General features: G+C 36.6%; 5 pseudogenes; all 5 read left to right on the forward strand.

The window, feature by feature from the left end:
• The first annotated feature begins 3,906 nt into the window (after positions 1-3,906).
• Positions 3,907-49,181, forward strand: LOC145131798 (beta-1,6-galactosyltransferase GALT29A-like; annotated as a pseudogene).
• LOC145128895 (uncharacterized) lies at positions 21,266-22,206 on the forward strand (annotated as a pseudogene).
• LOC145128898 (uncharacterized) lies at positions 24,716-33,685 on the forward strand (annotated as a pseudogene).
• Positions 39,872-40,717, forward strand: LOC145134184 (uncharacterized; annotated as a pseudogene).
• Positions 43,329-44,270, forward strand: LOC145128907 (uncharacterized; annotated as a pseudogene).
• Positions 49,182-72,089: the final 22,908 nt, after the last annotated feature.

The raw sequence follows: 72,089 nt of genomic DNA on the forward strand, positions 1-72,089 counted from the left end.
CGGTGATCAGGCGGATAAACTAACAAATTTACTAGTGTTCAGTTCGTGTTAATTTAGACTTATAATGAATTGACTGATTTTGTTTATTAGCTCAATTCAATATATGATTGGTCATCATATATTAGCTCCTACGTTAATTTACCCACTTTTCTATTTAACCCTATGTTTTGTTCAAAACTCTAGTCCTACAATTTTGCAATTCACAAGATCATAAGATTCAAATTCAATTATGAAAGATGGTCATAAAAACTTAATTAAATTCAGTAATAAATAGATAAAGCAATTATCATAAACACGGAAGGTTCTTTAATAAGCTAAATCAACAAATAACCAATAAAACTAAATTCATACGATAGATCAAACCATAAATAGTCAAGTAAACCTACACTAAACGAAAGTCATAAGGTTTTAGCCCATGATTTTAGCAATCAAACAAATAAAAACGAATTTCAAAGTAATAGACATGATTAATTAAGTAGAAAGTCGTAATTTTTTTATATGAATATCTTTGATGTCAAGTGTTTTTAATACTTGAACCTTTATGTTCTTATGTAGTTTGACTTAGAGGGGATTGCTAGAAGTTTATTTATGAAAGTTTTCACATGCTTTATGATTCATTGATTTAAAATGTAATGTTAGTAGTTTCTTATGGAAGTTCTAAACATGCCATATGTTCATTTATTAATGTTGATTTACTCATGATGTGAGTTTGATGTTTTTTTGTTATGAATACATTCATGGTTATAGAAGTGTCCGGACATGTCCCTTAATGAGACGAATAAGCCACTACATGGATGGTACTTCCCATTACAAATTAATTGTTTAGGGGTATAGACTCCACATCGACTATAAAATAATTAGCGCTCATGTTGTTTTTAAGGAGTTGGATATGAACTCCCTAATGGGATACAAGTTGGTAATTCATCGGTGAGGGGTATAGACTCCCTATATGTACATGTAATCTGTAAGGTTTATGATATCAAATGTTTTATTAAGTGTTAATGTGTTCATGACGTTATTTTTGGAAATATTTTGATGCGATTGTCACTTAAAATAAGTTAAGTATTGATTTACATTTTCTAACCAATATTATGAGGACGTTTCGGGTCATGGAGATCCAGAAGATTCACTATGTGTTTGAAGAATCATACATTCTGATTGAAGCTAGATGACACATCATGATCATAAATGGAGCATCATGTTATGCATTATGATACATGCATACATAATATCTCGTAGATTTTCTAACTGATATGGTCATGTCGCATGTTTAACTATGTTTCATTTCGTCTTTAGAACTCCAAAAGCACATTTCACGTCCTTACGTGCTCCTTCTTGTCTTCTCTTGAAAAAATTCTCTCTAGGTTCTATTGGGTGTCGAAACGCCTTCACCAATGTGGAATCTATTGGATATATTTCATCCATAAGGTAATACCCAAACTTATATTCATTTCCTTTCATTGTGAAAGGAGCATCCAATATCTTTCCTGACAAAAGATCGTTGAATATTAGTGAGTGATCAAGAACGTTGATGTCGTTGTTGGAACTAGCAACCCCGAAAAAAGCATGCCAAATCCATAAATATTGGGAAACAATAGCCTCTAATACCAATAAAGGCACTCCATGATGATCACTTGCATACTGGCCTTTCCACGCCACGGGACAATTTCTTCGGTTCTAATGTGTGCAATCAATGTTTCCAAGCAAACCTAGAAAACCATGTATTTCTTCATGTTTCACATATAGTTGTTACATATCATTCAACAAAGGTTTCCACAAATAAACGTCATTGATGGTTTTGACAATACCTCTTACCAATCTTTACAAAATTTCTCTTGCAGTTCTCTTAGACATTACCATATAATCGTCAATAGAAGTGGGTGACTCTCTCATAGCCATAAGTTTATTTGCCGCAACATATTTCTGCAACCCTTTGAATCATCACTTACCTCTAGCATCATATCTCAATTGAACAATCCATATCTAAACATATATTTAATTGGTTAAAAATATATTTATTTTATGTAAAAGCTATATATTTATAAATTACAAAAATTGAAAGAAACGATACCTGCTTTCGAAGGCGTTGCTATCCGTAAAAATACATTTTTTCACAAACGAAAACTTCTTTTAAAATCATTTGCATGGTAGACACATTTATCCGCAAAATAGTTGTGAACTAGACTTTGGTGCCCTTCTTCGCGATTTATGTTTAACATTGCACGTTTTGTTAGTAGAGGAATTGAATCTGGTTGTAGTAGCACGTTCGTACAATACTCGTACATCATAGAGATGAAGATATCATCATCAAAAACATCATCATTAGACGGATCAGGGACGATGTTCCTCTCGTGATAACTCCGTTGAGGCGTGTCCAACTCGGTCATAACGATACCGTGTGGTCTTAACGGTGTTGCCTACAGTTATATGGACATCGGTATTATGTCAAGCTTGGCGGCTCCGACAATTACTTCTAGACTACACACCAATCAATGTAAGGTAGCTTCCAGGTACTTGTATTTAAAAGTAAATATACAATAATCAATCATAAGTTTTGTCAATGGTGAGTTAACAGAGCAATCCTATAGACTATACATCAATCAATATAATTATGTGAAATTATAGAGACCGAGGGCCGCTATGATTAAATATTCGGAATAGTTTCTGATAATCCTTTGGGTATCCCAGAATTAATAAATGATTTCTTGTTTTTTCAAAACTGATATACCAATTATTATTAAGCTTACAAGTTAAAATAGCCAGTGGCGAATTTAGAACAAAAAATCACGTGGTTCCTAAATTAAGTGACGCCAAAAAAAAACCAACAACACTTTTGGGGTCGGGTCGGGTCGGGTCGGCTCATGTACCTTAAAAGAACTGAACCAGTTCAATCGGCTCATGTACCTTGTGCCACCGATTAAAAATTCTAAAAAATCGATTGAAATATAATTGAAAAATACGTACAGTTTAACGAAAAACTAGTTGATTATTAGTCTATTGATAAAGCGGCGAATGAAGAGTGAAAGTCTTTGGCATGTGGGCTTTCATTTTATTAGAACAACTTATTTATTTATTAATATTTTGAGAGTGCCGATTAAGAGTGGTTAACTTTTTGTTATCAATCTCATAATTTAAAATAACAAATTGCCCCTAATAAGTTATATTTTTCTCTTTTTAAAATGGGTTTTTAAGAAATTTAAAAAAAAACAAACTCAAGGTAGGTCTTCTATTTTTTCTAAGATAGTTCCTAATTTTTCTACTATATACATTGTAAATAAAATTGAAAACTTAGGTAGGTCCTAAGACTACCTATGCATACGGTGGATACCCCTGAAAATAGCTAAAGTTTATTTATAACCGGCCATAACCAGGGATTGATGGATTTCATATTTTCTTATGTTCTGTTATGTAGTGATCAAAATAATGGACATATTAGTGTTCTTTTTACAAGAGATTTATAGAGCAATTTTCTTGTATTAAACACAATGCTACGTACTCTTAATTATATTACTAACTGGAATTATGTCTAGTTCATATAGTTACGAATAATCTTAGTAAATGGTTCCTATGATATCAAGTTAACAATTTAGTCTTTAATTTTTTTTCGATCTCATGGAAGTTCCATATGGTTTTAAAAAATTTCATAGACAATTTTTATGGCTAACACCATCTATTTTAGTCCGTTAAGTCAGAACATGTGTGAGGCATGTAAGGGCAAAATCATCATTTAACAATGACAATGACCATTCTTGAAGTTTTGTCTTAAAATAACTTACAAACCCACCCTTTTGGACTAGAAATATCATAAAATATAAATATTAGGGACCAAAACTATAAATTACTCTCTTCTTCCCCTTTTAGCCACTCATCGGACCAATTTTCTACCTCACGTCCTCTCATGTACCACAACGCCACTATTATCCCCACCCTCGCCGCCTCCTTTTCCCCTTAGCTCCTCAAATACCTCCTGACCCCCTACCTCCGATTATGGATTGCGACATTGTTAAGGTTCACTGCGATTGACCTACCGAAGATTCATTCAGACAAGATATCGAACAGTTGGTGATAGTAATTTCCGAACCATGGATGGTAGTCGCCAATGTTCACTTCTATGGTTAGACCGCCACTGTATAGATATTCGAGTTAGGTCTGCAAGGGATTTCCAACGATATTTGCAAACCTGGTGGCGCAATCGCCACTTCAATGTCATTTCAGATATGGTAAATACCTTAAAGATATCCAAAATGGGTGTAAATGCAACTGCTCGAAAGTCAAGATTGAAGTACAAAACTTGTGTTGTAGTGGGTAACAGTGGGATCCTGCTAAAATCTCATCTTGGTGGCTTAATCGATAGTCAAGGGTTTGTCAACAACAACATTTAGCACTTATGTGCTCGAAGAGAAGGTTGTTTTTGTCACCTATATGGAGAAAAAGACTCGATCATGATGTACATGTTTCAGATGTTCCATTTTCTTGATTATGTTGTCTTTAACTCCTCCAACAAATTACCATTAATGATCACAGACTCATTATTTGATATCTTATGTGCAAGAATCGTGAAGTATTATTTAGCTTCAAGTTTTGTGAAAGAAACTGGGAAGCCATTAGTGAGCCGCTAGTGGAAGATTTACTAAAAAAAATGAATTAATTTTGGTAAATTAGGCCGGCAAAACAACCCAGCTCACAACATATCACAACCATTTCATATTAACGCGTGTTGAACAAAAAATGCGTTCCACCATATTTTTTTTTAGATAAAATTATATATTTTAGGATAAAAATCATTATCTACTAAAAATCTAATATTATCTCAATCAAAAAAAAAAATATATTAAAATTTCTGTTAATTTTTTCTCTGTAAATAGAGTAGAATATTGATATACTTCATATCTCATCTCCACTTTTCATTTCTAAACCCTTTTGATTTCTTTAATAAGATGGATCTAAATTTCATTGTAATCTTGATGATTCTCAAGATTATCAAAACTTTCAAAGTTATGAAACCTCACAGTTTTTCGCAAATCCCAATCAATTTCCCATCATTGAAAATGTTCAAATCTCACAAAATACCGGAAAAGATCCAAGATGTGATAAATGGGAAGCTGATGAAGATATCGTTTTAAAGTCAGCATATTGTATCGTTAGTGAAGATGAGAGACATGGAAAAAACCAAAAGAAAACATCAATATGGGCACGAGTGAAGGAGCTATATGATGCAAATCAGGCGGAAAACCCTGGAAAGCTTGGTAACAGGAACATAGCTCAAATGAAAGGTCGTTATAAATGACTTAATGAAAGTGCCGACAAATAGGTTGGTATTTACCGAGAAGCCTATAGAAAAAGAAGAAATGGAATGAGTATGAAAGATGTGGAGAATGAAGCTCATAAATTGTATGAGACAAGTGGAAGCAAGTTCACTGACACAATTGTTTTTAATGAGGTTATGTGTAAACATCGAAAATGGGATTTAGAGCCAGATCATGATGCAACACGATCACGTTCTGATTATGAAGTGGGTGATGAAGAAAGTGGTGGTATGAATGTCTACTGAAGAAGGGGAGTATTGTGTCCAATCCAACACAGAAGGGGCAAATATTACTGGTTCAACAATTAAACGTCCAACGGGTAGAGATGCGGCTAAAAGAAAAGAAAAAGGTAAGTCTTCTAATGAAGTTGTTGCAGAACTTCGTGCAATGAGGCTTAGTAGAGATAGTGAAGTAGAAGTCATGAAAAAAAGACTCGACTTGGATCAACAGAGGGAGCAAAAAACAGATGAAAGGGAGCTAGTGAAGATGCAGAGTTTGTGTAACGCCCGCAGATTTGGGCTAGTCAATTTAAGGACAATGAGCGTCAAAAATGACTTTTTGATGGAAGATTATTTAGAATAAATAATCTTAACTAAGTTGTAGTATCTGTTACAAGGTTTCCGTACATATAAAGAACACTGAAATCCGAGTTATAACGAAGAAGTTATGACCTGTCAAAGTTTCACGACAGATTCGGTACGACGTTGTAGGACGTAAATAGTGAATTTACGATAGAGCGATACTTGGCCTTAGTGATCTAAACAAAAGTCGTAGAATACGTTAAACCGAGAACGTACATAAAAAGAACGACGAAATCTGATTTCATATGAGGAAGTTATGATTTTTCTAAGTTTCAGCTTAGCAGTATGCAGCCCAAAGTTCGAATATGAGATCGAGTGATTTCTAGCTGAAACAATCTAAACGAGAATCGAAGATCTCGTCGATAGTAGTGCAACGGTAAAAAAACAGACGAAAACGGACGTCGGATGAAGAAGTTATGAGTTTATAACGGAGTTTTCCTGTCCTGGCCTACTAAAAATCAATATAATAAAAATTAAAGTCAAAATTAGCCGACGGAGTCTAAACGAGAGTTGTAGAGCATAATCTCACCTACGCGTGGATATAAAGAACGTCGAAAACGAAGCTCGTATGCGAAAGTTATGAATTTCTGAAGTTCGGGGCGCGAACCCCAACACTGTGTCAGAGTTCACGACGTGAAAAAGGGGTTCACGACGTGAACTCAGTGCTGACGTCTTCTAGAGCCTGACAAACTGAACATCGCGACTACGCACCTGATGACGTCCAAGGTCACGACGTCAATAAGTGGTTCACGACGTGAAATCTGAAATTTCAGCCCTATAAATAGAAACCAAAGGCAGTCGGGTTTGGTTGCTAATTTCTCAACCTCTCTCCTACTCTACTCATCTTTAAGCCTTCTTTTAACCCCCGAAGCCCCGGTACCATCCCCGATACCCGAAGCGAGTCCCGACGCTCCGAAGATCCCGAGAAGAAAAGAGTTTCAAGCCGAAGTTCTGCCCGCAAGAAACCCGGTGTGTGAAGATACCCCGGTTTCATCGAAGAATACTACTTTACAAGCCGTAGTGCTTTCCGAGCATCGTCTAATCATGTGAGTGTGTAGTTACTTTCTTCTAACACATAGATATGAAGTATTTGCTATGAAATACGTGTTATGTGTTTGTATATTGTTTGTTTACTTAAGATGAATGTTTTATACAGTTTTTTTTTTAAATGGTTTAAACTGTATATGTAATTTTTATCTACAAATATGTTGGGTAGAACATGGGTAGACGAAATAGTTGGTGTGTGGTGAAGGATGAGTTTGAGGATGAGACGAAAGATGATATAGATCATGAGATGAGGGTGACAGGTGAAAAATGAGTGAAACCTTTACCCAAACGATGGCCCCGTCATTCAGCAGAGTATGGATGACAACCACGGACTATTGTAGACAGTTGTAACAACCCGATATTTCAAGTCAATGTAATGACCTAAGTCAAGTATTGTAATCTATTTTGAATTAATAAATAAATAAAAATAGCATCAGAAATGAAATGTTCTAAAGTCTCAATTGGGTTGCAAAAAGTATTAGATATCGTATCAAGGTTTTCAGAAATATAGAGAACACAAAAATCCGAGTTATAACGAAGAAGTTATGACCAATCGAAAGTCCGCAGAAAAACCGGTAAAAACACTGTTAAGCGTAAAACGCAAAATTTCAATAAAATACTTTTTAGCCTTAAGTATCTAAACGAATGTTGTAGATATCATTAAACCGTGAACGTACATAAAAAGAACGTCCAAATCTGACTTCGTATGAGGGAATTATGATTTTTCTAAGTTTCGGAGTAGCGGTAGACAGCTAAAAACTCGAAATAGAGATCGAGCGATATTTAGCCGACATGACCTAAACGAGAATTGAAGATCTCGACAATAGTAGTACAACGGTAAAAAGACAGACGAAAACGGACATCGGATGAAGAAGTTATGGATTTGTAACAGACTTTTCCAGTCCCGGCCTGTTAAAAATATACTATTAAAAATAAAATCAAAATTAGCCGACGAAGTCTAAACGAGAGTTGTAGAGTATTTTCTCACCTACGCATGGATATAAAGAACGTCAAAAACGGAGCTCGTATACGAAAGTTACGCATTTTAGAAGATTGAGGCACACAAACCGAGGGAGTACGCCCATCGTACGAGGGTACGCCCAGAGTACGCCATACGGGGCCTCGGATCCACCACGTCTCCCCTACACCCCTATACCCCCGTCCCATCCGAAGTCCGGCAGCCGAGGAAGGCGTCATGCATGACGTACACCCCGCGTACGAGGCTACGCCCATCGTACGAGCTGCGGACGAGGTACGCCCCGCATACCTCGGAGTACGCCCGGCGTACGAGGCTGCCTCCACCACTATAAATAAGGATGCGAGGGTGCCGGCTCCATTTTCTAATTCACACCATTTCTCTCCCACTTTTTCACTTCCGAGCCCATCGAGACTACCCCGACGCCCCGGTTACGTATCCAAGTCCCGACGAAGGTTCGAAGCTCCGAAATACCCGAGAAACTCACTTCCTTCCGGTCGAAGTGCTGCCCGAGAAAAGTCTCGTTTTCTTCAAATCATCACACTTTCCAGGTGAGTTCATACCCCTATATTTTCACGGTTTTACTACATTTTAGGGGGGGAAATACAAGTGAAACGCAAGAAAAACTTATATTGCAAATCGTTACATACAATTTCTAATACTTTATCTACATTTTGTGTATATATGTTAAATAAGTAAATAACGCTATCACAAATGTTATACTTTACATGCAAGGTTGATAATACATTAAGGTAAATAACGCTATCACAAATGTTATAAAACTCACACAAAGTACTAGAACATTTGATTTACGGGACTATCAAACGTCTTATTTGTTTATATATACATATATAAATCTACTTACACTATTTTAGGTATGGAAAATACTTATGCATTTCGGTTTTCGAATCATTTAAAACTACTACACATTTATGGAAAATATTGGATTTTCTAAGAAACCAACACAGTCACTTTTACAGAAAGGCATACAATTTTAATACAAAAACGTTTATGAACTCACCAACTTAATTGTTGAAACTCTTTCAAAACTACTTTTATTTCTCAGGGATTCAGTAATACATGTATAACAATAGCTTTTGGGGAAGGAACGCTAAGGCGTCAATTTCAAACTTATTATATCATCATAATGTAATTTCTTTTGAAACATGTATTACAATTAACAATGTAACTTTTAAATTATATTTATGATGGTTGTGTTTGCTTTCTTTACTATTTATTTAATTGTTATGATACTACATGAAGTCATCCGCCCTCGAACGATTCTGCCGTTCTGGTTTGGGGGTGTGACAGATTGGTATCAGAGCATTGTTTATAGTGAACTAAGTATATCGAAGCACATAAGATATACAAACTATAAATGCTTAGGGACTAAAATCTCTGTCAAAACGTTTTACACCCGAACCATATTTTATTAACTTAAATTGTTAGTTTCATAAAAGTACAAATACATGCATGCAACGATTTATTTTCATAGTTAAAACTATACAAAAGTATTATGACAAGTTGGACACTACGACTAGGCCTCGGAATATGTAATCGAATCTGGGACGAATATAGCCTGATCAACTATATTTATCCGAGATATGACCAACGTATGTCGGGGAATAGTCATAGTGAGCAACAAGTCAAAAACTTACCAAAGTAACACTAGAATCAAACTTACAAATTTAAATACTATAGGAGTATTTTGCGACACAATAAAAACTATAACCAGCGAGTAAACCCCGACATTTCGTTAGGATTAGGATCGTCAATTAAAATAAAAATTTAGCTTATAAAAACTAAAAACTTTCACTGACATGGCTATAATTGCAAAGTGCATACTTTAAAGTTACACATGAGTGAGGTTGCATGGACTTAAGATTTATGATTTCGCTTTAGGCTCTTTTCCTTGTTTGGATGTGGGCTTGGAGTGAAGCTAGTTATTCAACGGTCCATTCAATCTCAATTGTATGTAATTCGTAGACACTAGGTAATTTTAGGAGGACTCGGTGTAGGTCTTATCATAAATTTTTTCTCTTTACACTCAAATTCTATATATAATTCTCTTATCTTCATTCTCGATCAGACGAAATGGCAGGATTTCATATCCCCGGGGATCCCTACTACCCAAATCAGGGCAATGGTGGTTGGATCGAAGAAGATCCAGAAGAGGATCCCAAAGAGATTATCGAGGAAGATCCAGAAGAGGATCCCGAAGAGGAAGAAGAAGAGGAAGAGGAAGAAGAAGGAGATGCAGACGATGAAGGTACAGACTCGGAACCAGAAGTCTACGACCCTCCCCAAGTGGTACCAAATCCCCGATGGAACTTTCAGGGCCCGACGCCCCTATGGGCTGTAGATCTGAAACGATGGAGCAGGGAACAAGGATAACGTCCACCCTACGGCATGGGACAAGGCTTTTATAACCTTAGTAACGGAGGTTCAGCTGACAGAGCACTCCCTGTCATGGTTCGTCGCATCGCCAATCAAGGCGAGCAAGCAAGGGTAAACGCCAACCAAATCCTGGATGTTGGTGCCACAGCCCAAATCACGGAGGTACGTCTTCGTCGCCTGGATGAAGAACATGATCGAACAATAGAACACAACTTTTCCCTTCAGAAGGACATTACCACTGCTAGAGCCGAGGTAAGGGAGTTCCGGAAAAACCAAGCCGCAATGGAGAGGCGCGTCATCGAGGCTGAACGTCCAATATCTCGAGCTCGGACTTCCACGACAACGTACCAGGGTCCGCATCGTACCACCCGCTCGGAGTAGAGCACGTACTTCTTGCGCTATATGTATATACTTATCGAGTGAGCGTTGGTGCTACTCTTTCCTTTAGGTATGTAAACCCGACGGATTGTGAGTACACGATTCGGGGGTCTAAATGTGGTCAAATTTTCCCATTTTCATTGATGTACTCTAGACCTGTGTTAAGGTCAAATTTTCCTGATCGATGTATCGAATATTAATATCAATGAAATTGACACGCATTTATTATTTCATGGAGTATTTCAATAAGTTCTTAAAATATTAAGGAATTCATACACTTATTATCATAAGTTTCCATTTCGCAATTAACTTACAAATTCGGTAATGTTCTGAACGTAAAACATATAATACCAAGACTTTCCATAATCACTTTTGAAGACTTATCAAGAATTCGTCTTTTAACTTATGGCAGAATCATTCCGCCAAGAAGAAATCCCCGACGCTTCAATACTACAGGACCACCACCTCTTCCACCACCACCGCCACCACCATCGATGGACGGTGCTGTTTTTCAAGCTGCGGTGACAGCGGCAATGGCTCAAATGAGTAACAACGGGTCGGGAGGAGGGGTAAATAGCTCTACCAATGGTCAGCACCAAGGTCGTTCCGGGGAATGCACTTACAAGGACTTCACCAACAGAAAACCCATAACCTTTAATGGTACTGGAGGAGTTATGGCTCTATCCCAATGGATAGAGAAAACGGAAGCAGTGTTCGAGATCTGCTCATGCCAAGAGGGGAGCAAAGTAAAATTTGCTGCCTGTACTTTCTCCGAACGAGCTCTAACGTGGTGGAATAGCCATGTCAAGTCACTAACTCTAGTAGTGGCTAACTCCATGGGATGGGAAACCCTGAAACAAATGCTCTTGCAAGAGTACTGCCCGAGAGGCGAAGTACAGAAGCTCGAGCAAGAGCTTTGGGGCCTTACGATGGTAGGCTCGGACATCACCGCCTATACCAATAGGTTCAGTGTCTTAGCGATACTTTGCCCGGGAATGGTTGCTCTAGAGAGCAAGAAGATCGAGAGGTATATCTAGGGACTGTCACCCCAGATTCGAGGAAGTGTACTAGCTTCCAAGCCAGTTACTTTCGATAGTGCCAAAAAGTTGGCACAGTCCCTCGTCGACCATGGTGTCTGCCAAGGATTCATGACTGCTATTCCGAAGCAAACCATAGAAAGCAACAACAACAACAACAATACCAACAACAACAACAAGAAGAGGTTTTGGAACAAAAGGAAAGGTCAATCTTTGCAAGAACCTTCCAAGAAACAACAGATAGTGGCAGTCCATGTCGCTACTACTCCCACCACTGTTCCTGTTACCCCTACACCAGCGAAACAATACGCTGGGAACCTACCAAAGTGCAGCAAATGCAATTTCCATCACAACGGAAATTGTCGGGAGATGCACTGTAATAACTGCAACAGGAAAGGGCACACTGCCCGTTTCTGTAAGGCACCGACGTGACCAATCACCCAAGTTCCTGGAGTCGGTGTGGGCCAGGCGTGTTATGGATGCGGTGAAGCTGGGCACTACAAGAGGGATTGTCCTAAGGCAAGGAATGCTGGCGGCGTAGGAAGAGTGCTGGCAATAGGGCAGAACGAGGCAATAGCCGACCCCACGGTGGTTACAGGTACGTTTCTTCTCAACAACACTTATCCATACATACTCTTTGATTGTGGTGCGAAAAGGAGTTTCGTGAGCCATGAATTCAAACACTTACTTAAGCAAAACCCCCAATCACTCAATAAAATATTTACAGTAGAAATGGCAAATGGTAACACAGAGAGCACAAACGATATGTACATAGGCTGCACGCTAGATTTAAATGAACACTCTTTCCAAATCAATCTAATGTCGATCACTATAAGAAGCTTTGATGTCATCATCGGTATGGACTGGTTAAGTCTTCACCATGCCGATATACTTTGTCACGAAAGGGCCGTTCGCCTTAATCTTCCAAATGGTGAAACTCTTATCATTTATGGTGATAAACCCGGTACCAATTTACAAATCATCTCTTGTGTCAAAGCCCAAAAATACATGCGCAAAGAATACCATGCTTTCCTAGCCCACGTAGTAGATAAGGAAAAAGAAACGAAGGATATCAAAGACACTCCAGAAGTCTGCGATTTCCCCGACGTCTTCCCTGAAGATCTTCCAAGAGTTCCACCAGAACGTCAAGTCGAGTTCAGAATCGACTTGATTCCCGGGGCTACCCCCGTAGCAAAATCGTCGTACCGTCTAGCCCCGGCAGAAATGCAGGAATTATCCGGCCAACTAAACGAGCTACTCAATAAAGGATTCATCAGGCCGAGCTTCTCACCTTGGGGAGAACCAGTCCTATTCGTAAAGAAGAAGGATGGATCTTTTCGCATGTGCATCGACTACCGAGAACTAAACAAACTCACAATCAAGAACCGATACCCCCTACTGCGCATAGACGATCTGTTCGACCAACTCCAAGGAGCAAGCTACTTCTCAAAGGTCGATTTAAGATCCGGGTATCATCAGCTGCGAGTCCTGGAAGGAGATGTTCCCAAGACGGCCTTCCGAACTCGTTATGGTCACTACGAGTTTGTAGTGATGCCCTTTGGATTAACAAATGCACCGGCGGTGTTCATGGATTTAATGAACCGAGTATGTCGTTCTTTCCTAGACAAATTCGTGATTGTATTCATAGATGATATACTCATCTATTCGAAGAGTGAAGAAGAACATAGTCAACACCTCCGGCAGGTCTTGGAAACATTAAGGGCAGAGAAGTTATAAGCAAAATTCTGAAGGTGCGAATTTTGGATTCGGAAAGTAGATTTCCTTGGTCATGTAGTCAGTAAAGAAGGGATACACGTGGACCCTTCCAAGATCAAGGCAATCGAGAATTGGTCAGCTCCAAGAACGCCAACGGAAATCCGACAATTCTTGGGCCTTGCTGGCTACTACCGAAGATTCATACAAAACTTCTGAAATATTGCCAAACCACTTACCGCCCTGACCCAGAAGGGTGTAACCTACAACTGGGGAGAAAAGCAAGACGCTGCGTTCCAAACGCTGAAACAAGCCCTGTGCAGCGCACCTATATTATCCCTGCCAGAAGGAACGGAAGACTTGGATGTGTTCTAATGCAACGAGGAAAGGTCATCGCATACGCCTCGAGACAACTCAAGACGCACGAAGTCAACTACACTACCCACGACTTAGAACTGGGAGCAGTCGTTTCCGCCCTAAAAATCTGGAGGCACTATCTCTACGACACGAAATGCACAATCTTCACCGATCATAAGAGCCTTCAACACATTCTCAACCAAAAAGAACTCAACATGAGACAGAGACGATGGGTTGAACTACTGAGCGATTACGAATGCGAGATTCGTTATCATCCGGGAACAGCTAATGTAGTAGCTGATGCTCTCAGTCGAGAGGAATATTCGGGCCGCCGAGTGAAATCCTTAACCATGACGATCCATTCACACTTGTCCACGCAAATCAAGGAAGCTCAAATGGAAGCCTTGAAAACAGAAAATGTGGCTGGCGAAGCCTTAAGAGGAATGGATAAGAATCTTGAAGTCAAGGATGACGGAGTTTGTTACTTCATGAATCGAATCTGGACACCGAAGTTTGGTGGATTCAGAGACGTGGTCATGAATGAGGCTCATAAGACTCGATACTCCGTGCATCCTGGTTCAGACAAGATGTATTTGGACCTCAAGAAATTGTATTGGTGGCCGAACATGAAAGCCGAAATTGCTGCCTATGTAGGCAAGTGTTTGACTTGCGCCAAAGTCAAAGTAGAATACCAAAAGCCCTCGGGATTGTTACAACAACTTGAAATACCCGAGTGGAAGTGGGAGCGGATAACCATGGATTTCATAACCAAGTTACCCAAAACAGCGGGCGGACTTGACACCATCTGGGTGATCGTCGACAGATTAACCAAATCCGCGCACTTCCTACCAATAAAGGAAACTGACAAGATGGAGAAACTAGCTCGAACATACATCAGAGAGATTGTGCGACTGCATGGTGTACCAATATCCATTATCTCCGACAGAGATAGTAGATTCACCTCACGGTTCTGGCAGTCACTACAAAAATCTCTAGGGACGAGACTAGACATGAGTACTGCTTACCATCCACAAACTGACGGTCAGAGTGAGAGGACCATTCAAACTTTGGAAGATATGCTAAGAGCTTGTGTGATCGATTTTGGTAGGGCATGGGATACCTATTTACCACTAGTCGAGTTCTCGTACAACAATAGCTATCACACTAGCATCAAGGTTGCTCCATTCGAAGCCCTCTATGGCCGCAAGTGCAGATCACCTCTATGTTGGGCTGAAGTGGGTGACACGCAACTAGCTAAAGGACAAGTACCTGATAGCACTCTCACCGGCCCGGAAATCATAAGAGAAACGACCGAGAGGATTGTCCAAATCCGGGAACGACTAAAAGCTTCAAGAGATAGACAAAAGAGTTATGCGGACAAAAGACCGAAGCCCTTGGAATTTAAGGTTGGGGACCGGGTACTATTGAAGGTCTCACCCTGGAAGGGATTAATACGTTTTGGAAAACGTGGGAAACTAAATCCAAGGTATAACGGACCATTCGAGATCCTTGCCAGGATCGGCCCGGTAGCATACAAGCTTCGATTACCGCAGGAACTCAATAACGTACACCCTACCTTTCATGTGTCAAACTTAAAGAAGTGTTTGATCGATGAGACCCTTGTCGTCCCTCTGGACGAAATCGAAATCAACGAGAGTCTCCACTTTGTAGAGGAACCCATAGAAATCATGGATAGGGAAATTAAAAGAACAAAACAAAGTCGAATACCCATTGTGAAGGTTCGCTGGAATGCAAAGCGAGGACCTGAATACACCTGGGAGCGCGAAGATCAGATGAAACAAAAATACCCGCATCTTTTCCCTAATCCATAAATACTTACCTTTAAATAAATTTCGGGACAAAATTCTCTCTAACGGGGGGATGATGTGACAACCCGATATTTCAAGTCAATGTAATGACCTAAGTCAAGTATTGTAATCTATTTTGAATTAATAAATAAATAAAAATAGCATCAGAAATGAAATGTTCTAAAGTCTCAATTAGGTTTCATAAAGTATTAGATATCGTATCAAGGTTTTCAGAAATATAGAGAACACAAAAATCCGAGTTATAACGAAGAAGTTATGTCCAATCGAAAGCCCGCAGAAAAACTGGTAAAAACACTGTTAAGCGTAAAACGCAAAATTTCAATAAAATACTTTTTAGCCTTAAGTATCTAAATGAATGTTGTAGATATCATTAAACTGTGAACGTACATAAAAAGAACGTCCAAATCTGACTTCGTATGAGGGAGTTATGATTTTTCTAAGTTTCGGAGTAGCGATAGCTAAAAACTCGAAATAGAGATCGAGCGATATTTAGCCGACACGACCTAAACGAGAATTGAAGATCTCGACAATAGTAGTACAACGGTAAAAAGACAGACGAAAACGGACATCGGATGAAGAAGTTATGGATTTTTAACGGACTTTTCCAGTCCCGGCCTGTTAAAAATATACTATTAAAAATAAAATTCAAAACTAGCCGACGAAGTCTAAACGAGAGTTGTAGAGTATTTTCTTACCTACGCGTCGATATAAAGAACGTCAAAAACGGAGCTCGTATGCGAAAGTTACGCATTTTAGAAGATTGAGGCACACAAACCGAGGGAGTACGCCCAACGTACAAGGGTACGCACAGCGTACGCGATACGGGGCCTCGGATCGACCACGTCTCCCCTACACCCCTCTAACCCCGTCGCATCCAAAGCTCGGCAGCCGAGGAAGGCGTCATGCATGACGTACACCCCGCGTACGAGGCTACGCCCAGCGTACGAGCTGCGGACAAGGTACGCCCCGCGTACTTCGGAGTACGCCCAGCATACGAGGCTGCCTCCACCACTATAAATAAGGATGCGAGGGTGCCGGCTCCATTTGCTAATTCACACCATTTCTCTCCCACTTTTTCACTTCCGAGCCCCTCGAGACTACCCCGACGCCCCGGTTACGTATCCAAGTCCCGACGAAGGTCCGAAGCTCCGAAATACCCGAGAAACTCACTTCCTTCCGGTCGAAGTGCTGCCCGAGAAAAGTCTCGTTTTCTTCAAATCATCACACTTTCCAGGTGAGTTCATACCCCTATATTTTCACATTTTTACTACATTTTAGGGGGGGGGGGATACAAGTGAAACGCAAGAAAAACTTATATTGCAAATCGTTACATACAGTTTCTAATACTTTATCTACATTTTGTGTATATATGTTAAATAAGTAAATAACGCTATCACAAATGTTATACTTTACATGCAAGATTGATAATACATTAAGGTTTATCATTCAAATGAAACACACTTTTGAAAAACTATAATAGGTATAGTTTACGAGATAGTCATGATATTTTACACTCTATAAACACTTGAGAAAGGAAACGCTTACATTTACAAGAAAAATGGACTTTTCATACGTATATCTATTTGATACAAACTTTTGTGAGGCATTTAACTTCACGTACTTTCAAGTATGCATTTGAAGTCCTGTGTTATAAATCATAATCTCCTGTAGGGAGAGCGTGATACTTGTGTATAGATCTATACGGTATTGACAATCCCGCACCTAAACTGTTAGCTACAGTTAGACCGGCAGGTCTGGGGTGACAAACGTCATATCATTTCAACATCTGAAGAACGTTGTTATAGCCAGTCTGGGTCATTAGCACGGTTATAAAACTCACACAAAGTACTAGAACATTTGATTTACGGGACTATCAAACGTCTTATTTGTTTATATACATATATAAATCTACTTACACTATTTTAGGTATGGAAAATACTTATGCATTTCGGTTTTCGAATCATTTAAAACTACTACACATTTATGGAAAATATTGGATTTTCTAAGAAACCAACACAGTCACTTTTACAGAAAGGCATACAATTTTAATACAAAAACGCTTATGAACTCACCAACTTAATTGTTGACACTCTTTCAAAACTACTTGTATTTCTCAGGGATTCAGTAATACATGTATAACAACAGCTTTTGGGGAAGGAACGCTAAGGCGTCAATTTCAAACTTATTATATCATCATAATGTAATTTCTTTTGAAACATGTATTACAATCAACAATGTAACTTTTAAATTATATTTATGATGGTTGTGTTTGCTTTCTTTACTATTTATTCAAGTGTTATGATAGTACATGAAGTCATCCGCCCTTGAACGATTCCTCCGTTCTGGTTTGGGGGTGTGACAACAGTCCTGTGGAACAGTAGCAGGCTCGCAACTTGTAGGTGTTGTGAACTTGATGTTCACCGGTGTACTCAAAAAAACCCTGGTAGCTATGGACTTAGTGCCTTATATAAGAACGATCGTAGCTAATGGATTTAGTACCGTGTAAATGAACCTTGGTAGCTATGGATTTAGTATTGTGTAGATGAACCTTGGTAGCTTTGGATTTAGTACTGTGTAGATGAACCTCGGGCAGCAATGGACTTTGTGCAAATTCCTTAGGTCAATCCTTAGGAATGAATGAATGAGGATAGTTGATTCTTAGGGTAAAACCTTAAGAAATAAAGAAGATAATAGGGATGGGTAATTGGGTTGATTGTTTGATGATTAAATATAATTATTATATTATTGTGGGTTGAAAACCCTCTATGCTCACCAGGCTCCCAAGCCTGACCCACTCAGTCTTCTTTATATCACAGGTATCAATACAAAGACATATTTCACTAAGAGATTAAAGGAGATGTAAATCATTAGTGTAGATGAATGTAAGTTCGGTTTATGCTTATGTGTCTGTATTGACTAGGACATCCCAAATTTTTTAAAACGAATAAATGCATCTCTTTGGAAATGCTTTGATAAAGTACTTATCATGTTTTATGGGAAAAAATGCCGCAACACTTTTAATAAAAGAAGTACTCTGATTTGAAAACAAAGCATAAACTAAATCGGTCTTTTCTGGCCGTGAAATTGGGGATGTCACAGTTGGTATCAGAGCATTAGTTTAAGAGAACTAGGAATTTTTAGGATTTCTAGACTTAAACTTAGAATGCTAAGTGATTGTGAGATGAGTGTCTGTTATATTTTAGACACGAGCACTAGTATATTTTAGGAAAGATGCCTAAAATGCTTTTATGTTCTAAATGCTATATGTTTGCCATATATGATATTATTGTTCGGATCTATGGTCTGTTGCCGACCAGATCCGGAAACCTTATGTGTTTAGGATTCTAAGTGTATGACTACGGTATTAGAACTAGCATATAAACGTTTCAGAGTAATAAGGATGATATGAATATCTATCGTGAATGAGGATCTAAATTCACCTTATTCGGTGTATAGATCAAAAATGGCAAGAACCAGAAGTGGAGTTGGAGACGCGAACGAAAACAGGAATCAACCACCTGTAATTGAGCAAGAACCTGTTGTAGCTGCTGCACCTGAGTCAATGACAATGGCTGGAGTACAAGTGATGATCCAGATGATGTTGGATCGTCAAATGGAGGAAACTAGACGTTTGCTTCAGCAAAACCGAGAGGAACCTACAATTCCTGTCGAACAGCCTGAATTGAATGAAGGGCAGTCGGAAGGAGGGAATTACAGTGGGACTGTTGGTCAAGCTAACCCACTGATAGTTAGACAAAACAACCATGATGTAGGTAATGACAGACATGGATGGAAGTACAAAGATTTCATGGCATCCAAACCGCCGTGTCTTTCTGGAAACCCAATGCCGGTACAAGTTTTGGACTGGATCTCCGAAATGGAGACAATGTTCGAGAGTTGCGAATACAGCAACAGACAGAAAACCGCTCTCGCGATTCCTCTGTTAAAGTCTGGAGTGTTGAACTGGTGGAAGCTACTAGCTGGTTCGCTGCCCAAGGGAGAAGCTAGCAAGATGTATTGGGAGGATTTTGTGGTGCAACTAAAGATGCAATACTGCTCTGAGCAGGATCTTCTGGAAATCAACAATGAGTTCCAGAATCTGAAGAAGGGAAGATTGAGCGTCACCGAGTACGCTACTAGTTTTACGGAGAAAATGAAGCTTGTTCCCTACCTACTTCCAACGGAACTTTCCAAGGTCAACAAGTTTGCCAATGGATTACCAGCGGACTTTAGTCCAACGGTCAAGCAAGCAGCAACTTTGAAAGCCGCCATTTGGGCAGCCAAGAATGTTGAGACCCAAATAAGGGAAAAGGGTCTGGAGAAAGCTGAAGTGGGCGAGAAGAGGAAGCTTGAAGGATCCTCAAGACCTGATAATAAGGGAAAGTTCGCAAAGTCTAACCTGGATGACCAAAGTTATGGAGCCAAGTGGTGTGAAAAGTGCAAGAAGACGCATTTTGGAACATGCAACGAAGAAATAACCTATTACAAATGGTATCCGAACTGGGGCACGGGTCGATGTGTTCGACGGGGACGTCGAACCCTATAATGGGGGGTGAGGGTGGGTTGCACCTGATCCCACATTGGCTTGGAAGGAGAACAAAACATTTCCTTATAAGGGTGTGGATACCTTCCTTGTCACAACGCGTTTTAAAGCCGTGAGGGCAGCAGATCCCATAAGAAATCTACAGTTAAGCGAGCCCGGGCGAGAGCAATCCAAGGATGGGTAACCCCCTGGGAAGTATTCACGGCGGGAGCCCAAAGCGGACAATATTGTGATACGTGCCAGAGGGGGATGTTACAGTTTGCATTTGAACACACTCCTACAAAAGCATCACTTGTCATCTGAAGAAGAAAACATGAAACGTTTTCTAATGTCTAAGTTTTATGGATGCTAATTTCCATTTAGTATATGTTTTATTTTCAGTATGCTTTTAGTGCATTTGTAAGATATTTTATTTTTTATTTGTATCTCATGCTTTTAATGTATTTGTAAGATATTTTATTATGTATTTGTATCTAATGCTTTTAATGTATCTGTAATATATTTTATTGAATACAGAGTTGTCATTATCATCTTTACCGAATGCATAGTTGTCATTATCATCTTTCGGAGACACCACTCATTTCCAGTATGCTTTTATTGAATACAAAGTTGCCATTATCATCTTTATTGAATGTAGAGTTGTCAGTAAATCTTATCATCTAGAAAATCTACCATTATCTTATGTGTATAAGATTCTGTGATGTGTCGTCTTTTTATTGGATCGTTGGATTTTATCTAGATAAACTATTATAACATTATCTTTATTTAAAATTTGAAAAAAAAACAAAAATCAATATTCTTCCTATATTAAAAGAGTATAACACTTACATATTTTCATATCCACCTCTAATTCTTCATTTCACTCTTCATTTCTAATCTCTTTGAAAAATGTCTCATAATGCAAACTCATCAGATGGTTACGGTTCATCGAATGTGAATGAAGATGATGAATGGGAAACATGAGTTGTTCAACAGAATAGACAACTTGATGTTATCATGAGTGAGTTACTCATAGGCATGCCAAACATGAGCGTAAGAGATCATCCTAGAGCAAGAAGGAGGTATTGAGATCGGGAACGTGAGCAGGGTGAGGCACGTTTGATGAAAGACTACTTTGTTGACAACCCAACGTATGGTGAAGCAAAATTCCGTGGAAGATTTCGAATGCGAAAACCACTATTTTTCCGCATAATGGAAGCTGTTACAGGCAATGACCGATGTTTTCAACAAATACATGATGCCACTGACAGACAAGGTTTTTCACCAATACAGAAGTGTACTGCAGCTATCAAGGTATTGGCATATGGGACATCAGCATATGCACTTGATGAATATTTGAGAATGAGTGAGACTTTGACAAGGGATGCTCTTGTAAAGTTTGTGGAAGGTGTCATTTCATGCTTTTGTGAAGAGTACCTTAGAAGTCCTAATCAAGATGATTTGGCACGACTGCTCCATGTTGGAGAAAAACGTAGAACTCCAGGTATGGTAGGCAATATTCATTGCATGCACTAGGAATGGAAAAATTGCCCCACTGCTTGGGCTGGAAAATATGCAGGTAAAAGCGGTAAGACAACAATAATTTTGGAAGCTTTTGCATCGTATGACTTATGGATATGGCATGCATTCTTCGGAACACCAGGTTCATGCAATGACATGAACGTCCTCCAAAGATCTCCTCTTTTTGATGATGTCTTGGTAGGTCGAGCACCAAAGGTGAGTTACAATGTGAATGATCGAGAAAATAATATGGCTTATTATCTCACTAATGGTATATATCCTTCATGGGCTGCCTTAGTCAAGTCAATAAGTTCTCAAAACATCAAAAACACAAGTTGTTCGCTAAACATCAAGAAGCTACTAGAAAAGATGTTGAACGAACATTTAGAGTTTTACAAGCTCGTTTTGCATTTCTTCATCGCCCTTGTCTTGTGTGGGACAAAGATATGATGGGGAAAATTATGATTGCATGTATCATTATTCATAATATGATAGTTGAGGATGAACGACACACATACATTCATTATTATTATCCATCATAATTTATAACTATAGAAGACGAAGAATCTTTTGAATACTCTACTCAACAAATTGGAGATCTATCCAGTTATATGACCAACATGGCACAAGTTCGCAATACAGAAGCTCATTAATGCTCTAAAAAACAATTTGATTGAGCATATATGGAAAAAAAAATCGAAACTGAAAAATAATTTAGTAGTTTGCATCTTCTGTATTTGTAACTTATTTTATCTATTTTATTAAGTATGTTTCATGAATGTAAAATAGTTTATTTATCTATTTTAATTTAATTTTATGGTTAAAGTAAATAATTCATTTGTTTCAAAATAAAATGTTTATTTTTAATATTTCTAGTAGTTTTTAGTAAAATAAAAATAAATTAAGTTATATTTTTTAAATAAAAATAGGTTTGGATAGGGTTGCTAATGGGTGTAAAAAATTAGATTGGATTGGGTTGTACAGGTGGAAGAAAGAGAAATTAGTTTTTTATTAGAAAAGTTGGGTTGGGTTCGGTTGCTAATGAGAGTAGTTTTAGACTACCCCCATTGGGGGATTTTTAGTGAGCCGCTCACGGCAGATTTATTAAAAAAAATGAATTAATTGTGGTGAACTATGCCGGCCAAGCAACCCAACTCACAAAAGATCACAACCATTTCACTTTAACACGTGTTTAACAAAGAAAACGTTCCACCATATTTTTTTTAGATAAGATTATATATTTTAGGATAAAAAGCATTATCTATTAAAAATCTAATGTTATCTCAAGCAAAAAAATAAAAAAAAATACTAAAAGTTCTATTTTTTTTCTCTATAAATAGAGTATAATATTGATATACATCATATATCATCTCCACTTTTCATTTCTAAGCCCTTTTGATTTCTTTAATAAGATGTATCCAAATTTCTTTTTAAATCTTAATGATTCTCAAGATTATCAAAACTTTCAAAACTATGAAACTTCACAGTTTTTTGCAAATCCCAATCAATTTCCCATCACTGAAAATGATCTAACCTCACAAAATATCGGAAAAAAAATCCAAGAGGTGATAAACGGGATGCTGATGAAGATATCGCGTTAATGTCAGCATATTGTATCGTTACCGAAGATGAGAGACATGGAAAAAACCAAAAGAAAACATAAATATCGGCACGAGCGAAGGATCTATATGACGCAAATCAAGCGGAAAATCCAGGAAAACTTGGTAACAGGAGCATAGCTCAAATGAAAGGTTGTTATAAACGACTTAATGAAAGTGCCGGAAAATGTGTTGGTATTTACCGAGAAGCATATAGAGAATGAAGAAGTGGAATGAGTATGAAAGATGATGAGAATGAAGCTCATAAATTGTATGAGACAAGTGGAAGCAAGTTCAATGACACAATTGTTTTTAATGAGGTTATGTGTAAATATCGAAAATGGGATTTACAGCTAGATCTTGATGCAACACGATCACGTCCTGAATATGAAGTGGATGATGAAGAAATTGGTGGTAGCACAAAAAGATCAAGGTGTACTGAAGAAGGGGAGTATTGTGTCCAATCCAACACAGAAGGGGCAAATATTACTGGTTCAACAATTAAACGTCCAACGGGTAGAGATGCGGCTAAAAGAAATGAAAAAGGTAAGTCTTCTAATGAAGTTGTTGAAGAATTTCGTGCAATGAGGATTAGTAGAGATAGTGAAATAGAAGTCATGAAAAAAGACTCGACTTGGATCAACAAAGGGAGCAAAAAACAGATGAAAGGGAGCTAGTGAAGATGCAGAGTTTGCATTTGAACACACTCCTACAACAGGAGCACTTGTCATCTAAAGAAGAAAACATGAAACGTTTTCTAATGTCTAAGTTTTATGGAAACTAAATGCAATTTAGGTTATGTTTTATTTTCATTATACTTTTAGTATATTTGTAAGATATTTTATTTTGTATTTGTATCTCATGCTTTTAATGTATTTGTAAGATATTTTATTATGTATTTGTATCTCATGCTTTTAATGTATCTGTAATATATTTTATTGAATGCAGAGTTGTCATTATCATCTTTACCGAATGCATAGTTGTCATTATCATCTTTCGGAGACACCACTCATTTCCAGTATGCTTTTATTGAATACAAAGTTGCCATTATCATCTTTATTGAATGTAGAGTTGATAGTATAATCTTATCATCTAGAAAATTTGCCATTATCTTATGTGTATAAGATTCTGTGATGTGTCGTCTTTTTATTGGATCATTGGATTTTATCTAGATAAACTATTTTAAAATTATCTTTATTTAAAATTTGATAAAAAAATCGATATTCTTCCTATATTAATAGAGTATAAGACTTACATATTTTCATATCCACCTCTAATTCTTCATTTCACTCTTCATTTCTAATCTCTTTGAAAAATGTCTCATAATGCAAACTCATCAGACGGTTCCGGTTCATCGAATGTGAATGAAGATGATGAATGCGAAGCACGAGTAGTTCAACAGAATAGATAACTTGATGTTATCATGAGTGAGTTACTCATAGGCATGCCAAACATGAGCGTAAGAGATCATGCTAGAGCAAGAAGGAGTTATTGAGATCGGGAACGTGAGCAGGGTGAGGCACGTTTGATGAAAGACTACTTTGTTGACAACACAACGTATGGTGAAGCAAAATTCTGTGGTAGATTTCGAATGCGAAAACCACTATTTCTCCGCATAGTGGAAGCTGTTACAACCAATGACCGATATTTTCAACAAAGACGTGATGCCCCAGGCATACAAGGTTTTCACCAATACAGAAATGTATTGCAGCTATGAGGGTGTTGGCATATGGGACATCAGCAGATGCACTTGATGAATATTTGAGAATGAGTGAGACTGTGACAAGGGATGCTCTTGTAAAGTTTGTGGAAGGTGTCATTTCATGCTTTCGTGAAGAGTACCTTAGAAGTCCCAATCAAGATGATTTGGCACGACTGCTCCATGTTGGAGAAGAACGTGGATTTCCAGGTATGGTAGACAGTATTGATTACATGTACTGGGAATGGAAAAAGTGATGGTTTTTAGGTAAAACAAATAAACTAGAAAACAATTCCTTAGTTCACATGCAACCTACTTTGGATCTATGTTTTAACTATTGAACATATAACTTTAAATTGCAAAACAAGAACCCTAGAGGAGAGAGGCTAATTTCGAAATTAACAAACTAGGGTTTAGGAGTTACATACCTTTCAATTGTTATAGCAAACAATTGATAATCCTCTTGATCTTGATCTTGATCTTCTTGGAAGCTTAGCACCACAAATGTAATGCCTCTAATGGAATCACACCCAAGAACTAGCAAGAAGGAAACTTGGAGGAGAGAGGATGGAGAGAGTATGCAATTCCGGCCTTAGGGTTTCTTCCAAAGAAATCAGTACCCAAAATGTGAGCCAGGAGGCTCCTTAAATAGTTGAGGGAACTAGGGTTTAGGGAAAACCCTAGTTATCCTTTGCTTAGGGCCTAAGCAAGACCCAAGGCCTTATCTTGGACCCCTTGGACGAATTCTATAGGGTTTCCCCTAGGGTTTTCGTCCACCCCCTTCCAAGGGAGTTCTGGATCCTTCCATTCAACTATCAGTTAATTGCAAACTAGTCCCTGCACTTTATAATTAATTCTTTTAACCCCAAAATCAATTCTGATTAATTTCTGGCTAACAATTAATTAAACATAATGATTTCTAATTAATATATTAATCCATTAACATATTAATAAATCATTTATATATATATATTAATTTATTAATCTTATAAATTAATATCTCTTCTTTCATAATTTCCTTGTCTAGTTGCTAGGTTGAGGGCAACCCAAAAGGACTATGCTGCTATCAATTCAAGTACATACCAATTATAGTTATGGGCTTAGACACCTAATCCAACAGTCTCCCACTTGGATAAGTCTGTAACTATAATTGCTAGTATGCCTTCTAAATTTGACCAGCAAATTGTAGCTTCCAAAAAGCTGCTGCCGAACTCTGACCCAGTCAGTTATGTGTCCTAAGATAAGTGATCATATAACCCTTCGTTCTGCTTGATATCCCCAGACAAAAGACATGGAAAGTAATCAATCTCTTTGTCCAGAATCTATGTTTCCCGATTCTTGATTTGTGATGATGAAGGACTTCTAATCGAACACATCAATTCAGTCCTGGCTGGGCCCATCACATAAGTCAACACCAAATCATCGAGGGGCCCACAGATATCGCTTTTCCTGTTAGGGCAAAAGGAACGAATAAACGTTGACTCATATGCTTGTATCTTTTACTCATCAAATTATGCATGACAATACGTTTTATAACACCAAGTTACTGATGCGTTTTCGTATCACCAATGCACAACCGACTTGTAAATTACAACTCATATATCTTCGTTTCAAGATTATAAGATATTATCGTCTCAGTATTACTCGTGATGAATTCCATGAAGTAATACTCTGAGCGAGGGTTTATCCAATACTCAAATCTCAATTTCTGAGTACTCATGAACGTTGCAGCAATTCTATTGCCATGTCTATCCTTAGACAATCTGCAATCCAATTCATGACAGTCTTAATTCACTACTTACTTCCAAGAGTACGAGCGACTGTGGAGTTTGAATAATCTCATTATTCAGGAAGTAAAACATGCAAAAATGAAACACAATAATAAACAATTGACAAAAGGTAGTAGCCAAACTTATAAATAATACTTTATTATTTAATCACCAAAAGTCAATTACATTTACTTTGTTACAAGTTTCAAAAACTAATCTAACTACTAAAACTAATATCATCTTTCAGTCCTATGCTCCGAGCATGCTAAATATGCTTAGCCCTACTCAGACCCTTTGTGAGAGGATCTGCTGGGTTATCTTCAGATGACACCCTCTTTACTATAAGATGGCCTTCTTCTACTCTATGTCTGATGAAATGGTACTTTCTGTCGATATGTCTGGTCTTACCATGATCTCTCGGTTCCTTTGTCAAGGCAACCGCTCCTTCATTATCGCAGAACAGTTCCATAGGCTCCTGGATGGTTGGAACAACTCCGAGATCCCCGATGAAGTTCCTCAACCAAGCTGCTTCTTTCGACGCTTCACTTGCTGCTATGTACTCTGATTCACAAGTAGAATCAGCCACCGTATTTTGCTTGGAACTCTTCCAAGTAACTGCTCCTCCATTCAGTAAAAACACCCAGCCCGACTGAGAACGGAAGTTATCTCTATCCGTCTGAAAGCTGGCATCACTGTAACCATCTACTCTCAAAGTATCACTGCCACCAAGCACAAGGACCCAGTCCTTTGTCATTCGCAAATACTTGAGTATATTCTTAACTGCTATCCAATGAGCTCTACCTGGGTTTCCCTGATAGCGACTGACCATGCTCAAAGCAAATGCCACATCAGGGCGAGTACATGTCATAGCGTACATGATCGATCCGACAGCGGAAGCATAAGGTACACGACTCATGTCATCTATTTCAACATCTGTACTCGGGCATTGAGTCTTACTCAATTTGGTATTGCTCTGGATAGGTAGCTCTCCCTTCTTGGAATTTTCCATACTAAACCTCTTTAGTACCTTATCCAAGTATGTGCTCTGACTAAGTCCAATTAGTCTCTTCTTTCTATCTCTCAATATTCTAATCCCAAGAATATAGGCAGCTTCTCCAAGGTCTTTCATGGCAAAACACTTTCCAAGCCAAGACTTAACTTCTTTCAAGGTTGGAACGTCGTTACCAATGAGTAATATGTCATCGACATACAACACCAGAAAAGTTACTATACTCCCACTAGCCTTGATATACACACAGAACTCATCTTCACTTCTAGAGAAACCAAACTCTTTGACTTTCTCATGGAAGCAAAGATTCCAACTGCGAGATGCTTGTTTCAATCCATAAATGGATTTCTCAAGCTTGCACACTCTATTGGGGAACTTTGCATCAACAAAACCCTCTGGCTGACTCATGTAAACATCTTCAGCCAACTTCCCATTAAGGAAAGCAGTTTTGACATCCATCTGCCAGATTTCATAATCATGAAAGGCAGCTATGGCGAGCAATATCCTAATAGATTTAATCTTAGCCACTGGCGAGAAGGTCTCATCATAGTCAACCCCTGGGGTTTGAGTGAAACCTTTTGCAACCAGTCGAGCCTTGAATGTGTGCACATTTCCATCCATGTATGTCTTCTTCTTGAAGATCCATTTGCACCCAACTGTCTTACGACCTGGTGCACTATCAACCAAATTCCAAACTTGGTTGTCATACATGGACTTAATCTCCCTGTCCATTGCCTCTTTCCACTTGGAAGCCTCTGGGCGTGCCATTGCTTCCTTATAAGTGACTGGTTCATCTAAGTTTACCAGTGTTCTGTCACTTATGAATGTGTCACCATCTGAAGTAATATGAAAACCATACAACTCAGGTGGCACACTCACCCTAGTGGATCTTCTAAGAGGTAATGAGTTATCGATTGGTTCAACAGGAACTGTTTCCTCTGGTTGAGTGCTAGTGTCATCTAAGGTTCCTTCATTGGCTGAATCTTGAATTTCTTCAAGGTCAATAGTGCTCCCACTGTCCTCTTTGAACATGAGCTCTCTTTCAAGAAAGACTCCTCTTCGTGCTACAAAGACCACGTTCTCACTAGGCCTATAGAACAAATATCCAAAAGACTGCTTTGGGTAACCAATGAAAATACATTTCTCACTTCTAGCTGCTAGCTTGTCGTGAGTCTCTCGTCTTACGAAAGCTTCACAACCCCAGACTTTAATATGTGCTAACGAGGGAACTTTCCCTGTCCACATTTCGTGAGGTGTTTTGGCAACCTTCTTTGTAGGGACAAGATTGAGGATGTGGGCGGCTGTCTCTAAGGCATACCCCCAGAAGTGAATGGGAAGCGAAGCCCGACTCATCATAGAACGAACCATGTCTAACAAGGTTCGATTACGCCTCTCAGCTACACCATTTAACTGTGGTGTCCTAGGAGGAGTCAATTGTGAGACTATCCCACATTCTTTCAGATAGTCGTTAAACTCGATACTAAGATACTCCCCGCCTTTATCGGATCTAAGTACCTTTATCTTTCTGCCCAATTGATTTTCGACTTCATGCTTAAACTCTTTGAACTTTTCAAAAGTTTCTGACTTATGCTTGATCAAGTAGATATATCCATATCTGCTATAATCGTCAGTGAAAGTCACATAGAATCGATTAGCATCTCTTGTAGTTGATCTGAAGGGCCCACACACATTCGTGTGTATGAGATCCAACAGACCTTCACCTCTTTCACAAGACCCTGTGAATGGTGATTTTGTCATCTTTCCCAAAAGACAAGATTCACACATATCATCTGACTTTAGGTCAAATGATTCCAACACTCCATCCTTTTGGAGTTGGGCTATCCGTTTCTTGTTAATGTGTCCAAGACGACAATGCCACAAGCATGCCTTGTCTACACTATTAGACAAGTCAATATTAAGTACACTATTTCCTAGGCTATCAACACAAGTCACTGTTTCATACACACCATTACAAGGCAAAGCTTCAAACATAAAAACACCATTCTTATAAACAGAAATTGAACCATTCAAATCATTAAAAGAATATGTAAAACCTTGTCTGAACAATGCATGAAATGAAATAATGTTTCTCGTCATCTCAGACGAATAGCAACAATTTATTAAATCTAATCTAACATCATTACTAAGCAGAAGCTGATAAACTCCGATCTTGGTTACTGGTGAAGACTTTCTGTTTCCCATGATCAGGTTTATCCTTCCTCGCTCTATCTCCTCACTTTCCTTTAGACCCTGCAAATCATAACAGATATGAAAACCACATCCTGTATCAAGGACCCATGAACGAGAAGATAATGAGTTATTAGCAGAAATAGTGTAAATACCTGCCGAAGATGGCTTCACTTTGCCATCCTTGATATCTTGCAGATATTGTGGGCAAGATCTCTTCCAATGCCCCTTTTGGTTGCAGTAAAAGCAAACTGCCTCTTTTGGATCAGAAACATGGAGAGTGGAACCATTGGGCTTAGCCTTTGGGCCATTACTAGATGACCCAGCTTGAGCCTTGCTCTTCCAGTTTTGTTTGGGAGGACCTTTCCTCTTTTTCCCCTTTCCCTGTCCAATAGCCAAAACAGGGGCACTCGTAGGTGTGGAGGGTATACTTTTACCCTTCATCCCTGCCTCAGCTGTCTGCAACAAGTTGTGCAATTGGGCCAAGGTCTGCTCAGTATTGTTCAAATGGTAAGTTAGAATAAACTGACCATAACATTCAGGAAGTGAGTTCAAGACCATGTCAATGGCCAATTCCTCATCAAAGTGAATATTGAGCTTGACCAAACGCTCTATGTAGCGTTGCATTCTTTGCACATGTGACACAACCGACTCCCCATCTTTCATCTTGCAAGCCATGAGTGACTTGACTACTTCGAACTTTTCTTGACGAGCTCGCTTATGGTACTTTTCCATAAGGTCCTTGTTCATCTCGAAAGGCCAGTAGTCCTCATAGTACCTCTGCAGTTCTGGGGACATAGTTGCCACCATGATGCATGCCACTTTGGTAGCATCATCGTAATGTTTCTTGTAGGCAGCAAGATCTTCAGGAGTAGCTTCATTCTCATCAAGCTCTTTGAGCTCCTTTTCAAGAACATATTCTTTGTTCTCGAAACGAAGAGCCATCTTGATGTTGCGCATCCAATCGTTATAGTTTGAGCCATCCATAACGACTTTGGAGCATATATTGAGCAAAGAGAAGTTTTGGTTGGAGGAGGACGAAGCAGAAGTGTTTCCAGGAGTAGACATCTGAAAAGAAAGTTTTAGTTAGATTTCAAGATACCTTAATAGAATAACCCAAAGATATAATATCAAGGTTAGGATCCAACTATGAAGATTCACAACTTAGAAATGGGATGCCGAGATCCAAGTGCAAATTTCATAAAGGTAGGTGAATGACGATTCACCAATTCCACCATTAGACGAAACAAACGAAGTGAAATTCCTAATTCTTTTGAGATAAATTGAAACTATTCAATGGCATGTTTTAATCTCAGATTATGCTCTTCTATTTGTGACTGGGATGCCGAGGATCACAAACAAGATGTGAATAACCATGCAAATGTGCTTGGTAACCTCATTGTATTTATCATTAACTATTGATGTGCTGGTAAACCACACACGCTCCATCAAAATGACAATTATGAGATACCCATTACTACTCTTTATTAGTGCCTTTTAGTGTGCTGGTTAACCACACACGCTCCACTAACGACCAATAAAGCATAATGTGCAATTTCATGGATTAGCATACTTTTCACATTTTTCCTAAAGTAACTAGAGTTGGGATTTTGAAAATAATGTTCTAGTACTTTCTTTAATATCATTATACTTTTAATGAGAAGTAGTTGTCCTATCAAATCCGTTCTGCTAACGACCCTCCACTAATCAAGGAAGCGGTGGGTGAGAGTGGACACCCATTCAACTACCATTTTATAGGCAGTTTCCTTATACCCCCCTTATAGATTAGCTTCGTGAATGAGGCATACTAGCGATTTGACTGACCATATTCTTATACATATATAATATTAAACTTTTAATTATAATATATATATATAAGGTGTGTTTTAAAACATTTTAAAACTTCAAGGGTTTATAAATTTCGAAATTTAAGCTATTAAATTTAAATTTAAATAAACCAATTAACTAGATTTAATATTTATCTTTTAATTAACTATTAATCAAATTATTAAATCTTGTAAGGATTATCTAATTAAATTAATCCATTAATTTAATCCTAATCCTTATCCCTCTAAATTTCGAAAAATAGGGTAAGGATAATTATCCAATTAATCTAATTAAGTAACAATTATCCAAAACAAGAAACCCTAGTTATCCTCTAGCATATTTCGAAATTCACAAGGGAGTAGGTTAGGGTTTTCAAAACCCTAACCCTAATTTCGATTAGGGTTCTTTGGAGGCTAGGGTTTTCGAAAACCCTTCAATCCAAAACCCTAATTGCGAAAATTTGGCCTTTAGGGTTTAATGGCTATAAACCCTAATTTGCAATTCAACTATTATAGCAATTCAATTTAAAACAAACAATGGCTCTGATACCACTGATGGGTTTTAGGTAAAACAAATAAACTAGAAAACAATTCCTAAGTTCACATGCAACCTACTTTGGATCTATGTTTTAACTATTGAACATATAACTTTGAATTGCAAAACAAGAACCCTAGAGGAGAGAGGCTAATTTCGAAATTAACAAACTAGGGTTTAGGAGTTACATACCTTTCAATTGTTATAGCAAACAATTGATAATCCTCTTGATCTTGATCTTGATCTTCTTGGAAGCTTATCACCACAAATGTAATGCCTCTAATGGAATCACACCCAAGAACTAGCAAGAAGGAAACTTGGAGGAGAGAGGATGGAGAGAGTATGCAATTCCGGCCTTAGGGTTTCTTCCAAAGAAATCAGTACCCAAAATGTGAGCCAGGAGGCTCCTTAAATAGTTGAGGGAACTAGGGTTTAGGGAAAACCCTAGTTATCCTTTGCTTAGGGCCTAAGCAAGACCCAAGACCTTATCTTGGACCCCTTGGACGAATTCTCTAGGGTGTCCCCTAGGGTTTTCGTTCACCCCCTTCCAAGGGAGTTCTGGATCCTTCCATTCAACTATCAGTTAATTGCAAACTAGTCCCTGCACTTTATAATTAATTCTTTTAACCCCAAAATCAATTCTGATTAATTTCTGGCTAACAATTAATTAAACATAATGATTTCTAATTAATATATTAATCCATTAACATATTAATAAATCATTTATATATATATATTAATTTATTAATCTTATAAATTAATATCTCTCCTTTCATAATTTCCTTGTCCAGTTGCTAGGTTGAGGGCAACCCAAAAGGACTGTGCTGCTATCAATTCAAGTACATACCAATTATAGTTATGGGCTTAGACACCTAATCCAACAAAAACTGCCCCACTGCTTGGGCTGGACAATATACAGGTAAAAGCGGTAAGACAACAATAATTTTGCAAGCTGTTGCATCGTATGACTTATGGATATGGCATGCATTCTTCGGAACACCATGTTCGTGCAATGACATGAACGTCCTCCAAAGATCTCCTCTTTTTGATGATGTCCTGGCAGGTCGAGCACCAAAAGTGAGTTATACTGTGAATGATTGAGAAAATAATATGACTTATTATCTCACTAATGGCATATATCCTTCATGGGCTGCCTTTGTCATGTCAATAAGTTCTCCACAACTTCAAAAACACAAGTTGTTAGCTGAACATCAAGAGGCTGCTAGAAAAGATGTTGAAAGAACATTTGGAGTTTTACATGCTCGTTTTGCATTTCTTCATCGCCCTTGTCTTGTGTGCGACAAAGATATGATGGGGAAAATTATGATTGAATGTATCATTATTAATAATATGATAGTTGAGGATGAACGACACACACACACACATTCATTATTATGATCCATCATAATTTATAACTATAGAAGACGAAGAATATTTTGAATACTCTACTCAACGAATTAGATCTATCCGGTTATATGACCAACATAGCACAAGTTCGCAATAGAGAAGCTCATAACGCTCTAAAAAACGATTTGATTGAACATATATGGAAAAAATTCAACACTGAAGAATAATTTAGTAGTTTGCATCTAGTGTATTTGTAAATTATTTTATCTATTTTATTAAGTATGTTTCATAAATGTAAAATATTTTATTTATCTATTTTTATTTAATTTTATGTTTAAAATAAATAATTTATTTGTTTCAAAATAAATATTTATTTTTAATATTTCTAGTAGTTTTTAGTAAAAGAAAAATAAAAATAAGTTATATTTTTAAATAAAAATGGGTTTGGATTGGGTTGGTAATGGGTGTAAAAAATTAGATTGGATAGGGTTGTATAGGTGAAAGAGAGAGAAATTAGTGTTTTTATTAGAAAAGTTGGGTTGGGTTGGGTTGCTAATGAGAGTAGTTTTAGACTACCCCCATTGGGGGATTTTTGGTGAGCCGCTTATGGAAAATTTATTAAAAAAATGAATTAATTTTGGTGAACTAGACCGACAAAGCAACCCAACTCACAAAAGATCACATCCATTTCACTTTAACACATGTTGAACAAAGAAAGCGTTTCACCATATTTTTTTAGATTAGATTATATATTTTAGGATAAAAATCATTATCTACTAAAAATCTAATGTTATCTCAATCAAAAAAATAGAAAAAAAATATTAAAAGTTCTGTTTTTTTTTCTCTATAAATAGAGTATAATATTGATATACTTCATATCTCATCTCCACTTTTCATTTCTGAACCCTTTTGATTTCTGTAAGAAGATGGATCCAAATTTCCTTTTAAATCTAAATGATTCTCAAGATTATCAAAACTTTCAAAGTTATGAAACCTCACAGTTTTTTGCAAATCCCAATCAATTTCCCATCACTGAAAATATTCAAACCTCGCAAAATACCGAAAAAAATCCAAGAGGTGATAGATGGGATGCTGATGAAGATATCGCTTTAATGTCAGCATATTGTATCCTTAGTGAAAATGAGAGACAAGGAAAAAACCAAAAGAAAACATCAATATGGGAAAGAGTGAAGGAGCTATATGATGCAAATTAGGCGGAAAATCAAGGAATGCTTGGTAACAGGAACATAGCTCAAATGAAAGGTCGTTATAAACAACTTAATGAAAGTGCCGGAAAATGGATTGGTATTTATCGAGAAGCATATAGAAAAAGAAGAAGTGGATTGAGTATGAAAGATGTTGAGAATAAAGCTCATAAATTGTATGAGACAAGTGGAAGCAAGTTCAATGACGCAATTGTTTTTAATGAGGTTATGTTTAAACATCAAAAATGGGATATACAGCTAGACCAAGATGCAACACGATCACGTCTTGAATATGAAGTAGGTGATGAAGAAAGTGGTGTAGCACATAAAGATCAAGGTGTACCGAAGAAGTGGAGTATTGTGTCCAATCCAACATAGAAGGGGAAAATATTACTGGTTCAACAATTAAATGTCCAACAGGTAGAGATGCGGCTAAAAGAAAAGAAAAAGGTAAGTTTTCTAATGAAGTTGTTGCAGAACTTCGTGCATTGAGGCTTAGTAGAGATAGTGAAGTAGAAGTCATGAAAAAAAGACTCGACTTGGATCAACAAAGGGATCAAAAAACAGATGAAAGGGAGCTAGTGAAGATGCAAAGTTTGCATATGAACACACTCCTACAAAATGAGCACTTGTCATCTGAAGAAGAAAACAAGAAACGTTTTCTAATCTCTATGTTTTATGGAAACTAATTGCAATTTAGGTTATGTTTTATTTTCATTATACTTTTAGTGTATTTGTAAGATATTTTATTTTGTATTTGTATCTCATGCTTTTAATGTATTTGTAAGATATTTTATTATGTATTTGTTCCTCATGATTTTAATGTATCTGTAATATATTTTATTGAATGCAGAGATGTCATTATTTTCTTTACTGAATGCATAGTTGTCATTATCATCTTTCGGAGACACTACTCATTTCCAATATGCTTTTATTTAATACAAAGTTGCCATTATCATCTTTCTTGAATGCATTGTTTTCAGTATAACCTTATCATCTAGAAAATCCACCATTATCTTATGTGTATGAGATTATGTGATGTGTCGTCTTTTTATTGGATCCTTGGATTTTTTTTAGATAAACTATTTTAACATTATATTTATTTAAAATTTGAAAAAAAAAAACAAAAATCAATATTCTTCCTATATTAATAGAGTATAACACTTACATATTTTCATATCCACCCCTAATTCTTCATTTCACTCTTCATTTCTAATCTCTTTGAAAAATTATAATGCAAACTCGTAAGATGGTTCCGGTTCATCGAATGTGAATGAATATGATGAATGGGAAGCACGAGTTGTTTAACAGAATAGACAGCGTGATGTTATCATGAGTGAGTTACTCATAGGCATGCCAAACATGAGCATAAAAGATCATCCTAGAGCAAGAAGGAGGTATTGAGATCGGGAACGCGAGCAGGGTGAGGCACGTTTGATGAAAGTCTAATTTGTTGACAACCCAACATATGGTGAAGCAAAATTCCGTGGTAGATTTCGAATGCGAAAACCACTATTCCTCCTCATAGTGGAAGCTGTTACAGCCAATGAACGACATTTTCAACAAACACGTGATGCCACAGGAAGACAAGGTTTTTCACCAATACAAAAATGTATCGCATCGATGAGGGTGTTGGCATATGGGACATCAGCAGATGCACTTGATGAATATTTGAGAATGAGTGAGATTGTGACAAGGGATGCTCTTGTAAAGTTTGTGGAAGGTGTCATTTCATGCTTTCGTGAAGAGTACCTTAGAAGTCCCAATCAAGATAATTTGGTACGATTGCTCCATGCTGGAGAAGAACGTGGATTTCCAGGTAGGGTAGGCAGTATTGATTACATGCACTGGGAATGGAAAAACTGCCCCACTGCTTGGGCTGTACAATATACAGGTAAAAGCGGTAAGACAACAATAATTTTGGAAGCTGTTGCATCATATGACTTATGGATATGGCATGCATTCTTCGGAACACCAGGTTCGTGCAATGACATTAACGTCCTCCAAAGATCTCCTCTTTTTGATGATGTCTTGGTAGGTCGAGCACCAAAGGTGAGACACACTGTGAATGATCGAGAAAATAATATGGCTTATTATCTCAATAATGGCATATATCCTTCATGGGCTGCCTTTGTCAAGTCAATAAGTTCTCCACAACTTCAAAAACACAAGTTGTTCGCTGAACATCAAGCGGCTGCTAGAAAAGATGTTGAACGAACATTAGGAGTTTGACAAGCTCGTTTTGCATTTCTTCATCTCCCTTGTCTTGTGTGGGACAAAGATATGATGGGGAAAATTATGATTGAATGTATTATTATTCATAATATGATAGTTGAGGATGAACGAAACACACACACACACATTCATTATTATGATCCATCATAATTAATAACTATAGAAGACGAAGAATCTTTTGAATACTCTACTCAACGAATTGGATCTATCCAATTATATGACTAAAATAGCACAAGTTTGCAATAGAGAAGCAAACAACGCTCTAAAAAACGATTTGATTGAGCATATATGGAAAAAATTCAACACTGAAGAATAATTTAGTATTTTGCATCTTCTGTATTTGTAACTTATTTAATCTATTTTATTAAGTATGTTTCATTAATTTAAAATATTTTATTTATCTATTTTTATTTAATTTTATGTTTAAAATAAATAATTTATTTGTTTCAAAATAAAATATTTATATTTAATATTTCTAGTAGTTTTAGTAAAAGAAAAATAAAAATAAGTTATATTTTTTAAATAAAAATGGGTTTGGATTGGGTTGCTAATGAGTGTAAAAAATTAGATTGAATTGGGTTGTATAGGTGGAAGAGAGGGAAATTAATGTTTTTTATTAGAAAAGTTGGGTTGGGTTGGGTTTGTTAATGAGAGTAGTTTTAGACTACCCCCATTGGGGGATTTTTGGTGAGCCGCTCACGGAAAATTTATTAAAAAAATGAATTAATTTTGGTGAACTAGACCGGTAAAGCAACCCAACTCACAAAAGATCACAACCATTTCACTTTAACATGTGTTTAACAAAGAAAGCGTTCCACCATATTTTTTTTAGATAAGATTATATATTTTAGGATAAAAAGCATTATCTACTAAAAATCTAATGTTATCTCAATAAAAAAAATAAAAAAAATACTAAAAGTTCTATTTTTTTCTCTATAAATAAAGTATAATATTGATATACATCATATCTCATCTCGACTTTTCATTTCTAAACCCTTTTGATTTCTTTAATAAGATGCATCCAAATTTCTTTTTAAATCTTAATGATTCTTAAGATTATCAATACTTTCAAAGCTATGAAACTTCACAGTTTTTTGCAAATCCCAATCAATTTCCCATCACTGAAAATGATCTAACCTCACAAAATACCGGAAAAAATCCAAGAGGTGATAAACGGGATGCTGATGAAGATATCGCTTTAATGTCAGCATATTGTATCGTTACTAAAGTTGAGAGACGTGGAAAAAACAGAAAGAAAACATCAATATGGGCACGAGTGAGGGAGCTATATGATGCAAATCAGGCGGAAAATCCAGGAAAACTTGGTAACAGGAGCATAACTCAAATGAAAGGTCGTTATAAACGACTTAATGAAAGTGCCGGAAAATGGGTTGGTATTTACTGAGAAGCATATAGAGAAAGAATAAGTGGAATGAGTATGAAAGATGTTGAGAATGAAGCTCATAAGTTGTATGAGACAAGTGCAAGCAAGTTCAATGACACAATTGGTTTTAATGAGGTTATGTGTAAACATCGAAAAAGGGATTTACAGCTAGATCATGATTCAACACGATCACGTCCTGAATATGAAGTGGGTGATGAAGAAAGTGGTGGTAGCACAAAAAGATCAAGGTGTACTGAAGAAGGGGAGTATTATGTCCAATCCAACACAGAAGGGGCAAATATTACTGGTTCAACAATTAAACGTCCAACGGGTAGAGATACGACTAAAAGAAATGAAATAGGTAAGTCTTCTAATGAAGTTGTTGCAGAATTTCGTGCAATAAGGATTAGTAGAGCTAGTGAAGTAGAAGTCATGAAAAAAGACTCGACTTAGATCAACAAAGGGAGCAAAAAACAGATGAAAGGGAGCTAGTGAAGTTGCAGAGTTTGCATTTGAACACACTCCTACAAAAGGAGCACTTGTCATCTGAAGAAGAAAACATGAAACGTTTTCTAATGTCTAAGTTTTATGGAAACTAATTGCAATTTAGGTTATGTTTTATTTTCATTGTACTTTTAGTGTATTTGTAAGATATTTTATTTTGTATTTGTATCTCATGCTTTTAATGTATTTGTCAGATATTTTATTATGTATTTGTACCTCATGCTTTTAATGTATCTGTAATATATTTTATTGAATGCAGAGTTGTCATTATTTTCTTTACGGAATGCATAGATGTCATTATCATCTTTCGGAGACACTACTCATTTCTAGTATTCTTTTCTTTAATACAAAGTTCCCATTATCATCTTTCTTGAATGCATTGTTGTGAGTATAACCTTATCATCTAGAAAATCCGCCATTATCTTATGTATATGAGATTCTGTGATGTGTCGTCTTTTTATTGCATTCTTGGATTTTATCTAGATAAACTATTTTAACATTGTCTTTATTTAAAATTTGAAAAAAAAAACAAAAATCAATATTCTTCCTATAGTAATAGAATATAACACTTACATATTTTCATATCCACCCCTAATTCTTCATTTCACTCTTCATTTCTAATCTCTTTGAAAAATGTCTCATAATGCAAACTCATCAGATGGTTCCGGTTCATCGAATGTGAATGAATATGAAGAATGGGAAGCACGAGTTGTTCAACAGAATAGACAACTTGATGTTATCAAGAGTGAGTTAGTCATAGGCATACCAAACATGAGCATAAGAGATCATCCTTAAGCAAGATGGAGGTATTGAGATCGGGAACGTGAGCAGGGTGAGGCACGTTTGATGAAAGACTAATTTATTGACAACCCAACGTATGGTGAAGCAAACTTCCGTGGTAGATTTCGAATGCGAAAACCACAGTTCCTCCGCATAGTGGAAGCTGTTACAGCCAATGACCGATATTTTCAACAAAGATGTGATGCCACAGGCAGATAAGGTTTTTCACACATACAGAAATGTACTGCAGCTATGAACATGTTGGCATATGGGACATCAGCAGATGCACTTGATGAATATTTAAGAATGAGTGAGACTGTGACAAGGGATGCTCTTGTAAAGTTTGTGGAAGGTGTCATTTCATGCTTTCGTGAAGAGTACCTTAGAAGTCCCAATCAAGATGATTTGGCACGACTGCTCCATGTTGGAGAAGAACGTGGATTTCCAGGTATGGTAGACAGTATTGATTACATGCACTGGGAATGGAAAAACCGCCCCACTGCTTGGGCTGGACAATATATAGGTAAAAGCGGTAAGACAACAATAATTTTGGAAGCTGTTGCATCGTATGACTTATGGATATGGCATGCATTCTTCGGAACACCATGTTCGTGCAATGACATGAACGTCCTCCAAAGATCTCCTCTTTTTGATGATGTCTTGGCAGGTCGAGCACCAAAGGTGAGTTATACTGTGAATGATCGAGAAAATAATATGCCTTATTATCTCACTAATGGCATATATCCTTCATGGGCTGCCTTTGTCATGTCAATAAGTTCTCCACAACTTCAAAAACACAAGTTGTTAGTTGAACATCAAGAGGCTGCTAGAAAAGATGTTGAAAGAACATTTGGAGTTTTACATGCTCGTTTTGCATTTCTTCATCGCCCTTGTCTTGTGTGGGACAAAGATATGATGGGGAAAATTATGATTGAATGTATCATTATTCATAATATGATAGTTGAGGATGAATGACACACACACACATTCATTATTATGATCCATCATAATTTATAACTATAGAAGACGAAGAATATTTTGAATACTCTACTCAACGAATTAGATCTATCCAGTTATATGACCAACATAGCACAAGTTCGCAATAGAGAAGCTCATAACGCTCTAAAAACGATTTGATTGAGCATATATGGAAAAAATTCAACACTGAAGAATAATTTAGTAGTTTGCATCTAGTGTATTTGTGAATTATTTTATCTATTTTATTAAGTACATGAATGTAAAATATTTTATTTATCTATTTTTATTTAATTTTATGTTTAAAATAAATAATTTATTTGTTTCAAAATAAATATTTATTTTTAATATTTCTAGTAGTTTTTAGTAAAAGAAAAATGAAAATAAGTTATATTTTTAAATAAAAATGGGTTTGGATTGGGTTGCTAATGGGTGTAAAAAATTAGATTGGATAGGGTTGTATAGGTGAAAGAGAGAGAAATTAGTGTTTTTTATTAGAAAAGTTGGGTTGGGTTGGGTTGCTAATGAGAGTAGTTTTAGACTACCCCCATTGGGGGATTTTTGGTGAGCCGCTTATGGAAAATTTATTAAAAAAATGAATTAATTTTGGTGAACTAGACCGATAAAGCAACCCAACTCACAAAAGATCACATCCATTTCACTTTAACACATGTTGAACAAAGAAAGCGTTTCACCATATTTTTTTAGATTAGATTATATATTTTAGGATAAAAATCATTATCTACTAAAAATCTAATGTTATCTCAATCAAAAAAATAAAAAAAAATATTAAAAGTTCTGTTTTTTTTTCCCTATAAATAGAGTATAATATTGATATACTTCATATCTCATCTCCACTTTTCATTTATGAACCCTTTTGATTTCTGTAAAAAGATGGATCCAAATTTCCTTTTAAATCTAAATGATTCTCAAGATTATCAAAACTTTCAAAGCTATGAAACTTCACAGTTTTTTGCAAATCTCAATCAATTTCCCATCACTGAAAATGATCTAACCTCACAAAATACCAGAAAAAAAATCCAAGAGGTGATAAACGGGATGCTGATGAAGATATCGCTTTAATGTCAGCATATTGTATCGTTACTGAAGATGAGAGACGTGGAAAAAACCAAAAGAAAACATCAATATGGGCACGGGTGAAGGAACTATATGATGCAAATCAGGCGGAAAATCCAGAAAAGTTTGGTAACAGGAACATAACTCAAATGAAAGGTCGTTATAAACGACTTAATGAAAGTGCCGAAAATGGGTTGGTATTTACCGAGAAGCATATAGAGAAAGAAGAAGTGGAATGAGTATGAAAGATGTTGAGAATGAAGCTCATAAGTTGTATGAGACAAGTGCAAGCAAGTTCAATGACACAATTGGTTTTAATGAGGTTATGTGTAAACATCGAAAATGGGATTTACAGCTAGATCATGATGCAACACGATCACGTCCTAAATATGAAGTGGGTGATGAAGATAGTGGTGGTAGCACAAAAACATCAAGGCATACTGAAGAAGGGGAGTATTGTGTCCAATCCAACATAGAAGGGGCAAATATTACTGGTTCAACAATTGAACGTCCAATGGGTAGAGATGCGGCTAAAAGAAATGAAAAAGGCAAGTCTTCTAATGAAGTTGTTGCAGAACTTCGTGCAATGAGGATTAGTAGAGATAGTGAAGTAGAAGTCATTTAAAAAAGACTCGACTTGGATCAACAGAGGGAGCAAAAAACAGATGAAAGGGAGCTAGTGAAGATGCAGAGTTTGCATTTGAACACGTTCCTACAAAAGGAGCACTTGTCATCTGAAGAAGAAAACATGATTTTTCTAATGTCTAAGTTTTATGAAAAATAATTGCATTTTAGGTTATGTTTTATTTTCAGTATACTTTTAGTGTATTTGTAAGATATTTTATTTTGTATTTGTATCTCATGCTTTTAATGTATTTGTAAGATATTGTATTATGTATTTGTATCTCATGCTTTTAATGTATCTGTAATATATTTTATTGAATGCAGAGTTGTCATTATCATCTTTACTGAATGCATAGTTGTCATTATCATCTTTCGGAGACACCACTCATTTCAAGTATGCTTTTATTTAATACAAAGTTGCCATTATCATCTTTTTTGAATGCAGTGTTGTCAGTATAACCTTATCATCTAGAAAATCCTCCATTATCTTATGTATATAAGATTCTATGATGTGTCGTCTTTTTATTGGATACTTGCATTTTATCTAGATAAACTATTTTAACATTATCTTTATTTAAAATTTGAAAAAAAAACCAAAATCATTATTCTTCCTATATTAATAGAGAATAACACTTACATATTTTCATATCCACCCCTAATTCTTCATTTCACTCTTCATTTCTAATCTCTTTGAAAAATGTCTCATAATGCAAACTCATCAGATGGTTCCGCTTCATCGAATGTGAATGAATATGATGAATGGGAAGCACGAGTTGTTTAACAGAATAGACAACTTGATGTTATCATCAGTGAGTTACTCATAGGCATGCCAAACATGAGTGTAAGAGATCATCCTAGAGCACGAAGGAGGTATTGAGATCGGGAATGTGAGCAGGGTAAGGCACGTTTGATGAAAGACTACTTTGTTGACAACCCAACGTATGGTGAAGAAAAATTCCGTGGTAGATTCCGAATGCGAAAACCACTATTCCTCCTCATAGTGGAAGCTGTTACAGCCAATGACCGATATTTTTCATCAAATACGTGATGCCAGACGCAGACAAGGTTTTCCACCAATACAGAAATGTACTGCAACTATGAGGGTGTTGGCATATGGGACATCAACAGATGCACTTGATGAATATTTGATAATGAGTGAGACTGTGACTAGGGATACTCTTGTAAAGTTTGTGGAAGGTGTCATTTCATGCTTTCGTGAAGAGTACCTTAGAAGTCCCAATCAAGATGATTTGGCACGACTGCTCCATGTTGGAGAAGAACGAGGATTTCCAGGTATGGTAGATAGTATTGATTGCATGCACTGGGAATGGAAAAACTGCCCCACTGCTTGGGCTGGACAATATACAAGAAAAAGCGGTAAGACAACAATAATTTTGGAAGCTATTGCATCGTATGACTTATGGATATGGCATGCATTCTTCAGAACACCAGGTTTATGCAATGACATGAACGTCCTCCAAAGATCTCCTCTTTTTGATGATGTCTTGGTAGGTCGAGCACCAAAGGTGAGTTACAATGTGAATGATAGAGAAAATAATATGGCTTATTATCTCACTAATGGCATATATCCTTCATGGGCTGCCTTTGTCAAGTCAATAAGTTCTCAAAACATCAAAAACACAAGTTGTTCGCTAAACATCAAGAAGCTACCGGAAAAGATGTTGAACGAACATTTGGAGTTTTACAAGCTCGTTTTGCATTTCTTCATCGCCCTTGTCTTGTGTGGGACAAAGATATGATGGGGAAAATAATGATTGCATGTATCATTATTCATAATATGATAGTTGAGGATGAACGACACACATACATTCATTATTATGATCCATCATAATTTATAACTATAGAAGACGAAGAATCTTTTGATTACTCTACTCAACGAATTGGAGATCTATCCAGTTATATGACCAACATGGCACAAGTTCGCAATAGAGAAGCTCATAACGCTCTAAAAAACGATTTGGTTGAGCGTATATGGAAAAAATTCAACATTGAAGAATAATTTAATAGTTTGCATCTTTTGTATTTGTAATTTATTTTATCTATTTTATTAAGTATGTTTCATGAATGTAAAATATATTATTTATCTATTTTTATTTAATTTTATGTTTAAAATAAATAATTTATTTGTTTCAAAATAAAATATTATTTTTAATATTTGTAGTAGTTTTTAGTAAAATAAAAATAAAAATAAGTTATATTTTTTAAATAAAAATGTGTTTCGATTGGGTTTGTAATGGATATAAAAAATTAGATTGGATTTGGTTGTATAAGTGGAAGAGAGAAATTAGTTTTTTTATTAGAAAAGTTGGGTTGGGTTGTGTTGCTAATGAGAGTAGTTTTAGACTACCCCCATTGGGGGATTTTTGGTGAGCCGCTCACGGAAGATTTATTAAGAAGAAATGAATTAATTTTGGTGAACTAATCCGGCAAAGCAACCCAACTCACAAAAGATCACAACCATTTCACGTTAACACGTGTAGAACAAAGAAAGCGTTCCACCATATTTTTTTAGATAAGATTATATAATTTAGGATAAAAATCTTTATCCACTAAAAATCTAATGTTATCTCAATCAAAAAATAAAAAAAATACTAAAATTTCTATTTTTTTCTCTATAAATAGAGTATAATATTGATATACTTCATATCTCATCTCCATTTTCATTTCTAAAGCCTTTTGATTTTCTTTAATAAGATGGATCCAAATTTCGTTTTAAATCTTGATGATTCTCAAGATTATCAAAACTTTCAAAGTTATGAAACCTCACAGTTTTTTGCAAATCCCAATCAATTTTCCATCACTGAAAATTTTCAAACCTCACAAAATACCGAAAAAAATCCAAGAGGTGATAAATGGGAAGCTGATGAAGATATCGATTTAATGTCAGCATATTGTATCGTTAGTGAATATGAGAGACGTAGAAAAATCTGAAAGAAAACATCAATATGGGTACGAGTGAAGGAGCTATAGGATGCAAATCAGGCGGAAAGTCCAGGAAAGCTTGGTAACAAGAACATAACTCAAATGAAAGGTCGTTATAAACGACTTAATGAAAGTGCCGGAAAATGGGTTGGTATTTACCGAGAAGCATATAGAAAAAGAAGAAGTGGAATGAGTATGAAAGATGTTGAGAATGAAGCTCATAAATTGTATGAGACAAGTGGAAACATTTGGAGTTTTACAAGCTCGTTTTGTATTTCTTCATCACCCTTGTCTTGTGTGGGACAAAGATATGATGGGGAAAATTATGATTGCATGTATCATTATTCATAATATGATAGTTGAGGATGAACAACACACATACCTTCATTATTATGATCCATCAGAATTTATAACTACTGAAGACGATGAATCTTTTGACTACTCTACTCAACGAATTGGAGATCTATCCAGTTAAATGACTAACATGGCACAAGTTTGCAATAGAGAAGCTCATAATTCTCTAAAAAACGATTTGATCGAGCATATATGGAAAAAATTCAGCAATGAAGAATAATTTAGTAGTTTGCATCTTCTATATTTGTAACTTATTTTATCTATTTTATTAAGTATGTTTCATAAATGTAAAATATTTTCTTTATCTATTTTTATTTAATTTTATGTTTAAAATAAATAATTTATTTGTTTCAAAATAAAATCTTTATTTTTAATATTTCTAGTAGTTTTTAATAAAAGAAAAATAAAAATAAGTTATATTTTTTAAATAAAAATGGGTTTGGATTTGGTTGCTAATGAGTGTAAAAATTAGATTGGATTGTGTTGTATAGGTGGAAGAGAGAGAAATTAGTTTTTTTATTAGAAAAGTTGGGTTGAGTTGGGTTGCTAATGAGGGTGGTCTTAGAGACATAGGCCGATTCTCGTGATGGATCTAGCTTGCATTATTCTGTAGCTATGCAAGTTCTTATTTTTGCTTTGGGGATTTGTGAAAAAGTTAGTACTTTTGGATTTGGAAAATCTGAATCAACTGAGCATCATCTATATCTACATTTTTATCTTTATAAATCTTATAAATGAAATCATTTAAATCAATATGGTTCAATATAAATCATTTATCTTGAACCATGTTCATTTGAAACATCCACAACTTTTCATCTTATGGTATTAAATGGATTGATTAATTAAAATTGTTTTACTATATAACTTCTACAACTTTTCAACTTATGCTAATTAATTCATTAGTTAATCAAAATATTTTGTCTATATAAGAACGTTATTTTGATGTTAGGTTACTTGCAATTGTTTCTTTTCTCCTTTTTTTTGTCTTCTAGAACCCATGAAAATGGAAAAGAAGGTAAAGATAAAGAGAGGGATTAAAATTCCAAAGTAAAAGATGACTACAAGTGATTTAACATATTGTATATGTAAGTGTGTATTTTATTTATGTGTAACCTTCCACTGCTAATATTCATATATATTGTTGTATTTTTCTTCATTATTTCCACTTCATATTCCTTTAATTTTTCTTTAAATTTCATGAAAATGTTAATGATTTTACTTTTAGAACCAAAAGAATACAATTTAAATTAATTTGTTGCAATTTTTTAATGTAAGATTGAGGTATACTTTAATGCTTCACTAGATCATTATATACTTTAAGAAAGAGTATTTATATGTAATAATAAAAGAAGAGGTATGGTCAATCTGAATTCAAATATTTTGATTAACTAATGAATTAATTAACATAAGTTAAAAATTTGTAGGAGTTATATAGTATAAATATTTTAATTAACCAATTCACTAAATATCGTAAGATGGAAATTCGTAGGAGTTTCAAATTAATATGTTTGAATAAATTGAATAATAAAGAAATGAGAAATTCTTAAACTGATTGAGTTTAAAAATACTTAAAATAATATTAAATCAAAATTTATATAAATGATTTATTTATGTGCAACTTAAAGATAGATAAAGACATTCAAAAATATATAATTGAGTATTAAATATTATATATATATATATATATATATATATATATATATATATATAATTCTTAAATGTTAATCATTTTCATAAACACTATTTTATTATATTATATATATATATATATATATATATATATATATATATATATATATATATTTGACAATATAATTTTCTTCCTTATCAACATGGAGGTTTTCGACTAGTAAATATTATAAAGGAGACAATTTTTTTTCAACTTTTAATGTTGTTAAAGATAAATCATTTATCTTTTACTACATATTTTTTAAACTGCCACACTATCCATCTAAGTTAATATACTTCATTAGAATTTTCATTTACTAATAAAAATTAAATATAATATTGATTTGATATAGTCATAATCATTTACTAATTATTTATAATTTTACATACGATGGCTCAATATGCATAAACAAGAAAGTGTATTGTATAGTTAAAAAAGATTTTATGTGTTGAAGGTAATTAACAAGAGAAATTCTAAATTAATATGGTAAAATATAAATGATTTAACTGTAACCATAAATGATATAGATATAAATATAAATATAATCATAGATATAGATATAATTATAAATATAAGTTTGATTAAAAATAATTATTTTTTTTCATTATTTATAACATATAAAGTTTTATATTAATTTGATATAAAATTATATATTAATTTAAAGTATATTATAATATAAAATTAGTTAAAATTAAATTTTTTAACTGCCTCTAACTGTGGTTTACATGTATAGGTGACTACAATTATATATAATTTTTTATATTTGCTACTTTTTAATATTCATATTTAAATTGTATTATTAATTAAATAACATGTTGACATTTTTAACCATAAATAAAGATATATGGTGAATAAAGTCATAGTCATTATAAATCTAAAAACCTTAAATACACAATTAACGCGTAGCTAATAATATCGATTCCAAAACAACGTATGTTATATATGGCTGACCATCAAGCAAGTAAACTTAATTTAAATCTTAGTTGTTATTTGAAAATTGACTTGAGTCGAGTATTTTGGATGAACCAGTTTGGTTACATTTTTTTTTCTTATTTAACTTTTAAAAACAAAAATTATAATATGCTATAATTTTTAAAAAGGAAAAAAGTATCATGCACTTCAATTTTATCAACAAAACATCAACTTTTATTTAAAATGTTAAAAATCATCATTTTTATAACTTAAAATATCAACTTTTAAAATATTTCCTTCTCTACAATGTGTATATATCTATTGTAATATTTATATAAGATGATATACTTTCATATTAAAAAAATGATATCAACGTCATATCATATATGCAATTGTGACAATGAAGCTAAACAAATGGGATATGTGTGTATTACAAAATCCAACTAAATAGATAAAAATCTTATAAAAGTGGCATATGTTTTCTATAAGCTAATATATCTCTTTTGTTTCATTGTGTGTAAATGAAATATAATAACAAATTCGTGAGGTGGTGGACTATTTCTATATATCTACCAAAATAATTTTTTAGACATGGTTAATTATATATGGAAGTTTCTAGGTAAAAAATGACTTTGTAATATGCTTCAAAATAATTATGAATTTATATATCAATTTAATGTAAGAATTTTTATTTAATAGTTAATGTGTTATTATTACAAACATGTATATGCAAAAAATTAACTATGAAAAAAGGGATCTTTATTATCATGATTATGAAGCGGAATATGATTTGTATCAGGATCTGAGAGACATGAGGCGATTCTGGTTGTTTCAGATAAGTTCAACTTTCCTACTGTTGTTTGTAACATCTGCGTTTCTTTTTAGACATTAGTAATAAAATATGTATTTACATCGGTCAACAATTGTAAACTTTTAAGAATAAATGAAAGAGAATTATTTGAATATGTGTGTTTATATAAATTGTATGTGGTAATTAGATAAACAGTATACGTATAGAACATTTGCATAAAAAATTATTTTAAAATTTAATAAATAGAGCAAAAATAAACATTAAAAATAACAAATTATTTAGGATAAATAATCTTGATGGAAGTTGTAGTAGTTGTAATGGCCATCTCGTGAATATAGGCAACGCTTAAATCTAACTTCGTATAAAGAAGTTATAATTCTCTGAAGTTTCATGTTAAGCCCTATATGGAAAAGTGTGTCGTAAAAAGTGAATCGGAGATAGATTGCTTATAAGCCTAAGTAATCTAAACGAAAGTCGTAAAATCGTAAAAGCGAAACCATGCATATAAAGAATGCCTAAATCTGACTTTGTATGAGGAAGTTATGATTTTTTGAAGTTTCGATGTGACACAATACAATAGTGCGTGACACAAAAATCAAAATTAAAATCGTTTAATTTTTAGCCAAAACAGTCTAAACAATAATCGAAATATTCGTAAATACCAATCCGTCTATATAAAGAACATCGAGAACGAAGTTCGTATAAAGAAGTTATGAATTTACACAGTCTTTTGCAGTGTACTCTTCATAGATCATTAAATCTAAAAGAGGATGAGAATTAACTAACGGAGTCTAAATGAAAGTTGTCGTACTCGTTGATAGTTTCGCGTGGATATAAACAACGTCGAAAAAGTTTGTATACGAATGTGACGCCCGAGTCGCCAGGTATGAAAATTTATCCTTTAATCAATTAAAAGTTAAGAAGGGTTCATGACTACGCTGGGCATACACTAGCTACACACGACATACTCCTTGCATGTGTGCAATCGGGGTGAGTCTTGTATACACTGGGCGTACTCAAGCCAGGGACAAACCCTAACTTTTAGGGTTTGCACCCTATTTAAGATCATTAAGTCCTTCAAGTTCTTTCAACCCCCATTGCTTTTTAGTGCTAATCTCGAAACCCTAGCCATCTTGAGTGCATTTTTTTTCTTACAAAGAGTTTTTGAGTGTTCTTTTGTGGTTTTGAAGAAGAAGGAAGCTTGAGGAGAAGCAAAGGAGAAGAAGAAGCTTGTAGATCCAGAGTTTGTGCATCATTTCTAGCTTATTGGAGGTATAAAGTCTGAAACTTATTCATTATAAGCTTGGATATAGCTTTATGGAAGAATTTAGCATCTTTTGGTCCCATAATTTGGTCTTTTGGAGTATGGGCTACTCCAGACCATTTGAGTTGTCCTTTTAGACTCTTTGGGGTGCATGAAGTCATAAAAATCGTATCTTGAAGGTTAAGACTCAACCATGCATGAGTTGGTGACCACTTAAGAGAGATAGAAGGATTAATTCATGGTTTGAGTCCAAATAAGGCATGCAAGAGCATAAAGTTTGCAACTTTATAGCTTAAGACACTTTTATGAGCTTGGATCTAAGTTTTAGACGTTAAAGCTTAATGGGTTCAGACATTGGGGCATTTTTAGGCTAACTGACCAGTATGTCGAGCGTACTCTTGGGTTAGATTATTAACCTTATTGCTAATTAGGATTTTATACTTATGACTTAGGGAGAGGATTTATCAAGTCAACTGCTGAGTGTTATTTGATACCTTCAGTCTAAGGTGAGTTTCCTTCACTGTATCTGTGGGTCGAAGGTACCATTGTCAGCCCACTATTTTATGTTGTAGTATGATGATTGTCTTCGTGACAACTATCAGTTATGCCTGTATTTTCTTGATGACTCTGTGATTCTTTTGTTATGTTATTATGTGGTAGTGGTAGGGGTGAAATAGACCTGGTATTCGGTTGAAATAGACTGAAGGGGATTGCAAGCACCCATATATGCATGACTGTCCGGTTGAAATAGACCGAAGGGGATTGCTAGCACACAAATATGCTTGACTATATCCAGTAAAATCGAAGGGGAAGGGCCCGACTGATCGCACCACATCACCCTATGATTTTTCCGCATTATGAGATTTTGGGAATTTGTACATTGATAAACTATTGCTACGATACACTTTCGACTGTTTTGATATGATTATCGCATGTTTTGAATGGATTTAAAAACAAAAATTTTATCAGTATTTTTGGGATGTTACAAGTTGGTATCAGAGCCTTGGTTTGAGGGATTCAGGCATACTCTTGGGTGTTCCTGAACTCAAATCAAGGATTTGGTAGATTTTCCATAAAAAGAAACGTTTTAATTAACGGATTTTAATAAAAGATAAGGGGTGTGATGCATGCAATCAACCAAGCTTAAGTAAGTCTTCCCAAAATACCAGTACATGTTATATGTTTATGCTATGATATGAGAATTACATGCTAGATTAGGGGCTAAGGATCTGCTCATGATTGCATGACAGAATACTAGGAGAGATGCCTTTATGTGCCTATTTGTATTAGCTTATAGATTCGCATGCTAGTATCAGATCAATTACTTGATAGGATGACGCGTATAGGTTATGTTCTGATTTGAATTGCTTGATGCTCGAATGTTGCATGCTTTATGTTGTAGTAAGTTTTGTTGGTACCAACTAACTAGTGGGTAAATGCGTTGGGTTACATATTATTGAGATTAGATAATTTTAGAAGGATAGGTTTAACTCTATTATGCAACTCTTGTTTGAGTCCAACTGTTGTTGTGTGGGACCTTTCATTCGAAGAAGTATCTAGTACTGATAGTATGTAATTGTGATCATATAGTAGTTATGTGGTATTAGTGGAAGTTCCTTCTATAGCTGATACCAAAGAGGGGTGGGGAAAGGTGTTGGATTTAGTGTCTAAGCCCATAACTATAACTGGGATGTACTGGACCCGATTGTAGCATGGTCCTTTTGGGTTGCCTTCATCAGTGCAATTTGATAGGATGGACTTTTGAGAATAAGGTTATTTATGATTTATTAATATATTATAAGTATAATATATTAATATGAAATCATATTATTTAATTAGTATTGATCAAGAATAAATTTGGAATTAATTTAGTAATCAAAAGAGACTAATTAAATATATAGGGATTGATTGTGTAAATCAATGATTCTAATAGTGTGGGCTAATGATCCATGGTTATTTAGATGGGCTAATCCAATGAAATAACACATGGATAGTCAATGGAGGTTAAATCCATGGAGCATGAGAATGTTGAAAGTCATGGGTCATTAGGGTTTACAAGGTGTAACCCTAACATGTGCAACACTATAAATAGAACCCTCATGAACCAAAAACGGTTGCACTTTCTCTTTGAGCTAAGTAACTTATTCTCTTAAGCCACCTCTTGCATATTGGTGTTTGTGAACCATTAGAGGCATCACACTTGAGGTGCTCAAGCTTTCAAAGGTAAAGAACTACTAGTCCTTCTAAAAGGTATGTCATCTAACTAGATGTTTTATTCAATTGTTCAATTGTATGCTAGTTAGGACAGTGCTTTGGAAAATTGAAAATATGCATGTATAATTAGAGAAAACATAGATCCAAAGCATTTAGGGTTTCATGTGCACCATAGGAGTGTTATAGTGCTCAAAACCCAATAGTGGTATCAGAGCCTGGTTTGTTTTCTATTATATTTGATGCTCACTAATTTTTTTAAAGCTGAAAAAGTCAAATTTCTGGCCTCTGACTGCTGAACTCGCTGAGTCCATGAACTGACTCGACGAGTCCACTCAGTAAAAGAGCAACTCGACGAGTCCAGTGCATGCACTCGTCGAGTAGCAGGCTCTGGTTGCATAATTTCGAGTTTCTTGGCCTGGTTTGGATTGGGAACACTACCACAAACTGTTTTGGATCATTGGAAATGTTTTTTATGATGTAGTACTGCTTGTACTCATCCAACTACGATATAATTGTCAAAGTTTTAAAATAATTGTTGTTTTATATGATAAACAAAATTGTTGACTTGAAATTATCTTGTTTATGAGTTTAGTTAGATCATGAATTATGTGATAACTTTAGTTGTTAGAAAATTGATCTAAATGTATTTTAAGAACCTCCATAACTTGTCCTCAAGTTATGGAAAATGAAAAGTCTCATACATTAAAATGGAATTAAACTCATATGTTATGAAAATGAAAGGACAATTGTCAAATATTAAGATAATAGGTTAACTATTTGTATTATTTGATATGAATTGCCTTGCTACATAAGTTAAATTAGATCAATGGAATATTATATGATAATTTTTCCTTGTTAGAATTGATCTAAATATTCTTTAATGAGTTCCATAACTTGTCCTCAAGTTATGGAACATGAAAAGTCTTTTCATAAATGTTTTTAATGAACTCCATAACTTGTCCTCAAGTTATGGATTATCAAGAGTCATTTCATAAAACACACATTAAACTCATAAGTTATGGATATGAAGAGTTTTGACAAGTTTCAAAACTTGCCCTCAAGTTTTGGAATTTGTAAAGTCTCACTTTTGAAACATTTAAATTCCAAACCTTAGAATTTTAAAAGTTTAAAATTCAACCCTGATACTTTATAATATTAAAATTTAATACTTATATATATATATATATATATATATATATATATATATATATATATATATATATATATATATATATATATATATATATATATATATATATATATATATATATGTATAAGACAAGTCAGTCTTACCGTTAGTAGGCCTCATTCACGAAGCTGGTCTATAAGGGTGGTATAAGGTTATTGCCTATAAAATGGCAGTTTAATGGGTGTCCACTCTCACCCACCGCTTCCTTGACTGGTGGAGGGTCGTTAGCCGAACGGATAGGATAAGACATTAATTCTACCTCATTAAAAGTATAATGATAAATATAAAGTAACTAAACTTTTATTAAATTCCCAATCTTAGTTACTTTAGGAAAAATGTGAAAATGGTGCTAATCCATGAAATTGCACTTTACACCTTGTTAAGTCGTTAGTGGAGCGTGTGTGGTTAACCGACACACTAATCTGGGACTGATAGTGCATGGCAAAGGGTAGCTTGATGTTAATCATAGATCAATGGAGCGTGTGTGGTTAACCGGCACATTGATTAGGTGATTTGTAACATTGGGTGTACCAAGCTAATTTACATGGTTATTCACACCTTGTTTGTGATCCTCGGCATCCCAGTCACAAACTTGAAGGGCACAATCGAGATTTAAACATGCCTTTGAAAAGTTCAATGAATCTCAAAGGATCTAGGAATTTCAATCCAATTAAAACCGTTGAGAGAAAAACTTGAGACACACTTGAACAAACGTTAGAACAAGTATAGTTGCAAAATAGTTTATCTCAAAGGATCTGAAAGCTCAACAATAATAATAAGTTAGAGTCATATAATTAGAGAGTTAGGTGCGGAAATGTAAGGAAATATAAATGACAGTAGGTATTATATCAAGTATACACATAAGTTGATTCTTAACAAGGAATGCATTCAGACCAAGTTAGTAAGTGAGATTAAAATTAGCGATTAAGTCAAGAATGAATTGCTCCGAAGAGAGATAATATTCAGTTATATTCAAGTGAACTTTGAGAGTACGAAGGAGATGAGAGTAATAACACAAGATATGAGATTCAAGATGCGTAGTGTTATCTGATATATAGAATAAGAAAGATTGAGCTCTATATATAGAGACTCAAATATTACATTTGTTCAACTATCTAAGCGTAGCCATGCAAGGCATACTGGACAAAAGAGAGTATTCTAAGAAAAGCGGATAAAGAGCTAAACTAAGAAAGCTAGATAGTGAACTGCGGATGATGATGACTTCGGATGGGGTTGCTGAACAGAGTTGACTGCGGATCTTGGAAGGCTGCGATAGACCAAGTTTAAGAGGGTCACTTTTATGATTCAACAATTTCCCCCTAAGTGACCTATTCAACTTTTCTTCAGTTATCGAGTTTTAGGAACTTGATGAGAATCCACCAAAACTTTCTGATATTCTCTAACCAGGTGATTCTTCTTAAAATTTTGAACTTGACTTCGGCAGTTGTCTGTTTTGACTTTTGAACTGCGGTTCGACAAATTCAAGTTGCTTCCTTGTGAGACGATTCATGGCAGTCATAGGAATGAAATATTTGGTTTCATTGACCTTTCGTTTGAAAATGACTCCTAGATCTGGGAAGTTTGTTGCACCCAGAGATCTTTCTTGATAACCTTCAGTCAACATCGGTTCAGGATCAAGTGGTGGTAGATCGAACTTTTTGGCAAGGGCAGGGTGAATGTCTGCATCAATCTTTGCGAAGTCACAGACAGTTTCCCTTAGAAATGTGCTTGCCCTCTCAAATGCAATCTTCATCTTTGGATACTTTTCAGTTTTGTTTTGGAACACCCTTGCTATCAGGAAGACTTTTTCTGGATTCATGCATGGGAAGTCAGCTTGGGTGCGGACGTAGTCCTGATTCCTTCTTGTAAGAGTATACTGGATAAAGTCAGCTTTCATGAGTTTACGGGGCTTAAAGTTCTTGACTGCGGATGGTCTATCATTAGACCAAATTTTCTTTATTGAAGAAGCATGTTTAGCATGGAATCGATTGAGTCTTTCGAATTCCATGGGCAGTCTCTTGTGATCAGGTAAGCTGCGGTCAAACTGCTCAAATACAGTGAAGTATTTTGCATTGGGGGAGATTGGAACATCCCAGCAACCGTCAGATGGGGGTTCAGTAAAAGTAAGATAAGGTTTATAGTCATCATCCAGCAATCTTCGGTGGGGATTGATCCAAGAATTGACCAAGGATTCATCCATGGTGATGTCGAATCCGTTTTCTCTCCAGACTAGCTCAGCAAATTTGGCTGCTTTCCAGTCGGCTTTCTTCTGTTTCGTTGCGAGAGAATCATTAGAATGTTCGGATGACATGTTGGATGCTAAGTTCTTGAAGTGGGGAGGAATCACCGGTCGCTCAGGAGAAGGATTAGATTCTTGAATGATTTCCTGTTGCGGTGGTGATGACGAAGACCGTCAATTTTACCACATACTTGGTCAAATTGTGCCTTAAGAGCATCCGCAAGTTGTTGGTTGTTTGGGATTGTGGGTTGAAGAGCAAACGATGAATTTCCTTGGTGAGTTGCAGAATTTCAGGACCGTGGAAGTTGGAAGATAGAGAGCGTCGAAGGCTGTTGATGGTAGATTGTAGGACCGAGATGGTGGACTCATAGGCAGTATGAGTTTCATCTATCAGCTTCTTCGAATGAGTTGACTGATCCGCAATGGCTGTTTGAAGATCTGTCTTGATTGTGGATACCTCAGAGATGAGGCACTCTGCAGTAGCCATAAACTGCTGATGGTCATCCTTATGACTTGTATCCAAAGAACGAATTCCCATTTGAACTTTCAGAGAAATTCGCTCAGCAGCAAGTCGTTCACGAGCTTCAAGTCATTCGATCCTTTCAATAAGGGACTGCGGTCCTGGTATGTCTTCAGGTTGTGGTTGAGTGGGCTTAACGCAACAAGAATCTAATCTACTTTGGCTTGTAGACTCAGAAATTCTTTTCTGGACACAACAATCTTCATTTTCTTCTTTTTCTCTTTAGGCTTGGAGGTTGAGTGTTGAGAGCCACTCGAAGCTTCTTCCTCATCAAAAATCATAAAGTCGTCATCAGAAGGGGTAGGCTGAATTACCTCATTGATATCAAAGTCATCGAACCCGAATGTAGGTGCGGAGCTAACTTCGATTGCGATTCCATCGTCTTGAGAATCTCTAACATTTGGAGTTGGAGGGAGTTTTGATGAACCTTCACCACCAGGAGTGGTCTGAGCGTTGCGGACCGTCTCAGTCATTGTGGACATCCACTCATGTACTTTCAGAATTGCGGTTATGGTGTAGGCATTGTTAATGGCGTCTGCCCAATACTTTACCACTGATTGAATCTCTTGCTGTTTTTGTTGAAGCTGCTTGGTCTGTCGATCCTTTCTCGCTTGAGATGCCCTACGGAAAACGGCATATTCCTTTGCTTCAGCTTCATTGCTTGGCTTGTATGTACTCCATGAATCATTAAGATTAATTCCGTCAAATCCTTGAGAATGCACCGAGGTGTCCCTCGGGTCCACGGATCCTTGAACAATTATGCTCACCGTGCGTAAACCACCTGGAAAAGATGTAAGCAGAGTAGGATTTCCTGAGCTTCCTTGGTCTCCTTGACCCGTGGTCAAGTCTGGCCTCGGCTCAGTTCTGGCAAGGGGGGAAGAATTGCCCTGCAGTTGGAAAGGTATTTGAAGTGTGTGGGTTACTGACAAAAGGATGGAGTTCAACTCCTCAGGTGAAAAGAAATGTAGACGGGAAGCCCTGGAGACCTTAGGGCGAGAACCAGTTCCATCCCCTTGGGAGTGAGCTGGGGGTGAGTCTCCATGATCAGCTGAAACAGACACACTTTTTGTGTCTGAGTAGAATTCGATGGTTAAATTGAATGGGTCTGCGGCCACCCGAAGGACTACCGGAGCCTTTTGAGAGGCTGCGGCATCAGTCAGGTCACGCATTTGGTTAGTGGATTTGGTTTTTCTTTTCTTGAGGATAGCAATGGGTTGTGCGTCATCATCAGAATCACTCATAAGTTCCATGAAGGGAGATTGAGATTGATTGTCATCTGATTCGTCATCTGAAAGCACAATTTGTTTGAGTTTCCTTTTCTTGGATGGTTCAGTGTTCTTGGGAGCATCTTTCTTCTTTGGGGTTCCATGTTTCTTGGTGATGTTGCGGGGGCCTTGGTTGGCTGAGGCTACCTTCTTGAGCCTTTTTGATAAAGGTAAGTTGGATAGAGTAGTGGAAGATGGAGCTGCGGTACTACCAGGATTGATGGGTGCGGTTGAAGCTTGTATGTTCTGACTAGGTAGAAGCGGGGTAGGAAGGTATGGGTCAATACCTTCCGTAGCCTCTATGTGATCTGTGACATCATTGGTTTCAAGTCCAAGTGTAGACAATATGTGGACTGGTAGCCGTCTAATGGGTCCAAAAATAGATTGATCTTTAGAAGGGTTGTACCTTTTTAGATCTCTGGTTATGAAGAGGTTGACATCGTTGCCCATGCTCAGTTCTGCATCAGCATGAAGATCTAAGATGCATAGAGACCAGAATCTTGCAAATGTGAGCTCAGTAGGATTTTCTCTTGGACTTTCCTTGGGGATGTACTGCAAGAAGTCATCCCACAGAATCTGACGGTAGTTGACGTCGTGGCCAGTAAAAATACTCCATACTAACTCTAACAGCTTGAGGCCCATGTTATCAGTGCCTCCGGTCCTTCCAGACAAACTGCGGATCACGAAATGGCAAACGAACTGCCATACCGCAGGCAACTGATTCTTCTTGAATTCGCCTATGCCTTTCAACTTCTTTTAGTAACCCATCTAGTAAAGTGCAGATAGAATGTCGGCCATGCTTGGGGTGAAGAACTTTGTTGAAGGATGAACTAACAGATTGATGGCGTTGAGAAATTTCTCTTTGGTCAGAATAACCAAAGAATCATTCACCAGATTCAGATGCACCTCTTGAAGGTTGTTGAGAGGACGATATGCAGAGAAAGCACATTTCAAAAGTGTTGATAGCGGTACCAAATCTGTGAAGGTATCAAAAGGACAAAACAATGGATGATTTGACAGGAACTTGATCATCAACTTGATTGAAGCATTGTAAGAAGAATGCACATTGAACACTGCCCTAAAATTGCTTGATGCAATCGTTGGCGTTTGGTTCCTTGAAGCAGAGTCTGAACCGGTTGGGTGAACAGAGGCAGATGCCTTGGAATGTTTCTTTGAGATACCCGATTTCACCATTTTAAAAAAATTTGAAGAACTTGCAGGAAAACAGGGTGCAAGAAGATGAAGGAGATGAAGTTCGTCTTGAGAGCTTTCAGAAAGCGTAAATCTTCCTTGGGGAAGAAATAGAGGGTTTTATAGTGGCGGATTTGAAACTTTATTGATTTTACCCTAAGTAGAATCGGATAAAGAAAAAAAACGTTTGGGTTTTTTTTATTTAGATTAGGAGAAGAAATCCCAGCCATAGATGATTTAATTAAAAGATTATTTTATTGTTTTTTTTGAATTTTCCAAAAGAGGTTGCATTTAATGAAATGTCAGTCCCTATAACCTCACGTCTGAAGAACGTGTGGTGAGGGGGTTAATCCGTTGTACAAAGGAGGAAGATGTAACAAATTTGACATTTTGGGGGTAAAAGGAAGAGACAGTTTAATGAAAAAGATTTCTTAAAAGAATTTTTTTTATGGAAAACTGTTCTTTTTGTCATCATACCCAAAATAGGTCTGACACAAGGTTTATTTGAAAAGTAGAACTGAAACAGTGATATGCTACACAAAGAATGTTTTTTTTGAGAATGTTTTTCTTATTTAATGAAGGATCATTAAATAGCACACAACGTTTCAAGAATTTATGAAGTAGTTGAGAAATTAATCAATGTGATTGCGGATTGAGACTTCATTGCGGATGGATCTTTTATCATTGCGGATGGATGGTTAGATGCCTGCAGTAGAAGAACTGAGGAGAGCACTTGAACAAAAATTAGTAACAACTAACAATAAGGACCACTGAAAGATATATATGATATATAGTTGCGATATATGTGGGATACTGTGGTACATAGAATATACTGCGGTACATAGGATATACTGCGGTATATAGGATATACCAAAACTATCTATCATAATTAAATTCAATTAGGACCGCAACAGAGACCAAGGATGGTCTGTGGTACCTATTAATTCAAAAAGAATTGTGGGTCCGGATTCATCATTCCTAACATTTGTAAGAAACTGTTGAGTTTGGTAGAGTCAAGTGCTTTAGTGAATACATTAGCAATCTCTTCATGAGTATTAACAAAAATTAGTTCAATGTTACCTTTAAGAATGTGGTCTTTGATGAAGTGATACCGTAGTTTAATATGCTTCGTCTTAGAGTGATGAATAGGATTGTGAGAAATCGCTATAGCACTCTCGGAGTCACAATAAATTGGTATCCACAGCATTCTGTATCCGTAGTCCATAAGTTGTGGTTTCATCCACAAGACTTGTGAACAACAGCTGGCTGCGGCCACATATTCAGCTTCTGCGGTAGACAGTGATACACAACTTTGTTTTCTTGATGACCAGCTGACGAGTCTTCCACCCAGAAATTGACATCCACCTGAGGTGCTTTTTCGATCTAGTCTGCTTCCGGCATGATCTGCATCAGTGAATGCTTGTAGGCTGAAGTCATTTCCTGCGGGGTACCATAAACCAAGAGTCTTGCTGCCCTTTAAGTATCTTAGAATCTGCTTGGTTGCGGTCATGTGTGACATTTTTGGATCAGCCTGGTACCTTGCGCATACACCTGTTGCAAAGACAATATCTGGTCTGCTTGCGGTGAGGTACATCAACGAACCAATTATACCTCTATAAGTCTTGTGATCCACTGATTCGCCGGAAGGATCAACATATATCTTATATCCGAAGGCCATGGGGACCTTGGCCGAAGAATAGTTGTCCATTGAGTATTTCTTCAGTAGTTCAATGGTGTATTTCTCCTGATGGATGAATATCCCTTGAGGGACTTGTTTCACTTGAAGTCCTAGAAAGAAGTTAATCTCTCTATTCATGCTCATTTGGAACTTGTTGGTCATGAGCTTAACAAATTCATCCACCAACCCCTGATCAGTTGATCCGAAGATGATATCATCCACATATATTTGTACAACCATAAGGTGATTACCATTTGCCTTTCTAAATAAAGTGGGATCAATCACTCCTCTTTTGTATCCGGACATGACAAGAAGTTCAGAGAGAGTCTCGTACCATGCTCTTGGGGCTTGCTTTAGACCGTAGACTGCTTTTTCAAGCTTGTAGCAGTAGTCTGGGAGTTCAAGACTTTCGAAGCCCGGAGGTTGCTGAAGATAAACCTCCTCTTTTAATTCACCGTTGAGATAAGCACTTTTCACATCCATTTGATGTACTTTGATGTTCTTGTGAGCTGCGTATGCTAAGAAGATTCGGATGGCTTCCATTCGTGTCACCGAAGCGTACGTTTCATCATAGTCAATACCTTCAAGTTGACTATATCCCTTGGCAACTAGCCTTTCCTTGTTTCTGACGACCGCACCAGATTCATCCAACTTGTTCTTGTACACCCATCTAGTACCAACAATAGTGTGACCTTGCGGCTTTGGAACGCGTTGCCACACTTTGTTTCTTTTGAATTCTTCTAGTTCTTCTTGCATAGCGGATATCTAGTCTGGTTCTAGTAATGCTTTTTTGATCGTTTGGGCCTCGACCGATGACATAAATGCTGCGTAGTGACAGTAATCAGATAAATCCTTGGAAGATCGAGTCTGGATACCTGCGGATGGGTTGCCTATGATTTGACCTGGTGGGTGGTCCTTCGTCCATACGTGTAGACGGGGTTGCAGATGATCAGCAGCTGCGGTAGAGGGAATGTCTTCAATATCGTAAGACTCTGCAGTTGGAGACGACAATTCCCCGTGGACTTGAGAACAGCCTGCGGAATCATCTTGGACTGTTGGAGCGAGATTAGCATTTTCTTGAGCAATTGGAAGAGATTCCCCCTGGATTGCTGATGGAAGTTCCTCTTGAGCTTGAGAAGGTTCCCCCTGGATTATTGGAATTGTGAAAACTCTTGGGTCAGTTCTGGTGTCGATATTCTCTATGTTTTCATCATCCGAGTCCGAAGAAACGTTTTATGGTTGAAATCCTCTGCGGAGAGGGACTGGAGCTGCTTCTTCTAGTACTGGAACCTCGATGGTTGTCGTATGATCCGGAGTTGAGTTTTCCCCCTCAACCGGCAAGGTGGAAGTATTTAGTGACACATCATCGGATAGCGTAGGACCAGATACTTCAGCATGTTGCATTTTGGCTTCAGGAGACACAAGAACCTCAGATAGTTTAGCAGTCTCTATTGGGTCGAAGAGATCATCATAGTTAACTTCAACTATGTTTAATGGACCCGAAGAGTCAGGAACATCACATTCCAGGATTGCTTTGGTTTCGGTGGAGGGATCAGTGTTGCGGACATAATAATCATCGAACTTTACATCAAAGCTTTCGACTATTAGTCTCATACGTCTTATGAGAACCCTATAGGCTACCTTGTTCGTTGAGTAGCCAAGGAAGATGCCTTCATCAGATTTTGGTGCAAACTTGTTGAGATGATCATTGTTGTTGATCACAAAACATCTGCACCCAAATATATGGAAGAATCGAACATTAGGCTTTCTGTTGTTAAGGCCCTCATATGGTGTTTTGTTGAGACGTTTGCACACAATGCTTCGGTTCTGCACAAAGCATGCTGTCGCCACTGCTTCGGCCCAGAAGTAGAGAGGAAGGTTGGCAAAATTGAGCATAGATCTGGCTGCTTCTACCAGAGTGCGGTTCCTTCGCTCTACTACTCCATTCTGTTGTGGTGTGTATGGAGCTGAGAAATTGTGACTTATGCCCTTGGAAACCAAGAAACTATTTAGACGATGATTAGTGAACTCGGTTCCATTGTCACTGCGGATGCGACGCACTGGTAGTTTGATTTGAAGCTCTATCTCCTTGATAAAATTGATGAGTGCCTGCGGTGTTTCTGACTTGATTTTAAGAAAGAAAACCCATGTGAAATGTGTGAAGTCATCTACTATAACCAATATGAATTTCTTGTGGTGAAGAGTGGCTATGGTGGATGGACCGCAGAGATCAATATGGAGAAGTTCCAGTGGTTCTGAGATTGAGGAGTCGATCACCATAGGATGACTTGCTTTGGACTGTTTGCCACACTCACATGCAGGGTAGAGAGTGTCATTGTGATACTTAAGAATAGGGAGACCTCAGACAAGTTCCCTTGTGACCAGGTTGTTGATATACCGAAAGTTGAGATGAGCAAGCTTGCGGTGCCAGAGCCAGCTAACTTCGGATATGGCTTTTGATAGGAAACATAGTTGTGGTTTGCCGATGATCAGAGAGACATCCAGAGGATACATAGTACCTTCGGATCTGGATTTGATTAGGCAAGTGCTCCTATCGCTTGTCATTATGTAGCAGAATTGGTTGTCAAATTCAACCCGATGGCCTGCCTTACATAGTTGGCCAACACTAATGAGATTGTGTTTAAGACCTTCCACATAGGCGACCTTTTGGATAGAAAAGTTTCCAGTAGTAAGAACACCATAACCTCGGATGATCCCATTCGCGTTGTTGCCGAATGTGACGTTACCCCCGTTGCAAACTGGCCTGAAATCCCGAAGGTACTTCAACCTTCCGGTCATGTGCAAGGAGCAGGCACTGTCGATCAACCATTCTTCTTCTTGGTCCTCCTTGCACAAAGCCTGAGAATTAAACGGTCAGTTTGGGCACCCAAACGAGTTTAGAGCCCGGGGCAACATATGAATTCTTAATTGATGCATGATACGAGGTTGCAGGGACAGGTTTCGTGTCAACTTTTAAACCTAGTCCTGGGTGTTTGAGATTTTTTGGAGTTTTATGAGATTGAGAAAAGTTACGAGGTTTTTGAAAAGAACGAGATTTGACATGAGAAGAAATCTTTTGACACTGACATTTGCAAACTGAACTTTTGTCATTTACCTTGACATTTTGTTTGGTCAATGGTCTTGGTGATAGAGTATGCTTGTGACCAGTCCGAGGGTTGTGAGGTCTGACAGTGGTATTGGTAAGATTAGAAAAAGAAGGTTTTGCAGGTGTAAAAGCACGTGTAGACCTTTTGTGAAGTAATTTCTTAAAACTTTGATGTGACTTTAAGAGTGCTGGAGTTGGCAAGATACCCTTCCATTTTGGATCATATGTGGAATAGATTTGAAAACCATTGCTTCGAAAGGACTTTTCTTTCTTTTAGGTTGTGTCAGATGAATTTGGGATGGATTTAGAAACTGTACATTCTTTTTTCTTTGTTTTCTTGACTACAGAGTTTTTGGACAGATAATTTGAGAAAACAAGTTTTTCTGGACTCCTAGACTTAGGAATTTTGACCAATTGCTTTTGTTTTGAAAGATTTTCCTGCTTTTTGCCACGGGATCGAATTTCTTCTTTAAAAGCCTTTTTCGCCTCAGTTTTAGGAGAACCGCAGTCAGTGACATTCAGTTGTGGTTTCCTTGAAAAATTTGATAATTTTGAAAAACGAGGACTTGATTCATCCGAACTGGAGAGTTCAGGATTCAGGGAATATTGACAAACTTCAAAGTTTTCGATTGGTAATTCATGATGAATTGGTTGGATGGTCACGGTACTTTTGACTATGGTATGTGGTTCGGAGCTTTGAACAACCGCAGAATAAGTTTGAGTGGATACATTGGTGGGATAATTGATGGAAGGTAGATGGACAGACTGCGATTCATGACTGTAGTAAGGGATATTGCAGTCTGACGGCAAAGACGGGAAGTTCGTTGAGACTTCGGGACCTTCCAAGACAATTTCCTCATCAGAAATTGATGAAGTCTGAGAACTGGGAAGAGTTGTGCTATCTATAGGATTAGAAAATTCAGGGAAAATTTCCTCGATAACACAATTGTTACTCAGATCATGAAGTCTACCAAAGTGAGCTTTGATATCTTCAGGAAATGTTTTGTCATTGACCGGAAACAAAAATTCACGGTCCGGAGGGACGTAGGGACGGTCCTTCTTGAATCGGGGTGATGAGTCCGTTGCGCTAGAGTACCCATTGGACCAACCCCAATTATAAGTATTGTTAGTAGTCCCATTGTTAACAAGATTCTCGATGGCTTCACTTTCATTAAACAGTTCCTCTATTAAAAGATTTAAACGTACAATTTCACTCTGAGCTAAATCTCTCTGGTTCAAAGCTATTTCTAATTGTGTTTTACTCAACATTCTTGCATCTTTCTCTAACATTAAGTCCTTTTCTAACATAGCCATTTTGAGTCTTTTGTTGTCTAATCGTCCTCTTACGTGAAACATCTCCTGGGACGCAATGTTCTTCTCATCTAATGCTTTGTTATAGTTTGTAAGGACGACAACACATGTGTCATTAAGATTGTCTATGAAGGGCTGACAATCAAGCATGCTATAATATAGAGTTTGAATCATAAGTTTTACCTGTTCGACAATGTTGAGTGTCCCATCTTTCGCCATATAGCAATAATTCTTCTCCATCTTTGTAGAGCCATCCTCATCAGCAGTCACTATCATACAGATCTTCCCCTTTCCTTTGACGCTGCTGATGTCCTCATCTTCATCCCCAGAGGACCAAACTTGATGGTCTCTTTTTACTTGAGCAACATATGCCCTTCCTTTTTTCTTTTTCCTCCATTTCTTGAGCCATTCCGAGATAGAATGCTCTATCTTTTAGTACATTTGCCTTGCAGTCTTTGGCAAAATGATTCTCTTTGTTGCACTTGTGACATATCACAACATCACTTTTGTCTTCTGAGGGAGTACCGGAGTCAGTGGTTTGGATGGACTGTGGTGCCTCCTTGGGTTGAGTATTTTGAGACTGCAGTGGTGGGTGAGGTTTTTTAGTGAAACGAGAGTGATTGTTTTGAGAGTTAAGATTGCGGTTGAAAGGTGGTTTGTTATACTGCTGATTCTTTCGGAATGAAGGAGGTGGTAATCCGTTGAATTGTTGGCTGACAAAAGCGATTGCATTCTGAAATTTTTCTTCGTCGTCATACTCTGAGTCTGCTTCATATGACTGTGGAGGGTTGTTATATGCGGTGGAGTAAGATTGAGAGTGAGGAGATTGTGCTACAAGAGTAAGTGGACCATCGAAGTCTGCACAGTCTTTGAGTACCGTAGACTCTTGGGCTTGCAGTTCACCGTAGAGCTTATAGAGAGACAGAGAATGAATTTTTCTATCCCCTGGAACAATCATTTTGGCAGTCGTCCAGTGTCTTCCTAAACCGTTTAGAAACTGAAGATTTGTTTCATGGTTGCTTCGGACCGTGCCAACATTGGATAACTTTGTGACTATCAGATTAAACCTCTTAAAGGAATCTTCCAAACTTTCACCCGCATGAGCTTTAAAGTTATTAAACTCATTAAGTGCAGTAGTAAGCTTTTTTTCTTGAGCTTGTTCAGTTCCTTCATACAGGTTTTTAAGAACATCCCAGATCTCCTTTGCGGACTTGCAATTTATGATTATGTCGAAATTGTCAGGCGCAACTCCACACGAAATCTCACAAAATGCAATAGCTTCATTTTCCATTTTGTCAAGATTGTCTTTGGTTGGACGATTCAACGTTGGTTGACCTCCTCCTAGTCTGGCCGTGGCTCCATCGGTTTGTACTGGAGTAAGAACAGGAACATGAGGCCCTTCTTCAACAGATCTTCATACGTCTCTTCCAAGTCTCCTTAAATATCTTTCCATTTTCTGGGACCAGAGATGATATTCATTCGCCACAAGTATCGGTGCTCTATTCGAACCACCAACACTGTTTGATACATTAAGAGATAATGCCTGTGACATATTTCCTTGTTTTGAAAAGTTTTTTGTTTCTTTTTTTGAAGAAATGAGCTTCTGTGGTATAAAAGGGCTTTTGAAAATCAGAGTTTTGCTTCAAAAGGCAACCACTTTGGCTCTGATACCAATTGTTGAGAGAAAAACTTGAGACACACTTGAACAAACGTTAGAACAAGTATAGTTGCGGAGTAGTTTATCTCAAAGGATCTAAAAGCTCAACAATAATAATAAGTTAGAGTTAGATAATTAGAGAGTTAGGTGCGAAAATGTAAGGAAATATAAATGACAACAGGTATTATATCAAGTATACACATAAGTTGATTCTTAACAAGGAATGCATTCAGACCAAGTTAGTAAGTGAGATCAAACTTAGTGATTAAGTCAAGAATGACTTGCTCCGAAGAGAGATAATATTCAGTTATATTCAAGTGAACTTTGAGAGTAAGAAGGAGATGAGAATAATAACACAAGATATGAGATTCAAGATGCGTAGTGTTATCTGATATATAGAATAAGAAAGATTGAGCTCTATATATAGAGACTCAAATATTACATTTGTTCAACTATCTAAGCGTATCCATGCAAGGCATACTGGACAAAAGAGAGTATTCTAAGAAAAGCGGATAAAGAGCTAAACTAAGAAAGCTAAATAGTGAACTGCGGATGATGATGACTTCGGATGGGGTTGCTGAACAGAGTTGACTGTGGAACTTGGAAGGCTGCGGTAGACCAAGTTTAAGAGGGTCACTTTTATGATTCAACAAAAACTTAATAATCTATTTCGTTTTTCATGGTTGAAATTGGTAAATCGTCATTTACCTACCTTCAAATATTTTACAATTGGATTACGACATCCCTCTTCGCAATTGTAAAATATTGTGTTGGGTCCTAGCCTTAATATTTCGTTTTGGGTGTTAAGGACTTAAATCAAATAACTTGAATTTATCCCCTTATAGATGTCTAGATCAGACAACTATGGTCTTCCCGAATCTTTTGAAAAAAAACTTTCCACATGAAGATGATATTCCACAATATCATACTTCACTTCCTCCACTTCCTCCAATAATTCTCCCTGACCCACATGTTCGAAGACTTGAAAAGTTCAAGGTCATTCAAGCCCTATTGGCTAGCAAACACCAAGATGGAAGGTGTGTGTGTGCACATGTCTTGGAAATGAAGTCACACATTGACAGGCTGAGAATGTTTGGAGTCGTTGTGTCGAGGAAGTTGGCTGTTGACTTGGTTCTTCAGTCACTTCCTGAGTCGTATAGTCAGTTTGTTAAAGACTACTATATGACAGACCGCAACATGTCCCTTATCGATCTTACATATTTGCTAATTGCTGCTGAATCAGCAATGATTTGGCGCACTGGTAATGCAAATTTGATAGGAAGATCTACTTCCCAAACTTCCATAGACATTGACAATGGAAACATTGGAAGTTCAGAAAATATTTCTCTTTCCGAGAGAAAGGGAAAGGCTAAGTCTGAGATTGTCCCGTGTACCATTCCCAAAGAGTCCATTTGTTTCTATTGCCAAGAGAAGGGACATTGGTTGCGAAGCTGCCGTATCTACTTGAAGGACCATAAGGATGGTAAAGTCAAAAAGTTTGACTCTGCTTCAGGTAAGTCCACTATCTAACTCTACTAAGTTCCTATTTGGAGATTCTTTATACATGATGTGACAGGGTCGCATGTTGATGTTTTGTAGGATCAAAGAAAAGAAAGGAAGCTTAAAAGAAGAGTGAGCTGAATCTGATCGTGAAAAGATGGATTTTGATCGCCTGATTTGATGATCAGATTTTTGAGTTGCTGCTTAGGAGTTATGATACATTGGTTAGAAATTTGTAATAGCATAGTTTTCATATGTAATTGCATTGTAAGGAAAAGTTTTTCCGCACCTTTAATAAATAAATAAAATTTTGACTTTTTATTTTATTTATATTTCCTTGCAATGGCATTTGTGAAAATTGATGTTTGTATGTTTCTATTTTAGCAATATGGATTTGATTCTTTCGTTTGTGGTAGTGTCTAAATTTACCAAATAAGGAAAGATTCTCATCACCCAAGTTTCAGTTGGATAGAAACTTGGAATCATGCAACTTGTATTGTCTGACGAATCAGAACCATCATCTTTGGGAAATTAAGACTAATTCCTTGTTCACATGTATATGTGAGTCAAGTGAAGGACTAGGGGATCAGGTACACTTGGTTGTGCACTGGCCAGGTCCACCACAAAGAACAATAAGACTATTCGTCATGATTTACTAAAGTTTAGTAAATATGGTTATGCTTACAAGTTTAAGTATAATTCTGCATCATTGAAAAAGTTTCAATGTACAGCAGGACGAATAAGAAGAATCAAATTAGGCAGAAAGATAAAAGTTTCTCCGGTCTAAAAAGATGGGAGAGTACTTGAGTATCATGTTTTATGATCATCTTAATGATTATGAAAACCATATCACAATTTGATCATCTAAGGACGGCTTAGTGCATTTGTTTGGCTAAGAAGAGGAATCAGGAATTGTTGTATATTAAGTAACATATCAGCAAATGTAGAGTAAAATGTTTTCTACTCTTGTACATTTGAAATTGGTAAGTTGTGATGTTTTGGATAAAACATAGACCAAGTAAGACCAATTGTGTGAAGTGTTTGTCTTGTTGAGCAACCACACTAATTCTTGAATATTTGTTTGTCAAGTAATGTTTGTTGACAAAGAGAATCTTATATGCCAAGAGGTTAGTGGGAGTCTTAAAGGTCTTGAAACGTTTCGAGAACTAATCAAGAGTAAACTTATTGTTAATCACTAGCACACGACTTGAGGTTTGTAACCTATCGTGTTGACATATTCTTCTTTCTGTGCATTTCCAGTTGAAGTTGACTATGCATGTGAGTCCTATGAGTTCTCAATTGTTTTCATAACAACTTGGAAGCAGTGGTAGGCCCTTGAGCTACCGAGTGGCAAGGAATTAAGATTAGATAGGTTCAGTCCATATGAGTGTGGATTTGTTACTAACCTTGTCTTATGACTATGGTTATGACAATTTCACATTGATAGGAACACATACACCATAAAATCTAAGTGTCATAAGGTTTCTATCCAATTCATGAAAATGATTGTGAGGAAACGCTTTCACTAAGTAGATTTTAAGGAGATAGCATTTGTGATATTTGCATTCTCAAATTAGATTATGATTACGACATCCCTCTTCATAGTTCGAATTGTGAGAAATGACAAAAGGTCTAAACATTTGGAACTTATTGCTATAAGTTCTGAAATAGTTTAGACACACATGTGAGATATCTAAGGACAGGTGTATGACTTTGAGAAGCTTAGATAAAGGCTTATCGAAGCATCTCGTATCAGAAATCTAAACTTTGGTAAGAAAGTCAATAAGTATTGATTTCTAGAAGTCCAACTGATTTTGGATACATGTCAAAGCTAATGGGAGCATAAGTGTTATGCCAATAAGATAATAATTATTATGCTAGTGGGAGCATAATTATTATGGTAAGTGTTGCAAGTTAGCAATGTTAATTGTAGAAAACAAAGTTTCAATTCACAAAGTTGTAGGGTTGAAAAGTTGTTTTTTCTATAAGTAAGGGAGAAGAACTTATACTTCATTTTTCAATTCTAAAACCTTATATTGAGATTTTTAATCAAATTTAGTCAAAAAACATATATGAATGTTATGTTGAAAAGATTCGACATAAGGAAATTCTATATATGGAAATGTTAATTGCATTCTCAAAATTTGATTATCATTACAGCATCTCCTCTTTATAGTTCGAATTGTGAGAACATGGCAAATAGAAATATTATAGCAAAAGACTGATCAAGTATCATGTCTTTATGTAAGACATTATGAATCGTGTCCTATATGCTTCGAATATAGGGTCGATTGCATATGCTATAATATTAATGTGTTCTAATTTTCCAAATGCCTAGGGAGTTAAGAGGGGAAAAGGATTAGAACTAAATATGACTAAAGTGGTTAAACAACTGTCAAGGACAATCTAAGGTTCGCTAAGGATTGGTTGCTTATGGATAGTTGGAAGTATAGTAATGAATGGACCATATTGATATAATTCTGAATAGATAGGATTCTGTTAAGAATGGATAGTCATATGACAATCATGGAAAAGTTTCCGTAATGAAAGTTGGATATCAAGAATATATGAGTAAGTTAGAAACTTTTATGCAAAGAAGGATGTTCAAAGGAATATACTTTGAATTTGAGACTTCATCTCCATGGAATTGTCTTGTAACAATCTCCAAAGGAATACTTTGTAATATCGTTGGTCAAGTATCTGTGACTTTTGGTACCTAGACATTACAAAAGGAATCTTTGCATAATAGTTTAGAACTAACACATTCTAATAGTGGCAAGAATTTGGTATTCTTACACTTAAAGATTTGGAATTGTGAAATGGGTTTAATTGGAAATCAAATTGATTTATTTCACAAAGTAAGGACCATAGGTAAACATAGTGTGCATGCTTGGAGCATGGTATAACTATTGTTTTAATTCAAGTATTAAGTTGATCAATCGAAAAATTATACAATGAATAATGAGTAATCAATATGGTGATTAAATAAAATGTGTTTTATTTACGCTCAAACGTTTTGGGGCCATATAGGACTAGTATTATTCTTGTGTTTCACTTTGCATGTTTTGACTTCCAAAATAATAAGATTTATTAAAACTATCCACAGTCGATCATACGTTGGAAGTAAGTATGAAAGAAGACTGTCACGAAGTGGCTTGTAGATTGTCTAAGGCGTTAGACATAGCAAGAGTTTGCTACACCATTCATGAGTGCTCTTGAAATAAGATTAGAGTATTGGTTATGTTTCAGTATGGTGGTGACACGTCATGGAGCAGGGGGCTTAAGATCTGGATCTGGTTTAGGCATGGGCACCGAACCGATTGATGAGAGGAAACGCAAGTTCATTGCATCAGAGGTTACTAGAGGCATCCTGATGCGACCCTGGTGATGTTCAGGTTGATCAAGAAGGGTATCATCAAGCTGATGGAGGATCGCCTTTAGATCTTTAGGGTCGATCTGCCTCTAGCCACTTTGGGGCTGCACTCTCTCCTTCAAGGATTTCCGAGGATGTGGGCACCAAATTTTTGTGGAGTGAAGGATTCCATTGCAGCCAGGCATTAGATAGCTGACATTGAATGTGCCCAGATGACGAGCTTATGCCCTGAGGGGTCGAAGGTGAGATTCGATGCAGAATGTCTGAGGAAGCGAGCCCGAGATTGGTGGGAGGAGGCCGACTATCCTTTGGGAGCCCCAACCATTGAGGCCATGACCTGTACATATTTTGTGACCCGGTTTCGAGCATAGTTTGCACCTGCTGTTGAGGTGCAACAGTTAGCTAGGGATATTCTAGACATGAGGCATACGACTGAGACTGTGGCGGAGATCACCGCCAAGTTCATAGAGAGAGC

The sequence above is a fragment of the Lactuca virosa genome, chromosome 8, assembly GCF_052849685.1.
Source record: "Lactuca virosa cultivar CGN04683 chromosome 8, Lactuca_virosa_CGN04683_v6, whole genome shotgun sequence".
In the NCBI taxonomy this organism is placed as follows: Eukaryota; Viridiplantae; Streptophyta; class Magnoliopsida; order Asterales; family Asteraceae; genus Lactuca; species Lactuca virosa.